The sequence below is a fragment of the Nicotiana sylvestris genome, chromosome 7, assembly GCF_000393655.2.
Source record: "Nicotiana sylvestris chromosome 7, ASM39365v2, whole genome shotgun sequence".
Classification (NCBI taxonomy): Eukaryota; Viridiplantae; Streptophyta; class Magnoliopsida; order Solanales; family Solanaceae; genus Nicotiana; species Nicotiana sylvestris.
The window spans coordinates 32,655,581-32,727,669 of NC_091063.1; the positions used below are offsets into that span (position 1 = coordinate 32,655,581).

The following is a 72,089-nucleotide window of genomic DNA, read 5'->3' on the forward strand; positions in this document are numbered from 1 at the left end:
TTCATTAACACCACATCCAACACTCGTAGCTATTCTGAACTCATACTCACATTTAAAAGTATTCTCTCTTGTTACTTGTGGCATATTTGCAAATCCTGCTGCCTACTTCTCTCTCTATTTGCTTTCTTTGAACTGGTATGTTCTAATTAAGATTCATCACCACAACAATGTGTTTGTTTAACATTTTTTTCCTCCAATCTGCCTTCTGCTTGTGTTTAGTTCAATACTTATTTAGCATCCTCCTTCTGCATGTTCTGCCTCTATTGTGTATTCTAAGTGTGTTTGACAATGATGGTTGTTTGAGGCATGACAACATTAAAATATTATTGTCTATGACTCAAACTTGATCCTCCTGGGATGGTAACCTCACGCTACCATTGTATGCTGTATATTTTATTGGCATAATAGCATTCCCTATTGCTGCGTATGCCTAGAATCAATTAATGCCCAGGCACAAGGGTCCTCTGCAATCAGTTCCCAACCCTTGAATCCCTTTTGTGTGAAGTTATTATTTTTGTAGCACCCCTTTCCCTTTTTCTTTACTTCCCTAGTTCTTCAAGTTCTGTTTCTGCACTTGCACTGTCTCTTAGCCATTAAGTTCTGCCCCCCTCTTGTGAGCCTTGCCTTGGGACCCATTGAGCTCCTTGTGAACTTGGACACCTGAAGGCTGGCCCTTCCCCACTGCACTGACCCCTATTCTGATAACACAATTTGGGTATGAGCATTGCCCGGAGTCCCATTGAGGCTCTTAGGGAACTTTGACACACTCAAATGGGAGAAAGGCTTTGGTTCATGGTCTCTTTGAGTTGGTCTATCTCATAACTCAGAAAGGAAGTCAAGAATCAGGATTCCTCTGGTTGTATTTTTCTTTATATTTTCTGATGTAATTTTATTTATTCCGGGTTGTAATAATTTGTAATAAACTCTTGGGGATGGTTAGTGAAAAGGGTGGGTAACTATGCATGCAAAGGGTAGATACCATGTCTATAGGTATTTTGAATTCTGCATACTCAAATGCATATAGAAATCATGCCTATAGGTCATTTTGAATTTTGCATATCCCAATCTTACATAGATACCATGTTTATAGGTATTTTGAATTCTGCATACTCAAGCGCATATAGAAGTTATACCTATAGGATGTTCTGAATTCTGCATGTTCAAACTTCACTTAGAAATCATGTCTATAGGGTTCTGCATATTTAACTTCATATAGAATTTATGCCTATAGGATTGTCCAATTTTGCATATTCCATTACATCTAGATGCCATGCTCATAGGTTTAAAAACAAATTCTGCATCTAGATACCATGTCTATAAGGTTTAAAAAAATCAGCAATGTATAGAAAGCATGTCTATAGGAGTTTCTAATAAAAAATCTAATTCACCCAGTAATAATGGGTGCTATCAGCCGTAGGACTTCTAATCAATTTGTCAAATCCTACCTCTCTTTTAACAATCTGATTCTATCACTTAGCAAGTTTCACAAGTATGCATTCAAAACAGTTCACTTCGAGCCTTTTGTTTCATTGTTTTCTGAATCCGGTTGATACCATGCCTATAGGATCCTTGTCCAACACTTAGGCTAGCCTTAGGCTGATAATTATAAGCTGAATCTATTTTTGTTAATAATTACAACCAGCAGGCAGGCCTGATTCTGACTTCTTATCTGAGTTATGTGATAAGCTGAAATTGTCTTAACAATTTACTCTCCATTGTCTTTAATACTTTTTTTAAAAAAAAATCAAACCTAAAACTGAGTGTGTAAGTCATGCTAATTACGTGCTTCTTTATTTAAGGAGGTATATCTGGGCCTTTGTTTGTTGTAAGCTTTCCCCCAATTTGCAATATGTGTTTTTGTATGTCGCCTTAGAGTTTTTACCTTTGAAACTACAAATAAGCCTAATACCCCTCCCCTTTAGGATTAGTAGTCCTAAATACCTCCGGGACTGATAAGATTGGGACAGGTAATAGCATGAACCAACCCGCGCTTTAAATGCCTTAACGGGGTAGGAAGGGTAGATATGGATATGATGACCACGCGATAACGTCCCGTGTAGCCCCTCATTGAGGAGTGATTACCGGACATTGTGTGGGGTGATCCATATTTTTAGTAAACCTAGGACCCCCTTCCTTTATTCTTATTTCTTTAACATTTTCATTCTAGAATCCGCTTCCTTAAATCGCTCTTTTAAACTTTGTCTATTTTCAAACCTTTATATGTGAAATCCCCTGTTATTTTAGCTTTATTTGTGTATATGTTAATTGTACCCTAAACTCACAATAATTGTCTGGCCGGAACCACACTAGTGGATTCTGAGGGGTGCCTAACACCTTCCCTTGGAATAATTTCAAGCTCTTACCCAATCTCTGGTTACTCAAATCAAACTCTCTTGGTGTCCTAATGCACCCTAATCATTAGGTGGCGACTCTTCAAATCAAACCCAGTTCCCAAAAGGAACGTATGATGGAAGATGTGAACAACTTAAAGGAAAACTCAGCTGGACAGGTAGAGGTCTCTCATGGTCATGGTACTCTAGTTCCTAAGGAAAGTGCATCCCAGCTCGAACAAAAGCTGCTGAAATTCGAAAAACAACTTGTTCAGGTCCGGAATCTGGCAAATCTGTCATTTTCCCTCACCACTCCCGATGTCAATTTCTCAAATGGTCAGAACCCCATACCTCCACAAAATATCCCAAAGCCACAAAACCATCCCGCTCCTTACCACCACTGCAACACCTGCCATACTTCCAACAATACTTCGCTGCTCATCCCAGAACCCTTGAACTCCACAAATGACCACTTTCACACCTATCACAACACGCCCACCTATGTGGAGACCATGCCGCACTCCACCCAACCCATCTCAAGCACACTCGAGTCTGATGATAAAGACTCGCTCATTAGGAACCTGACTGAAGAACTTAAGAAACTAACTAGACGAATTCAAGGCGTCAAAGGTAGTAAGGAATTGAGGGTTTAAACTATGAAGATCTTTGCATACAACCAGATGATGAGCTGCTGGTGGGGTACAAACCTCCGAAGTTCAAGATGTTTGACGGTACAGGTGATCCGAGGGTCCATTTGAGAATATACTATGACAAGCTAGTTGGAGTAGGGAAAGACGAAAGGATCTGCATGAAGCTTTACATGGGGAGTCTGAAAGGAGATGCTCTGTCTTGGTATATTAGCCAAGACCCGAAGAAATGGTCAAACTGGGTAAGTATGACGTCCGATTTCATGGACAGGTTCAGGTTCAACACAAAAAATGCGCCAGATGTGTTCTACATTCGGAACCTAAAGAAGAATCCCACAAAACTATTCCGCGAGTATGCCACTCGCTGGAGATCCGAAGCTGCTAACGTCAGACCTGCCTTAAAGGAAGAACAAATGAACAAATTCTTCGTCTGGGCTTAGGACCCACAGTATTACGAGCGGCTAATGTTGATTGAAAGCCATAAATTTTCTAACATCATCAAGCTGGGTGAGAGGATCGATGAGGGCATCAAAAGCGGTATGGTCACGAACTTTGAGGCTTTGCAAGCTACAAATAAGGCCTTACAGTTCGGTGGTGTGTCCAAGAAAAGGGACGTATGAGCTGTAATGGTGGCACAGAGAACCAAATCTCCCATCAAATACCAAACCTATCCAATGCCTCCATTCATATATCAACCTACTCCAAACTACCAAGCACCCTCACCCTCTTACCAAACTCCACCACCCACTTATCAATCATCTCCACCACCCATATATCAACCCACTTCACCTAGATATTCCCAACCCGCATATGTTTACCAAGCCTACAATGCTCAACCATCCCACCATTAATCACCTCCTACACGCCAAAACTTCCATAGACCTCGACCAAATTTTGACCGCAAACCTCCTAAATAGTATACAGCCATTGCCGAACCCATTGACTAGCTGTAAGAGAGACTTAAAGCTGCTGGTTATGTCACCCTTATCCCTACTATAACTCCTGAGAACCCTTCTCAGGGAGTTAATCCAAACAAATACTGTGCATACCATTCCAACATGAAATGACACACCGTCGACAAATGTCGTTCTCTGAAGGACAAGATCCAGGCTCTGATTGACAATAAAATTATTATGGTAAAGAAGCCCGCTCCGAATGTCCGCAACAACCCTCTGCTAGACCATAAGGGTGGAGGCATTCACATGATCGAAATAGAGGAGGATTGGGATCCCGAGGGGTCGATTGGGTTGATCACAGAAGGTGGTGATCCAAAGAAACCAATAGTTACTCTTAGTCCAATCATAGTCCAGATTCAGCCATCTGGGGACGGCGAGGTAAACATGTCTGTGCCACTTGAGTTTGAAGCAACTGCAAAGACACCAACACCAATTGAGGTCGAATTCATGACTCCAACAAATGCACCTCCACCATTTGAAGTTGCGGTTTTACCTCCCAAAGCACATGCTCCGTTCAGAGTGAAGATGTCCACGCCTATCCCAGTGGCGATGTCCACCATGAAACCATTCCATACCAAGGCTATACCATGGGACTATACAGCCAAGGCATGGGTATGACAGAGGAAACTATTGTCGCACAGGGTATGACGAGAACTGGTAGAGTTTATACCCTGGAACACCTAGCTGAGTCAAGAAAGCAGGCCTCCAATCGGCCTCCCATCATTGAGACGGGTCCAGACGATCTTTGGAGAAAGATATAGGCCAAAGAATACTCGGTCATCGACCAGTTGAACAAACAACCGGCGCAGATCTCCATCAAAATTCTGAGGCACACATGAATGCTCTGTTGAGGGTGCTGAGTGAAGCATACGTGCCAAGCAACATTACATGCGGAGAAATGGCTAACATGGTCGGACAGGTATTAGAAAGTCACAAAATTACTTTTCATGAGGATGAGCTACCGCTTGAAGGGTTGGGGCACAACAAAGCACTGCACATTACTGTGCAATGCAAGGATCACTTTATCACCGGGATCCTGATTGATGGGGGTTCCAGCCTCATCATTTGTCCACTGGTAATGCTTAAGAAGTTGGGTAAGGGACTACACGAGATAAAGGATGGAGCCATCAACGTGAAAGCCTTCGACGGTTTCCAGAGGTCCACTATTGGGAAAATTAGTCTGTGTTTGCAAATGGGGCCAACTTGGTTCGATGTCAGTTTCCAAGTGATAGACGTGCCGGCATCTTACAATCTACTATTGGGACGCTCGTGGATCCATGCCGCTGGGGCTGTAGCATCAACACTACATCAGGTAGTTATGTTTGAATGGAACCACCAGGAAATGATCATTCACGGTGATGGTAGCAACCCCATATACAGTCGCCAGACCATTCATTCAAACGAAGGGAGAAGGAAGCTAGGTGGAGAGACTTACCATCACATTGAATGAGTGAATGTTTTTGACAAATACAAATGGTGGGACAACAAGCTCGAGAGTATACTGAATTGGTGTGGGTACAAACCTGGCAAGGGGCTTGGCAAGAACCTCCAATAAATCACTAAGCCTATAAAACTCAAGAAACATGGCACCACTTTCGGACTGGGATATGAGTACACCTGGGAAGAATTCAACAACTTGTCGCCATAATGGCACGGTCCCTACTATCCACTAGATCAGCCAATACCACATTTGGAGCAGACTTTCCAATCGACTAATGTTATCTATGGGCCAGAAGAAGAGGAAGCACTGGAAGTCGTGGAAAACTTGTTCTTAGAAGACAGTGATATGGACTGTTGTGTCATTCTCGAAGAGTAGGGAGAGGAAAGCCCTTCCGTACAAACCGTAAGCAGAGGGGCCCGCCTCAATAACTAGACCATAAGGACAACCAGGGCCCGACAAGCCTCGGGGTAGCAAGGCTAAAACAAGCATTTTCTTAATTTACTAAAATATTTTTTATTTTTCGCATGTTTTCAATTCCTACAATAAGATATCCAATATTCAAAACAATTATTATGCAATTTATCAAAGCATTTTGACTTTTCTTATAAATCGACACTTATTACTATTGTTTTCTCTTATTACTTTACTTATACAACATTACTATTACTTGTCTTGGTGAACCAATGACTGTGACATGAAACGAGACAATGCTACAAACGGACATAGATTCAGAGGAAGATGACATACCAGAAGAGATTGTTAAGAAAGTTATGAATTTTAAGAACAAACCTAAGTCCAACCTAGACGAGACCGAGATTGTTAACCTGTGAGATGCAGAGAACATCAAAGAAACGAGAATCAGTATCCACTTATCGCCATTAGAAAAGAAGGAATACACAGAATTTCTAAGGGAATATGAAGACATATTCACTTCGCCGTATGATGACATGACTGGTCTAAGTACATCTATTATGGCTCATAAACTGCCAACCGATCTAACATGGCCGCCTGTAAAGCAAAAGCTCAGAAAGTTTAAGCCTGACATGAGTCTGAAAATCAAGGAAGAATTCGCTAAGCAAGTTAAAGCCAAGGTTCTCTGGGTAGTAGAATACCTAACATGGTTAGCCAACATTGTGCCAATACCAAAGAAGGACAAAAATGTCAGAGTTTGTGTCGACTACTGGGATCTAAACCGGGCCAGTCCGAAAGACGATTTTCCCTTGCCAAATATACACATCCTAATCAACAATTGCGCCAAGCATGAATTGCAGTCATTTGTGGATTGTTTTGTTGGTTACCATCAAATTTGGATGGATAAAGAAGATGCTGAGAAAACAACTTTCATTACGCCGTGGGGAATGTATTGTTACAAGATGATACCGTTTGGTTAAAGAATGCAGGGGCCACCTACATGAGAGCTATGACTATCATCTTCCATGATATGATACACATGTAGATAGAGGTGTATGTAGATGACGCTATTATCAAGTCCAAGAAAGCCACTGATCACATGGAAGATTTAAGGAAGTTCTTCAATTGACTGCGAAAGTACAACCTGAAACTGAATCCCGTGAAGGGTGCATTTTAGGTTCCTGCCGGAAAACTACTTGGGTTTATTGTGAGTCGCCGAGGAATAGAACTAGATCCATCAAAGGTCAATGCTATTCAAGAATTTCCATCGCCAAAGAACAAGAAATACGTGATGAGTTTCTTAGGGAGACTTAACTACATCAGCCGGTTCCTAGCATAATCTACAGTTATCTGTGAGCCGATCTTTAAGATGTTAAAGAAGGACTCCGCTACCAAATGGACTGATGATTGCCAAAAAGCTTTCGACAGAATCAAGGAATTTCTGTCAACACCACCACCCTTAGTTCCGCCTGAGCTAGGTAGACCCTTATTACTCTACCTTGCAGTATTGGATGGAGCTTTCGGCTGTGTTCTAGGGCAGCATGATGAAACGGGGAGGAAGGAGCAGGCCAGCTATTACCCCAGTAAGAAGTTCATCCCGTACGAGGCTCGATATTCTCTGTTAGAGCGCACCTGCTGCGCTTTGACTTGGATAGCTCAGAAGTTGAGGCACTATTTCTGTGCCTATACTACATATATCATATCAAGGATGGATCCCTTGAAGTACATCTTACAGAAGTCCATGCCCACTGGCAAGCTAGCCAAGTGGTAAATCTTGTTGAGTGAATTCAACATTGCCTACGTGACTCAGAAAGCGATCAAGGGACATGCACTAGCAAACCACCTTGCTGAAAATCCCATGGACAGAGAATACGAACCCCTAAAAATGTATTTTCCTAATGAAGATGTATCATTCATAAGAGAAGATATTGCAGAATCCTATGACGGTTGGAGAATGTTTTTCGACGGAGCAGCAAACTTCAAGGGAGTTGGCATAGCAGCCGTCCTGGTATCAGAAACTGGTCAGCATTATCCGGTGTCTGCCAAACTCAGGTTCCCGTGTACCAACAACATGGCCGAGTACGAAGCCTGCATCTTAGGGCTCAATATGACTATTGACATGAACATTCAAGAGTTGCTAGTGATCAGAGATTCAGACCTACTTATACATCAGGTCCGAGAGGAATGGGCAACCAAGAACTCCAAGATACTCCCATATCTACATTATGCACAGGAATTGAGGAAAAGGTTCACAAAGACAGAATTCCAACATGTTCCCAGAGTCCAGAATGAGTTCATCGATGCATTGGCTACCCTATCATCTATGATACAACATCTAGACAAGACCTTCATTTGTCCCATTCCGGTAAAGATCCATGATCAGCCAGCATATTGTGCTCATGTTGATGACGAAGCAGACGAAAAACCTTGGTTTTATGATATCAAGGAATATTTGACAAAAGAAGAATACCCAAAACTTGTAAATACTACCCAGAAACGCACACTTCGGAGGTTGTTCAACAATTTCTTTCATAGCAGAGGAATCCTATATAGGCGGACTCCTGATTTAGGATTGCTAAGATATGTTGATGCAAAGGAAGCATCCAGGTTACTAGATTAAATTCACGCTGGGACCTGCAGTCCGCATATGAATGGCTTTATCTTAGCAAAGAAGATACTCCGAGCTGGTTACTTTTGGATGACTATGGAGATGAACTGTATCCAGTATGTCCGGAAATGCCACCACTGTCAGATACATGCAGACATGATAAAGGTACCTCCAAGCGAGCTTAATGCAACAAGCTCACCATGTTCGTTCGCCCCTTGGGGAATGGATGTTATTGGACTAATCGAGCCCGCTGCTTCCAACGGGCACAAGATTATCCTATTAGCAATTGACTATTTCACCAAGTGGGTCAAAGCAACATCCTACAGAGCAGTAACTAAGAAGGTCGTGGCAGACTTTGTCCGCGACTGCATTATCTGTCGATTCAGGATTCCAGAATCAATCATTACCGATAATGGCTCCAATCTCAACAGTGACTTGATAAAACCCTCAAGATCAGACACAAGAATTCTACAGCCTATAGACCTCAGATAAACGGAGCAGTAGAAGCCGCCAATAAGAATATCAAGAAGATATTGAGGAAAATGATAGAGAAGCATAAAAATTGACACGAGAAGTTATCGTTTGCTTTACTGGGATATTGCACCACAGTCCACGCATCAACTGGGGCAACCCCCTATATGCTAGTTTATGGTACAAAAGCAGTCATTCCCGCCGAGGTAGAAATTCCCTCCCTAAGGATCATACATGAAGCTGAGCTCGATGACCCAGAGTGGGTGAAAAATCGTTATGAGCAGGTAGCCCTCATAGATGGAAAGAGGATGAATGCAGTTTGCCATGGTCAACTTTATCAGAACAGAATGTCCAGAGCCTTCAACAAAAGAGTCAAGCCTAGACAGTTCACACTAGGGTAGCTGGTGTTAAAGAAAATCTTTCCACATCAAGATGAAGCCAAAGGGAAATTCTCTCCGAACTGGCAAGGTCCGTACATGGTTCACCGGGTTTTAACAGGAGGAGCCCTCATACTTGCAGAAATGGATGGAGAAGTCTGGCCGAAGCTGATCAATTTAGATGCAGTCAAGCGTTACTATGTGTAACCTTTATACTTCACTCATATGATGTAAATTGAAATACGTCTGACTTGATTCCTATTTAAGAGGGGATACATAGGCAACCCTATGGGTTCGATCACAATTCAATAAAATTTTCATTTCCCCCTGAGATTGGAAATTGGGGCAGAATTTTGAGGAGGACCCTCAAAATTCCAAAGTTGATTTCAACCAATTATAGCTAGCAGCATTCAGAAGCAGCAACCTAGTAAACTGGGGCAGAATTTTGAGGCGGACCCTCAAAATTTCGTAACAAGGAAGGTTGTAATGTCTTGGACCACTCCGCGGTCGTCGGTTCATCTAAAGAAAACTACTCTTAATTATGTATTTATTGTTACATTTTCTTCACTAAATCATGCATGCTTATTTTTGAAATTGCGCTGTTTAGCAACGCTACCCCCAACGATACGTACAACGTCACTAGATCAAAGCCGAGCAGGTCAAGCAGAGCCAGCAGGGATACGAACTAACCCCCCTTTTACAAAACTCACGATTTTTCTTTGGATACAGGCACTTGAGTTACAAAATCATCAAATGTACTATACACTCATGAGACTCACATTGCTCGGAAATACAACTCTCAGAACCGTTACACCTACTCACAGCGTCTATCCGCACACAGTATCCCCAGCAGTCGTAATATCGCAATCCGCTATCAGCCAAAAAAATTCTATTATCGTTTGCCCTTTTACTTCTTGCATAAGGCTACCATTCTGCCTTCCGAGATTAAGTTCTACCTCCATCTGCATTTCTACATTGCATAAGGCTACCATTCTGCCTTCCTAGGTTAAGCTCTACCTCCATATGCATTCTTGCATTGCATAAGACTATCATTCTGCCTTCCGAGGTCAAACTCTACCTCCATCTACATTCTTGCATTGCATAAGGCTACTATTCTACCTTCCGAGGTTAAGCTCTGTCTCCATCTGCATTTCGTCATTGCATAAGGCTACCATTCTGCCTTTCGAGGTTAAGCTCTACCTCCATCTGCATGGTTGAAAGATCGCCACCTTATTTTCATGGCTGAAATATCGCCACCTTTACATTTGCATGGATGAAAGATCGCCACTTTATCATTTGTATGGCTGAACGATCGCCACCTTATTTACATTCGCATGGCTGAAAGATCGCCACATACTGCATTTGCATGGCTGAAAGATCTCCACTTTATCATTTGTATGGCTGAAAGATCGCCACCTTCTGTATTTCATGGGCTGCAAGATCGCCACTTACTGCATCTCATGGCTAAAAGATCACCAAATTGTTCAAATGCGTCATTGTTCGGAGGTAGCATTTTCATAGCCCGAGAACACAATTTCATGGCCTGAGGACCCCTTTTATCTTTTGCATATCATTATTCAAGGGCATCATAGTTCGAAGGCATCATTCCCATAACCCAAGAGCATCATTTCATGGCCTGCGAATCCTTATTATACGCTTCATCGCCCAGGACGTCATAGTCTAAAGATGTCATCCTAACTGTCCAAAGACAACTTTCATGGTCCAACGGGAATTTGCATCATATTTAAATTTACGCACAATATATGCTTGTGTTGCATATTAGCAGGTAAACCAGAGAGCAACGGCCGTCTCGGCAGGAGCGATCCCGTTCTGGTTCCCGCAGCCCTATCAGACTTCAATCATTCACCTCGTCATTAATATTATGTTCGTTCATGAAAAGTCTCCATCGGTATAATCCGCCGACGGATTCTGAACATTATACGTCCTGATTCCCGTAAAAACAGGGATACGTAGGCAGCTCAGAAGCCAGAGCACGGCCTATGTCTCCTCGAACCATTTTGTTCGGTCAAAATTGACCATCATATCTTTACCCGACAACTCTTTCATCCTTCCCGGGTAAAGAGGGGCAGCTGTTGATACCCAATTTTCCCTATATATTTTTAATATGCAAATTACTTTCAAAATAGCATGTATATGCATATATAATTATGTCCCAGAGTTTTAATATTTTTCTCTTAATATTTAAGTCAATTTATTGCCCTATTTTATCAAGAAAAGCCCAATAATCCCAATATTGTCATTTTGACAATTCACTTATTAGATTCTTATATTTATACTAAAATATGGCTAACATAATTTTTGTATATTTTGACAAATTTATTTAGTATTTGTTAAGCTAAATTGCATATAATTGCAATATTAGCCTATTTTAAGATTTAATTGTGTTTATAATTATAAAATTGACTTCAGTATTTTTATTTTCATAATTATATATTATTAATCATTTTAGTACCTTTAATTTACTCCCAGAAATTATTTTACTATTTTTTATAAATTAAACAAGGGAAAAGGTGGCTATTTAAAAGTTAGCTCAGTTTATTTCACTTCTGGCCGGATTTGGCACCCCAATTAAACCCAATTTCAGATCTCATTACCCGGCCAAATTCCTAAAATTAACCGACCCACGACACTTTAAAATAACCCACTCGGCCCCCTTTAATCCCAACCGTTGATCTAACAGATCAACAGATCACACTCTTCCTTTCCTTTTTAATTCCCCAATACCCCCAAACCCTATTCATTTCTCACTGGCAGCCGCCCATGGATTCCCCCTCTCCCAAATTCTCTCTCAGAAACCCTAGCCGCCTCCTTCTATTTCCACCCTAAAACCACTGGAATCTATGGCTTCCAAGGCAACTGAAGTCTTATACCGACCTCCTATAACTCCTACACGCTGGGAAGATTCATGGTCTGACCAAGAAGAAGCTTGGTCTAGGCTTTGTTTGGTTCGAGTTGTATGGCCGTCTTCGGCCTTGCTCCGGCAAGCCATGGCTCTTCGAACCCGATCTCGACTTCTCCTGCTCAGATCAACCTCTTTCCAAGCCTTTCTCACTATTTGGGTTCCTCCGAAACCCTAGCTTTTGAGTTTCTTCTGATTTCTTTAGATCCGTTCTAGATCCGTGTTTTCCCTGAGCTTTTAAACGGTTTCTCGAGATTTCTTTCAAAAACTACGCTTTCAAACCTTTATCCTTCCGATTTAGGGTTTTGTCGAGATGCTTCTCTGATTTTCGTTAAGTTCTTGTGTGTTTCTCTTACTATTAGTTTCTTCTACTATGTTTCTCTCCTACTATGTTCTTACGAGTTCTTCTACTGTGTTTTCTATGTGTTTCTTCTACAATGTTCTTATGAGTTCTTCTACTGTGTTTCTCATGTTGTTCTTTTACTATGTTTCTCATGAGTTTCTTTTACTGGAAGATGCATGTTAAAGGTCTTAGTTCCTTTCTGAGGTTTCTGAACTTATTTCATTAGTATTTCTTCCTGATTTACTTGTTTTCATCTCTACACTCGAATAATGGTAAAACCCCTAGAATTTGGGGGTTCATCTGAGTTTTGAGACCATTGACTATGTGATTTGCTTGTTCTTCATCTCTGAACTTGTTTGATTTCAAAAACCCTAATTTTCTTTAGACCTATTTCGAGTTTTTGAAGATTGTTTCATCTGTTGCTCAACTGAGTCTTGAAATCTTTGTTTAAACTTTAGTTTCTTTATATGATTCTGATTCCCTGCTAGACTTTTCTAAGGTCCTTCTATTGGACCCTTTGTATGCTATTTGATACTCTCTCTTCTCCATTGCTAAGTTACCCTATGATTCCCATGTTCCTATAGTCTACTACTTATTGATTGTGCAATTGCATGACACTTTTTCTTCGTCCTAAATTCAGCCTCGCATGCCTAATACTTGTGTATTCTTTATATGTGCTGAACTTCCCCTCTAAATGGCTTTCAATTTTTTTAATGATTTCAGACTTCCTTTTGTGTAAATCTAATTGATTTCTTTCCTTGTTTGTTGATTTCCCTGTTACTTGGTTTGAGTCGAAAGCTTTCCTTAGCCTTTTTGACTTGGTTTATTAATGGACCAGTAGTTACAAATCTCTGATTCCTTGATTTACTGTGTACTAATTGATTCTTACCTTATTTGTTTTAACCGTGTATTTCAAAACTCTTCCCTTAATTAAACTCTTATGTATTTACCCCTAATTGCGTACTTTGCACAAGATGCTTATTTGATTTCTTTCCTTAAATAACTTTTGCTCATTACCGTTTAAGTATGAATTCCTTAATTAAAGGAAGTCTTATACTGATTGTTTTAATTGATACCTAGTCCCATAATTATTTTTCTTACCTTATTTCTGCCTGTTTTTTCACACTATAAATACCTGACTTTTTCATTAACACCACATCTAACACTCGTAGCTATTCTGAACTCATACTCACATTTAAAAGTATTCTCTCTTGTTACTTGTGGCATATTTGCAAATCCTGCTGCCTACTTCTCTCTCTATTTGCTTTCTTTGAACTGGTATGTTCTAATTAAGATTCATCACCACAACAATGTGTTTGTTTAACATTTTTTTCCTCCAATCTGCCTTCTGCTTGTGTTTAGTTCAATACTTATTTAGCATCCTCCTTCTGCATGTTCTGCCTCTATTGTGTATTCTAAGTGTGTTTGACAATGATGGTTGTTTGAGGCATGACAACATTAAAATATTATTGTCTATGACTCAAACTTGATCCTCCTGGGATGGTAACCTCACGCTACCATTGTATGCTGTATATTTTATTGGCATAATAGCATTCCCTATTGCTGCGTATGCCTAGAATCAATTAATGCCCAGGCACAAGGGTCCTCTGCAATCAGTTCCCAACCCTTGAATCCCTTTTGTGTGAAGTTATTATTTTTGTAGCACCCCTTTCCCTTTTTCTTTACTTCCCTAGTTCTTCAAGTTCTGTTTCTGCACTTGCACTGTCTCTTAGCCATTAAGTTCTGCCCCCCTCTTGTGAGCCTTGCCTTGGGACCCATTGAGCTCCTTGTGAACTTGGACACCTGAAGGCTGGCCCTTCCCCACTGCACTGACCCCTATTCTGATAACACAATTTGGGTGTGAGCATTGCCCGGAGTCCCATTGAGGCTCTTAGGGAACTTTGACACACTCAAATGGGAGAAAGGCTTTGGTTCATGGTCTCTTTGAGTTGGTCTATCTCATAACTCAGAAAGGAAGTCAAGAATCAGGATTCCTCTGGTTGTATTTTTCTTTATATTTTCTGATGTAATTTTATTTATTCCGGGTTGTAATAATTTGTAATAAACTCTTGGGGATGGTTAGTGAAAAGGGTGGGTAACTATGCATGCAAAGGGTAGATACCATGTCTATAGGTATTTTGAATTCTGCATACTCAAATGCATATAGAAATCATGCCTATAGGTCATTTTGAATTCTGCATATCCCAATCTTACATAGATACCATGTTTATAGGTATTTTGAATTCTGCATACTCAAGCGCATATAGAAGTTATACCTATAGGATGTTCTGAATTCTGCATGTTCAAACTTCACTTAGAAATCATGTCTATAGGGTTCTGCATATTTAACTTCATATAGAATTTATGCCTATAGGATTGTCCAATTTTACATATTCCATTACATCTAGATGCCATGCTCATAGGTTTAAAAACAAATTCTGCATCTAGATACCATGTCTATAAGGTTTGAAAAAATCAGCAATGTATAGAAAGCATGTCTATAGGAGTTTCTAATAAAAAATCTAATTCACCCAGTAATAATGGGTGCTATCAGCCGTAGGACTTCTAATCAATTTGTCAAATCCTGCCTCTCTTTTAACAATCTGATTCTATCACTTAGCAAGTTTCACAAGTATGCATTCAAAACAGTTCACTTCGAGCCTTTTGTTTCATTGTTTTCTGAATCCGGTTGATACCATGCCTATAGGATCCTTGTCCAACACTTAGGCTAGCCTTAGGCTGATAATTATAAGCTGAATCTATTTTTGTTAATAATTACAACCAGCAGGCAGGCCTGATTCTGACTTCTTATCTGAGTTATGTGATAAGCTGAAATTGTCTTAACAATTTACTCTCCATTGTCTTTAATACTTTTTTTAAAAAAAAATCAAACCTAAAACTGAGTGTGTAAGTCATGCTAATTACGTGCTTCTTTATTTAAGGAGGTATATCTGGGCCTTTGTTTGTTGTAAGCTTTCCCCCAATTTGCAATATGTGTTTTTGTATGTCGCCTTAGAGTTTTTACCTTTGAAACTACAAATAAGCCTAATACCCCTCCCCTTTAGGATTAGTAGTCCTAAATACCTCCGGGACTGATAAGATTGGGACAGGTAATAGCATGAACCAACCCGCGCTTTAAATGCCTTAACGGGGTAGGAAGGGTAGATATGGATATGATGACCACGCGATAACGTCCCGTGTAGCCCCTCATTGAGGAGTGATTACCGGACATTGTGTGGAGTGATCCATATTTTTAGTAAACCTAGGACCCCCTTCCTTTATTCTTATTTCTTTAACATTTTCATTCTAGAATCCGCTTCCTTAAATCGCTCTTTTAAACTTTGTCTATTTTCAAACCTTTATATGTGAAATCCCCTGTTATTTTAGCTTTATTTGTGTATATGTTAATTGTACCCTAAACTCACAATAATTGTCTGGCCGGAACCACACTAGTGGATTCTGAGGGGTGCCTAACACCTTCCCTTGGAATAATTTCAAGCTCTTACCCAATCTCTGGTTACTCAAATCAAACTCTCTTGGTGTCCTAATGCACCCTAATCATTAGGTGGCGACTCTTCAAATCAAACCCAGTTCCCAAAAGGAACGAGTTGTCCTTCCAAATATCATGAACCCGATTCCGCGAGGAAAAAGGGGGCGTGACACCTTCTCCTTTATCCGAGTTATTATGTTGAAAACCATAATTTTTGGCTTTAGTTTTGGATTCTGAGTTCGTCTTTACTATTTGTTCCTTCGATTTGTCTTTATGTTTGATTCTCATGAATATGCTTTGATTAATTAGAGTATTTTATGATTTTCACCCTAGTTATGTCTTATTAAGGTTCCCGATCTGGTTCTTCCTATTTGTACTCCGTTTATTGGTTTATTCATGGAAGTCTATACTGTTTCCCTTAATATTGGTACTATTTTCTATTCTCGAATTCTTGATTTACTGTGTTGATACTCTTATACAGATTTCTGGCTATTTTCCTATTTTTTCCTATCCCTTAAATTATTTTTCTACCTTATTATGTGGTTGACTATATTACTAATTGACTTCTACTATTATTTCCTTAATTAGATACTTATGTATCTATCCCTAATTTACATATTCTGTACCTATGTTGTTTGTATTATTTCTTATTTGTCACCTGCTTTCTACCGTTGGTAAATTACACCCTTCATTAAAGGAGACTTGGCTGATTTTCGATTCTTAATTGATTTTGTAATTCTATAATTGCTGAACAATTGATTCTTGCCTTATTTTTACCTAGCTTTCAAACTATTATATATACTCTCTTCTCTTTTTATTACATACGAACACAGTAGTTCAAAACTCTCTCTCTCTAAACTAAAAACTCTCTATTCTCTCTTCTATGCTACTTGCTACTATTCTAAGCTAGCCGGCTGCAAGCCAAGGCTAACTACTGTGCCTCTCCTATTTCTGCTTTGTATTTTTGCTTTCTTCACTTCACTGGTATGTTCTAATTCAGATTTCAGTCCTCAAACCAACATGTTTCCATTACTGTTACAATTCCTTATACTTCTGATATGCTTTTATTTACTATTTCTATTGTTCAACATGTAATTAGGATCTTGAGTTCCCTCTACATGTTAATTTATGCTTTACTTGTCAATAACCAACATGTTTCTATATACTTAGTGCATATTTATTATGTGAATCCCCATGATTGGTACGATCATGGTCTTAGTTGTTTGGTGTTGATATGTTAATCTAATTCAATACCCTACTATCCCCCTTGATCCTCTGAACCTGTATGAGTTTCTGATTATGTGCTCGTATATGTTCCTGCCTGCTACATGTTTGCCCTTACATGCTCCATATTTGTCCCTTCAATCCCATTCCTTTGCTTATGTTTCCTAGACTATTCCTGGTCTTTGGTGTGATGCTGACTTTGTTTTGGTTCTAAGATTAGTATGCATGCTCCTTCAAATTTTTTTCATCAGTTAAACTTTGTCATAAAGCTATTCCAATTAAGTCTCTCTTTTTTTCAAAAATGTTTCTTTTTTACCTTTTTTTTCAAAATTGTTTTCTTACTTAAACTCTTCAAAACTATGTCGAGCACTCGCACTCTAATCTTAGACCACTAAGTTCTGCCCCTTTTGTGTGAGCATTGCCTTGGGACCCTTGAGCACCCTCTGAACTTTGACACACAAAAGTTGGCCTTTCCACACTGCACTTACTCTATCTTGGCTATGAAATCTGGGTGTGAACACTGCCCGGTATCCCTTGAGGTCCTTAGGGAACTCTGACACACCCAGATATGAGAAGGGCTAGGAAACAATCTTGGCATTTGAGGTGTTGGAGTTAGATTTATTATATAACTCAGAGAGGATGTCCTAATCAGGTGCTAAAAATCTGGGCCTGTTTTCAGGCTCTCTATAGTGTAACTTTTTATTCTTCTTTTCTACTTATGTAATTTATTTCAGTATTAGTCCATAATAATCTATTGTAAATGAGTATTGGGGCTGGCTAGTGAAAAGTGGAGGGTAGTTATACATGCTATCAACATCAATGGGTAGAAACCATGCCTTAGGTTTACATTTCCTATATGTGTATTAGAATCCATGTGTAAGAACAAACAGATTCAAAGCATGTCATGCATTAGATACCATGTTCTTAGGTTTACTGTTTCCGCATCTCATTTGACATCATTTTACCACTTAGAAATCCTGCTTTAGGCTAAATAACAGCATCAACATAAAATTGTTGCTCCTGCACTTCTTGAAATCATGCTGTAACTTTTTGGGCATTTAGAAATCGTGCTTTAGGAAGATTGTAATCATTCTGCATTTTCATATGTGCACGTTAGATACCCTGTTTTAGGATCTTGTTCACACTCGCTCAGTCACACCTAGTTAAACTACTGATGCATGAAAAAAGGACATAAAACAGTCTCATGTTTGATTATCCTGTTTAAGTGAAACTGGTCATAATCCCTTCATGTCCTTGCAACATTTAGAACAACATGATTTAAGTAAAATAACTTCCAAACTATTTTTTAGTAATTCTGGTAATTGCTGCATATTATTTTACGCCTAGGCAAGCCTTAGGTAATCGACTTTAAAATAAAACCAGAATCGTTTTTGTGATTAATGTTTAACTGTCAGCATGTTAAAATCAGTATGCAGGATTGATTAGGACTTCCTATTTGAGTTACATCATAAATCTGACTCTATTGTTATCACTTTGTAAAGCCCCAGAAAATTTTTCTTAGTAATTTAAGATTTCGTGGTGCCAAGGTAGGCTAAATATTTTATCTTACGTGCAAATGAGTATTAAGGAGATTATGGATATCAATTGGATATGTTAATAAGTGTATAAGTCATAGTAGAAGTGAATTGGGGTCTAAGGAGAGGCCTAAGTCTAAGCCAAGTTAGAAAAGTTTCATATTAGACGAAATCTGCAAATGGGAGCGCACAAGACCTCACTTTGAACAATCATATCTCCAGTTATATAAGGATTTGTGTGATGCACAACCTATCAAATAAAAGGTCTTTTAGTCTAGTTTCCAAAGCTTCAAACCATTCGTTATTCAGACAATCCTACCAAAAGTTATGACCAAATTACCTAAAGCAACGCAGAATTTTACACTACTGTGCCGTCCCATGCGCCGCCCCATGCGGCGTGGCTGTGTAAATTATTAGAGAACCTCCAGTTTCGTTTCTAAACACATTTTTCATTACCATGCCGCCCCATGCGGAACCCTATGTGGCACGACTGTGTAAAAATCAGGATTTTTGTTATAAAACGACTTCATTTCATCAAATAGATTCAAGGGACCATTTCTTGAGCAAAAATCAGATATTTTTAGAGTGAGAGAGTGCCCTAGAGTGAGAAAGTATCCCTCATCAATTCTTCTACGACTCTTGCTCAAATCTTAAAGGATTAACAAGGAAAACCACGCTAGGCCTTCATCTATAAGGTAAGATTCTATACCCTAACCTTTAATTTCGAATCTAGCTAAAGATGGGTAATTATAAAGAATATTTGTGGGTATTGGAGTTGTTATCTTGCTTGCATGTGTTGTCAAAGGTTGTAGAAACATTGTTGAGCTAAATATGGTAAAGTATGGGTTGTGGGTTGATGAAATCATCTATAAAAGGACCATAAAGATTTAACGCACATATGGTGTTTGATAAAATGCTCGAATGAGCTAGAATTATTAATATCTTCCTAATTTGTGTTCAATTTTATTATGTCTCGAAGTAGATTGGCATTGCTAGAATTTCCGGAACGTTGTAGCAACTTAAGGAAAAGCTCTTTGAGGTATGTATGGCTAACTTTAACTCTTGTAGAATCCCCTTGTTATGACGAGCATACGGTATGTGAACCTTGTATGAAAATATATGTATTGATTGTCTTAGTTGATTTCCGCACCACCGTGTTATATATGATTGTGAAAAGTGATTTGATATGCCTACCTTATTATGTGCTAAGCTTGTAAATGCTTGAAGATGACGATATAAGAGTATTTGTTAACGAATGAAAGAACGTTAATGTGTCCAAATGTGGAAATGTGTATAATGGCTAAAATCCTGCGTGGTAAGTAATGAAAGATGGTATTGTGAAATGACGTAAATGAGTTGAACGATTACGACAACACCTTGTACATGAATTACTGCTTGGTGACATCTATGGTGTCTTGGGCCCAAATGTATGAATTGTTGATATGAACTTGTGCTTCCTTGAAATGATGATTCTTGTGATTAATATGCTTTGAACGTTGTTGGTTAAGTCTCCCGATATAATGGTGTAAGTAAATGGAAATAAACCAAGTGTGTGTGAGTGTGAATGTGTTCATGTGGTAAGAAATATGTAACAAATGATGGAAAGAAATCATAATTGATGCAATTGAAACAACTGTGGTAATATTATATGTGACTTGTCGCGGGCAATTATCGTTGTAACTTAAATTGTATACGGGTTGTTGCATATGATGGAAATGGTATTGATGCTATGAAAATTATTTGTGAATTATTGTTATTGTCGTGTGAAATTTGATTGTCCGGTGGGATCGGGTTACGCCCCGCAACATGAAGTTATAAGGTGTGGGTTGTGGTGATAAGGGTGGCCGAGGTAATAAGGGTGTCCGAGGTAATAAGGGTGCAAAAGTGATCAAAATCATTATTGAAATGAAAATATGTGAAAGTTGTGAAACCATTGATGTGATGAAATAATGTTGAAAGGGGAAAAGGATAGATTGTGGAACTTGTTTGGCTTTAGTTGTTCCTTTCATGTGCATTGGATTGTTGATTCTATTACTGTTTGTTACCTATATATTTCTTGATTTTACTTGTGGTAAAGTTTGTTCATACATGCCAGTACAATTCAAATGTACTGACATCCCTTTTACCGGGGGCGCTACATTCGTGTTATGATTGTAGGTGTTTCTATAGCAGGTACTCCAGTCCACCAACAGTAGCACTCCTTCACTTTCCGTCAGCTGTAATGGTGAGCCCCTTTTTCCTCTCGGGGCCCTGCGTGGCTCATGCCGCTTTTCCTCCCGAAAATCTTATTTTGGTATTTGCGTAAGGTATAGCCGGAGCCTTGTTACCGACAAGTATTGTAACACTTTTTTGTATCCCTAGAGGCTCCGTAGATAGGAAATGTGGGTTATGTACTTATGTATTTTGTATTTGGGCAGTGTAACTTGTAAACCACGCTAAGTGACCATGTATATTATGTAAATCTCGTAAGAATGTGTTTAAATCATAAATGGCTATTTCACTTGGTTAACGAATAATGAAAATGCGGGGTAACACGTGGGATAGGAAAGACACCCAGGTCCGCTTGACAGGGGTTACCCGGTTGAGCGTCGGTCGCGCCCCTTGGTTTTTGGGGCGTGACAAACATGGTATCAGAGCCTAAGGTTGTAAAGTGTCCTATGATGTGTCGGAGCCGTGTCTAGTAGAGTCCTTCTTATCGGTGTGTTGTCGACCACATCTTTAAGTTGGAGGCTACATGTACATTTAGGAATGTTACCCTTCTTCTACACTCCAGATCGTGCGATAAATCTTTACTATAAGAGTGTCTTATAACTCGTGCATTGAGATTCAAGGTAAGTTTAGATGCTCTTTCGTCTATTTCAAGTAATGTTGTCATACTGAATGACCAGTGGGCAAAGGCCTAGATATTAAGAAGATGGTATATGTGTTATGTTGAACGAATGGTACAAATATATGAGGTACGTACATAGTACCAAAAGCATACTTTATTCAAGAAAGTGTTAAAAATGATTGTAACCTCCAAAGAAACATTGAATTGATAAGTGCTATATAAGCTTGAATAGCACATGTGGGTAGTGTAAGAAGTATGTAAATGATCCTAAGGTGTGAAAGAAAACTTGTTATATAAGCACGTGCTATATGGGAGACATGACCAGAAGATTGATTATGAGAGTGCAAGACTCCTCTAGGAGACAAGAAGTTATGAAATGAGAGTCAATTGAACCCATAATGAGAAGACCCTTATGCTAAGAATGTTATAAGAACCCCATAAGTGTATGAAGTTTTGTTACACTCCTAAAGGATATTGGTATGAGGAATTGGAATCCCAAGCCCGTGTGGCTGAATAAGAGCAAAAGACTTATGAGGTTAATACCATTGTGACTTCAATCTCCCTAATACTCGAACATATATGTGAGGGACAAAGAAATGAAACATATGTCCATGAAGTTGCTAAATTCAAGACTTGTGTCAAAATCCGGGACATTCGCCCTAAGTGGGGGAGGAAGGGCCATAGCAAGGCCACTTAAATACAATGAAACAAGAGTAAGACCATGTAGCTTTGATGTTTGAATATTTTTATTGAAGATAGGCGTAGTCTAGGAAAGTGATAATGGATAATGTAATTATCTGAAAGGATATGCTAATGATAGACCACTAGTACCTCCAAAAAGGTGGAAGGTTAAGGAAGGTAAATTCTTCATACATGGCAATGTGAATGATAGGGTCAACGATCCTAGAAACTAAGAGTAGGTTTGTAAAGGGGTTCTATACTTGTTATAGGGCTTGGGACAATGCATCCCAAGGAAGTACTATAGATCAAAGGTGAAAGTTTTGCGAGTTTTTAGAATGGGTTAATTATGGAATTGCGATTCAACTAAAGTTCCAAGACGTTAAGAAAGGTGGAATGAGTGGGAGAAATAAATGTGATGCTATAATAACCCAAGAGAGTACTTGGGCTTGATGGAAACCTTACAAGCAAATAAGTGTTAAGTGATATGTGGATGAACACACTTTCCCACGGATATCCTCACAAGAGTTAAGAGGTGAGCATGATGAAATAACTAAGGGAAAAGACCACGTAGCATATTGAGGAGTGCATGGATATTCATTAGCTAGGATGAATGAGGTGAGAAGAAATGGGGAGAAAATCTATAAATTGAAATGTCCATGGTTATCGCAAAACAGTTCATATCAGAATGGTGGACTCGCCTAGAGCACAAGTGTTAATAGAAGGTATAAAGGACTAACCGTAATGCTATCAACTTGGGTGACACTGAATGGTAACTAAAGGAGCTAGAGATAGTTCATGTCTACATATAATGGAAAGTAAAACTACTGGTGGTGAAGTTGCGATACGATAAACTCATTAAACTAGGCACAATGATATTACAAGTTCATAAGAGGTAGACAAGTGTGTGGCAAATTAAGTCTATCAATTATACACTATGAGCAAAATAGAATGGGAATGAATATTCCATTTAGAACGAAAAGATGGTACCAATATATTGTTCGGGCCAGTGGCGCTTTCTGAATTGAATATGTATGAAGGGTGTTGATATGCGTTTTTGGTGGTGTTGAATAGTAAAGAAAGATCACAAGAATGTTTACAAGGGAAAGTGGAGTGGTTTCTTAAATCCTATAAGGCACACAAGGAGGAAAGAGGTTGACCAGGAAAGGTCTGAGCACAATGTTACATTACACTTGATGCAATGTCGTGCATGTTAATGATATTAAGGTGTGTGCATAGGCTAGAATATGTTATTGCTTTGAAATAGAAGGTTCAATAAGAAAACTCATCCAGTAATGTATTTTGTTGAGAATTTGAAAGAGCAAGTTGCAAGAGAAATGTGATATAAATGGTTCACTATTGATGGAACATGGCTAGGTGATCACTTATACCTCTAGGCAACCCAAGAATCATGGAAAGAACTATCCAACATATGGTTTAGAACTTGCAGCGCTAGTTTTTGTATAAAGATTTGGCGACATTATATGTATGGGGTCCATGTTGATGTATTTATGAACCACAAGAGCCTTCAATATATTTTTAAACAAAAGGAGTTGAATCTGAGACATAAAGGATGGCTCGGGCTACTCAAGGACTATGATATTGAGATTCTCTATCACCCCGGAAAGGCCAATGTTGTGGTGGATTCTCTTAGATGAAAATCTATGGGTAGTTAGCTCAATTGGATATATATCAAAGGCCGTTGGCCAGGGAGGTTCACCAGTTAGCTAGTCTAGGAGTTCGTCTTGTGGACTCTAGTGAAGGGAGAGTAATTGTGTAGAATAAGGCTGAATCGTCGCTTGTAGCGGAGGTCAAAGAAAAGCAATACAATGATCCATTGTTGGTACAGCTGAAGGAGGGAATTCATAAACACAATATCACGTCTTTTCTTTTCGCATTGATGATGGTACCCTACGGTGCCAAGAGCGCCTATGTGTTATAGATATTGATAGTCGTCGGGAAAGGATTTTGGCAAAAGCTCACACTTCTAGGTATTCTGTACACCCAGGTTCTACTAAAATGTATCATGATCTCAAAGAAGTTTATTGGTGGAATAACATGAAAAGAGATGTGGTGAACTTTGTGGCAAAGTGTCCGAACTGTCAGCAAGTGAAGGCTAAACATCAAGGGCCTGGAGGATTGTTACAAAGCATAGAAATTCTAATGCGGAAATGGGAAATGATCGATATGGATTTTGTGGTAAGATTACCTCGCACAATGCACAAGTTTGGCTCAATTTGGGTGATTGTGGATAGACTCACGAAATCAGCACACTTATTGCCAGTCAAGTCCACCGATACTACAGAACAGTATGCTCAGTTGTACATCAAGGAAGTAGTCAGACTTCACGACACTCCAGTTTCTATTATTTCGGATTGAGGGGCTCAATTCATAGCAAACTTTTGGACAAAATTTCAGCAAGGTTTGGGTACTCAAGTAAATCTCAGTACGGCCTTCCATCCGTAGACTGACGGTCAGGCAGAGCGGACTATTCAGGTGCTTGAAGATATGTTGCAAGCTTGTGTTCTAGCTTTCAAAGGTAGTTGGAATGACCATTTGCCGCTTGTTGAGTTTGCTTACAATAACAACTTTCACGTTAGTATTTAGATGGCCCCATTTGAGGCATTGTATGGAAGGAGGTGTAGATATCCGATTTGGTGGTTCGAGGTTGGTGAAGCAGAACCGTTAGGGTCGAATCTTGTGCATCATGCTATGGAAAAAGTTAAAGTCATTCAGGAGAGGATGAAAACTACTCAGAGTCGTCAGAAATCTTATACAGACGTGCATCGAAGAGAATTGGAATTCCAAGTAGATGATTGGGTGTTCTTGAAAGTATCTCCCATAAAGGGAGTCATACGATTCGAGAAGAAAGGGAAGTTAAGTCCGAGGTATGTCAGACTGTATAGAATCATTCAGAGGATCGGTCAGGTGGCATACAAGCTCGAGCTACCACCCGAGATGTTGTTGGTACATCCGGTCTTCCATGTGTCTATTTTGAAGAACTATTGAGGTTAATGAAGAACTATCTTATGAAGAAATTCCAGTTGCCATTCTTGATAGGCAAGTCCGGAAATTGAGAACTAAGGAAATTGCCTCTGTAAAAGTGTTATGGTGGAACTAGCAAGTTGAGGAATCCACTTGGGAAACTGAGGAAGAAATGAGAAAGAAGTACCCACATTTTTTTTGAATAGTTATGTAATAGCTTTCATGCATTTGGTTCCGGTAAACTCTTATCTTTTGGATTTGATCTATGTTAAACTATTCCATTTTGACTATGTATGTTGCCTATGCGGCCATGGTTGGTGTTGAACAAGTTATGTTATGTCTATGGAATGTGTATATGCTGTTAGGATATGTATCTGGGGCCCTCTGACAGGTGGATAGTCCTAGTTACAAAGGAAACTCTGGCGAAATTTTCGGAAATTTAAGGAGTTAGCCAAATTCAGGGCTGATGATATATTTCATAATGTGAAAAAAGCAGAAGTTACATAAGGATGGCTAATGAATGAAACTTGATCCTCATTCGAGGACGAATGATCTTAAGCGGGGGAGAATGTAAAGCCCCAGAAAATTTTGCTTAGTAATTAAAAATTTCGTGGTGCCAAGGTAGGCCAAATATTTTATCTTTCATGCAAATGAGGATTAAGGAGATTATGGATATCAATTGGATATGCTAATAAGTGTATAAATCATAGTATAAGTGAATTGAAGTCTAAGGAGAGGCCTAAGTCTAAGCCAGGTTGGAAAATTTCATAAGAGACGAAAGTTGCAAATGAGTGCGTACAAGACTTCACTTTGGACAATCATATCTCCAATTATATAAGGATTTGTGTGATGCACAACCTATCAAATAAAAGGTGTTTGAGTCTAATTTCCAACTCTTCAAACCGTTCATCATTCGGACACTCCTACCAAGAGTTATGACCAAATTACCAAAAGCAGCGCAGAATTTTACACTACCGCGCCGTCCCATGCGCCGCCCTATGTGGTGCGGCTGTGTAAATTATCAGAGCACCTCCAGTTTCGTTTCTAAACACATTTTTCATTACAACGCTGCCCCATACGGCACCCAATGCAGCGCGGCTGTGCAAAAATCGGGATTTTTGTTATAAAACGACCTCATTTCGTCAAATAGATTCAAGGGACCATTTCTTGAGCAAAAATCAAATATTTTTAGAGTGAGAGAGTGCCCTAGAGTGAGAAAGTATCCCTCATCAATTCTTCTACAAATCTTGCTCAAATCTTAAAGGATTAACAAGGAAAACCACACTAGGCTTTCATCCTTGAGGTAAGATTCTATACCCTAACCTTTAATTTCGAATCTAGATAAAGATGGGTAATTATAAAGAATGTTTGTGGTTATTGGAGTTGTTATCTTGCTTGCAGGTGTTTTCAAAGGTGTAGAAATATTGTTGAGCTAAATATGGTAAAGTATGGGTTGTGGGTTGATGAAATCCTCTATAAAAGGACCATTAAAATTTAATGCACATATGGTGTTTGATAAAATGCTCGAATGAGCTAGAATTATGAATATCTTCCTAATTTGTGTTCAATTTTGTTATGTCTCGTAGTAGATTGACATTGCTAGAATTTCCAGAACGTTGTAGTAACTTAAGGAAAATCTCTTTGAGGTATGTATGGCTAACTTTAACTCTTGTAGAATCCCCTTGTTGTGACGAGCATACGGTATGTGTACCTTGTATGAAAATATGTGTATTGATTGTCTTAGTTGATTTCCACACCACCGTGTTATATGTGATTGTGAAAAGTGATTTGATGTGCCTACATTATTATATGCTAAGCTTGTAAATGCTTGAGGATAACGATATGGAAGTATGTGTTAACGAATGAAAGAACGTTAATGTGTCCAAATGTGGGAATGTGTATAATGGCTAAAACCCTGCGTGGTAAGTAATGAAAGATGGTATTGTGAAAGGACGTAAATGAGTTGAACGATTACGACAACACCTTGTACATGAATTACTGCTTGGTGACATCTATTGTGTCTTGGGCCCAAGTATATGAATTGTTGATATGAACTTGTGCTTCCTTGAAATGATGATTTTTGTGATTAATATGCTTTGAACGTTGTTGGTTAAGTCTCGCGATATAATGGTGTAAGTAAATGGAAACAAACCAAGTGTGTGTATGTGAATGTGTTCATGTGGTAAGAACTGTGTAACAAATGATGGAAAGAAATCGTAATTAATGTAATTGAAACGACTGTGGTAATATCATATGTGACTTGTCGCAGGCAATTATCGTTGTGACTTAAATTGTATATGGGTTATTGCATATGATGGAAATGGTATTGATGTTATGAAAATTCTTTGTGAATTATTGTTATTGTCGTGTGAAATTTGATTGTCCGGTGGGATTGGGTTGCGCACCGCAACACGAAGTTATAAGGTGTGGGTTGTGGTGATAAGGGTGGACGAGGTAATAAGGGTGCAAAAGTGACCGAAATCACTATTGAAATGAAAATATGTGAAAGTTGTGAAACCATTGATGTAATGAAATAATGTTCAAAGGGGAAAAGGAGAGATTGTGGAACTTGTTCTGGTTTGGTTGTTCCTTTCATGTGCATTGGATTGTTGATTCTATTACTGTTTGTTACCTGTGTATTTCTTGATTTTACTTGGGGTTAAGTTTGTTCATACATGCCAGTACAATTCAAATGTACTGACGTCCCTTTTGCCGGGGGCGCTACATTCGTGTTATGATTGTAGGTGGTTTTATAGCAGGTACTCCTGTCCACCAACAGTAGCACTCCTTCACTTTCCGTCAGCTGTATTGGTGAGCCCCTTTTTCCTCTCGAGGTCCTGCATGGCTCATGCCGCTTTTCCTCCTAGAAATCTTATTTTGGTATTTGCGTAAGGTATAGCCGGAGCCTTGTTGCCGGCAAGTATTGTAACAATCTTTTGTATCCCTAGAGGCTTCATAGACAGGAAATGTGGGTTATGTATTTATGTATTTTGTATTTGGGCAGTGTAACTTGTAAACCACGCTAAGTAACCATGTATATTATGTAAATCTCGTAATAATGTGTTTAAATCATAAATGGCCATTTCACTTGGTTAACGAATAATGAAAACACGGGGTAACACGTGGGATAGGAAAGACACCCAGGTCCACTTGACTGGGGTTACCCAGTCGAGCGCCGGTCGCGCCGCTTAGTTTTTGGGGCGTGACACACTTAGACACCATGCTTAGGATCTGAATTTATACTTTAATTGTATAAGAGTCATACTGTTTATGTGTACTGGGTGTGGAGGTATATCTGAGCCTTTCACTAGTTTTTCATGCTCCCCTTAATTGAAGTCCTACTTGTTTATTATATGTCGCCTTAGTATTTTACCTTTAAACTTGAGGGTCTGCCTAGAACCCTCTTTTATAGGATATGAGTCCTAAATTCTTCCAGGACTAATAGGAATGGACAGGTAAAAACATGCAATAGGGGTCGAGACTAACCTTCGCTTTAATTACCTTCACGGGGCGGGAAAGGGCAGATATGGATATGATGACCGGTGCGTTAATACCACGTGTAGCCCCTCTTTGAGGAGTGTCATACCAGGTATTGCATTGATGTGATCCATATTATAAACAAACCTAGGACACCCTCTTTTACATTCACAAATATGTTTAGATTGTAATTCTTTTCAAAATCTTGCTTTTCATTAACTGTTTTTCAAACATATGTGTACTTAAACTTAAATCCCCTACTATTTGAGCCATACTTGTTTATTTGCTAATTGTACAAATTCACAAAAACTGTTTGGCTGGGAACCACACTAGTGGATCCTGAGGGGTGCCTAACACCTTCCCCTTAGGATAATTTCAAGCCCTTACCATGTCTCTGGTTATCACACGTAGTTATAAATAAACCCTTTAGGTGCCTAATACACCTTAAATCGTTAGGTGACGACTCTTCAAAAAATGCAAACTCCCTTTCCAAAAGGAAAGAGTTGTCTCAACCCAAAAATGTCATAAACCCGATTTCACGAGAAAAGGGGGAGTGATAGCATGGCCACCTCCAAACATCCGCAACAACCCTCTGCCAGACCATAAGGGTGGAGGTATCCACATGATTGAAGTAGAAGATGACTGGCATCCCGAGGGATCAATAGGGTTGATCGTAGAAGGTGATGACCTGAAGAAACCGGCAATTACTCTCAATCCAATGATAGTCCAGATCCAACCGTCTGAGGACACTGAGGTAAATATGTCTATACTTCTTGAGTTTGAAGCAGTGCCATCCGCAAAGGCATCAGCACCAATTGAGGTTGAATTCGTGTCTCTAGCAAATGCACCTGCACCATTTGAGGTTGCAGTCTTACCACCCAAGGCACATGTTCCACTCGAAGTGAGGATAGCTGCGCCGATCCTAGTGGCGATGTCTACCATGCCACCATTCTATACAAATGTTGTACCCTGGGACTATATAGCCGAGGCGAGAAGGAAGGGCAAGGTCAGGATTGAAGAAACTGTCGTAGAACAGGGTATAACAAGAACTGGTAGAGTCTATACCCTTGAACATCTAGCTGAATCAAGCAAGAAGGCTTCCAATCGGCCGCCCCTCATTAAGACAGGTCCAAATGACCTTTGGAGGAAAATACAGGCTAAGGAATATTCAGTCATCGACCAGTTAAAACAAGACAGCAACACAAATATCCATTCTCTCTTTGCTGAAAAATTCTGAGGCGCACAAGAATGTTCTGTTAAAGGTGCTAAATGAAGCATACATACCAAATAACATCACTAGCGGGGAAGTGGCTAATATGGTAGGACAAGTTCTAGAAATCCATAAGATCACTTTTTATGAGGACGAGCTGCCACCTGAATGGCTGGGGCATAATAAGGAACTACACATCATCATGCAATGCGAATATTATTTCATCACCAGAATCCTGATCGATGGAGGTTCTAGTCTTAACATTTGTCCGTTGGTAACACTTAAGAAGTTGGGTAAAAGGCTGCATGAGATAAAGGATGGAAAAATCAATGTGAAAGCCTTTAATGGTTCTCAGTGGTCCACTATTGGTGACATTAGTCTATGCATGCAGATGGGACTAACCTGGTTTGAGGTCGATTTCCAAGTAATAGATGTACCAGCGTCTTACAACTTGCTGCTGGGAAGACCATGGATTCATGATGCTGGATTGTAGCATCAATGCTGCATTAAGCCGTAAAGTTTGAATAGAATCATCAGGAAGTGATCATTCACGGTGACGGTAGCAACCCTATATACAATCGCCAGACCATTCCGACGATCGAGGGAAGAAGCAAGCTGGGTGGAGAAACTTACCACCATATTGAGCGGGTCAATGCTATCGACAAAGACAAATAGTGGGATAGCAAAATCGCGAGTATACTGAGTTAGAGTGGGTACGAACCTAGCAAAGGGCTCGGAAAGAACCTCTAAGTAATCTATAAACCCATAAAACTCAAGAAACATGGCACTACATTAGGTTTGGGATATGAATACACTAGGGAAGAATTCAATAGTTGGTCGCCACCATGGCGCGGTCCTTACTACCCACTAGAGCAGCCAATACCGCATTTGGAGCAGACCTTCCAATAGGTCGATATTATTTATGGGTCAGATGAAGAAGAAGCACTTGCAGCAGTAAAGAACTCATTTCTATAGGACAGTGATATGGACTGTTGTGTTATTCTCGAGGAGGAGGGGGAGGAAGGCCCTTCCATACAGGCTGTGAGCAGAGGGGCATATCTCAAGAATTGGACCATCAGGAAAACCAAAGCCTGACTTGCCTCGGGGTAGCAAGGCTAAAATAAGCATTATTCACTGTTTTATTTAATAAATGATTTTCTTTTCTTATTTTTCAATTCCCGCAATAAGATTTTCGATGTTCAAAACAGTTATTCAATTTATCAAAAGCGTTTTTTGATTTTTCTTATGAATTAATATTTATTGCTATCGTTTTCTCTCCTTGCTTTACCAGTACAACATTACTATTACTTGTCTTAATGAACCAACGACTGTGACATGCAATGAGACAACGCAACAAATGAACATGGATTCAGAGGAAGATGACATACCTGACGAGATTGTCAAAGAAGTTGAGAAATTTAAGAACAGACCTAAGTCTAACTTGGACGAGACCGAAATTGTCAGAGATGTAGAAAATGTCAAGGAAATACGAATCATCATTCACCTATCTCCATCGGAGAAGAAGAATACACAAAACTTCTAAAGGAGTATGATGACATATTCGCCTGGTCGTATGATTACATGACTGGTCTGAGTACGTCTATTGTGGCTCACAAGCTACCAACCAATCCAATGTGTCCATCGGTAAAGAAAAACCTCAGAAAGTTCGAGCCTGATATGAGTTTGAAAATCATGGAAGAAGTCACCAAGCAGATCAACGTTAAGGTTCTCAGGGTAATAGAATACCCGACATGGTTAGCCAACATTGTGCCAGTGCCAAAGAAGGATGGGAAGGTCAGAGTCTGTGTCGACTACAGGGATATCAACCAGACCAGTCCGAAAGACGACTTCCCTTTGCCAAATATACACATCCTGATCGGCAATCGCGCCAAGCATGAGCTACAGTCATTCTTAGATTGCATCGCTGGTTATCATCAGATCTAGATGGATGAGGAAGATACTGAGAAAATGGCTTTCATTACGCTGTAGGGAGTGTACCGTTATGAGATGATGTCATTCGGCCTGAAGAATGCAGGGGCCACCTACATGAGGGCCATGAGTACCGTCTTTCATGATATGATACACAAGGAAATAGAGGTATATGTGGATGATGTTATCATCAAATCCAAGAATGCCACTGACCACATAGAAGATCTGAGGAAGTTCTTCAATAGACTGCGGAGATAAAACCTGAAACTAAACCCCGCAAAATGCGCATTTGGGGTTCCTGCTGGGAAATTGCTTGGGTTTATTGTGAGCCGCTGAGGAATTGAACTAGATCCATCGAAAGTCAAAGCCATTCAAGAGCTACCACTGCCCAGGAACAAGAAGAATGTGATGAGTTTCTTGGGAAGGCTTAACTACATCAGCTGATTCATAGCACAGTCTACAGTTATCTATGAGCCAATCTTTAAGATGTTAAAGAAGGACGCTGCCACCAAATGGACCGATGACTACCAAAAGGCCTTCGACAAAATCAAGGAGTACCTATCAAACCACTAGTCTTAGTCCCGCCTGAGCTAGGTAGACCCTTATTACTCTACCTTGCAGTGTTAGATAGAGCTTTTGGTTACGTTCTGGGGAAGCATGATGAAATAGGGAGGAAAGAACAAGCCATTTATTATCTCAGTAAGAAGTTCACCCCGTACGAGGCCCGATATTCCCTATTGGAACGCACTTGTTGTGTTTTGACTTGGGTAGCTCATAAGCTGAGACATTACTTCTGCACCTATACTACATATCTCATATCGAGAATGAACCCCTTGAAGTACATCTTTCAGAAGCCCATGCCCACCACCAAGCTAGCCAAGTGGCAAATCCTGTTGAGTGAGTTCGACATTGTTTACGTAACTCAGAAAGCGGTCAAGGGACAGGCACTGGTAGACCACCTTGCTGAAAACCCCATGGATGGAGGATACGACCCCCTAAAAACGTATTTTCCTGATGAAGAGGTATCATTCATAGGAGAAGACATTGCAGAATCCTATGATGGTTGGAGAATGTTCTTCGATGGAGCGGCAAACTTCAAAAGAGTTGGCATAGGAGCAATCCTAATATCAGAAACCGGTCAAAATTATCTGGTGTCTGCCAAACTTTGGTTCCCCTGCACCAACAATATGGCCGAGTATGAAGCCTACATCTTAGGACTCAAAATGGCCATTGACATGAACATTCAAGAGCTGCTAGTGATTGGAGATTCAGACTTGCTTATACATCAGGTACGAGGAGAATGGACGGCCAAGAACTCCAAGATACTCCCGTATCTGCATCATGTACAGGAATTGAGAAAGAGGTTCATGAAGACAGAATTCCAGCATGTTCCCAGAATCCAGAATGAGTTCGCCGATGCATTGGCTACCCTATCATCTATGATACAGCATCCCGACAAAAATTTCATTGAACCCATTTAGGTGAAAATCCATAATCAGCCAGCTTACTGTGCCCATGTTGAAGAGGAAGCAGATGAAAAGAGAGTACTCGGAGCTTGCGAATCCTACTCAGAAATGCACACTTCAGAGATTGTCCAATAAGTTCTTTCACAGCGGAGGAATCCTGTATAGGAGGACTCCTGATTTAGGATTATTAAGATGTGTTGACGCAAAGGAAGCATCCATGCTACTAGAGGAAATTCATGCTGGGACCTGCAGTCTACATATGAATGGTTTTGTCTTAGCAAAGAAGATACTCTGGGATGGTTACATTTGGATGACTATGGAAACGGACTACATCCAGTATGTACGGAAATGCGACCGCTGTCAGATACATGCAGACATGATAAAGGTACCTCCAAGCGAGCTTAACACAACAAGCTTACCGTGGCCGTTCGCCGCCTGGGGAATGGACGTTATTGGACCAATCGAGCATGCTGCTTCCAACGGACACAGGTTTATCCTAGTAGCCATCGACTATTTCACCAAATGGGTCTAAGCAACATCTTAAAAAGTAGTGACTAAGAAAGTCGTGGCAGACTTTGTCCGTAACCGCATTGTTTGTTGATTCGGAATTCCAGAGTCAATCATTATTGATAATGGATCCAACCTCAATAGCGACTTGATGAAAGCTATGTGCGAATCTTTCAAGATCAGACACAAGAATTCTACAGCCTACAGATCTCATATGAATGGAGCTATAGAAGCCTCCAACAAGAATATCAAGAAGATATTGTGGAAAATGATAAAGAGTCACAGACAGTGGCACGAAAAGTTATCATTTGCTTTATTGGGGTATTGCACCATAGTCCGCACATCAACCGGGGCAACCCCCTATATGCTGGTTTACGGTACAGAGGATGTCATTCCCACCGAGGTAGAAATTCTTTCCCTAAGTATTATACAAGAAGTTGAGCTCGATGACACAGAGTGGGTAAAAAGTCGTTATGAGCAACTAGCCCTTATAGACGGAAATAGAACGAATGCAATCTACCATGGTCAACTCTATCATAACAGAATGTCCAAAGACTTTAACAAAAGAGTCAAGCCAAGACAGTTCGCACCGGGAAAGCTGGTGTTAAAGAAAAATTTTCCGCATCAAAATGTAGCCAAAGGGAAGTTCTCTCCCAACTGGAAGGGTCCATACATGGTTCACCGGGTTTTGACAGGAGGAGTCCTCATACTTGCAGAAATGGACGGAGAAGTCTAGCCAAAGACAATCAATTCAGGTGTAGTCAAGCGTTACTATGTGTAATCTTTATGCTTTCCCTATATGATGTAAATTGAACTATGCCTGACCCGATTCACGTTTAAGAGGGGATACGTAGGCATCCCTATGGGTTCAGTCACAATTCAATAAAAATTTCATTTTCCCCCAAAATTGGAAACTTGGGCAGAATTTTGAGGAGGAATTCAGCCGATCGCCGCATAAGCAACAGTCAGAAATGGCAACCCATCAAACTGGGGCAAATTTTTAAGGAGGACCCTCAAAATTCTGTAGCAGGGGAGGTTGCAATGTCTTGAACTACGTCATAGTCGTTGGTTCATCTAAAAGCTATTTTTAATTTATGTCATACTTTTACAAAATCATACATGTTTTCATTGAAACTGCTTTGTTTAGCAATGCTACCCCAATAATACATACAGTATCACCAGATCAAAGCGAACGAGTCAAGCAAAAGCCAGCGGGTATACAAACTAACCTCCCTCCTTACAAAACTCACAATTTTTCTTTGGATGCAGGCACTAGGATTGCGAAATCATTAGACATGTTGTATGCCCACAGGACAAAAATTGTTCAAAATACGATTCTCAGAACCGTAGCACTTACCAACATTTGCTATCAGCACCCACCAGTGATGTTCCGTATGTCACAATATTCCCAGTAATCACAATGCCACAATCTGCTATTAGCTAAGAAAACGTACTGTCATTTGTTATCTTATTTATTGCATAAGGCTACCATTCTACCTTCCGAGACTAAACGTTGTCTCCATCTGTATTTGCATTGCATAAGGCTACTATTCTGCCTCCCAATCTGCATAAGGCTACCATTCTGCCTTCCGAGGTTAAGCTCGACCTCCATCTGCATCTTCATTGCATAAGGCTACTATTCTTCCTTCCAATCTACATAAGGCTACCATTCTGCCTTCTGAGGTTAAGCTCTACCTCCATCTGCATCTGCATTGCATAAGGCTACTATTCTACCTTCCAATTTGCATAAGGCTACCATTCTGCCTTCCGAGGTTAAGCTCTACTTCCACCTGCATCTGCATTGCATAAGACTACTATTTTGCCTTCCAATCTGCATAAGGATACCATTCTGCCTTTGGAGGCTAAGCTCTGCCTCCAATTTTCTTCGAAACTAAGCGCTATCCCAAACATTATTTATCTCGCTTCTCTTACGGGCTAAGCTCTGCCCTTCAATTCGCAAGACTGAGCTCTGTCTTGTCTACATCATACTACTGCATCCTTCATGGGCTGAAATATCGCCACCTCATCCAAAGGCGTCATCGTTCGGAGGCACCATCTTCATTGCCCGAGAACACCATGTCATGGCTTCAGGATCTCTTTCAATCTTTTGCATATCATTATTCAAAGGCGTCATGGTTCAGAGGCACCATCCTCATAGCCCGAGAACATCATTTCATGGCCTGCGAATCCTACACCAAACAACCCATGGCCCAGGACATCATGGTCTGAGGACGGCATCCCTAATCGTCCAAAGACATCATTCATGGTCCGACGGGAATTTGCATCATGTTTAAATTTATGCACAATATACGCCTGTGTTGCTCCTATTTGCAGGTAAGACGGCGAGCAATGGCTATCCCAGCAGGAGCGATCCCGCTCCAGTTCCCTGAAGCCATATCAAATATAGCCATTCCCATAAATCGTTCACTCACCCAGCCCTAGATGTTACGTCCGTTCTTGAAATGGCTTCATCGGTATACTCCGCCGATGGATCCTGAACTACATACGGCCTGATTCCTGTAGAACCAGGTATATATAGGCAACTCAGAAATCAGGGTGCAGCCTAAACCTCTTCAAACTATTTCGCTCGGTCAAAATTGGCCATCATATCTTCACCCGACAACTCTTTCATCCTTCCCGGGTAAAGAGGGGCAGCTGTTGATACCCAATTTTTCCAAAATCTATTTTTTAAAATTTGCATATATACCTTCAAAATCACTTTTTATAATAATTGGTATTTTTTCATAATTTTCCAATTATTATTTTTTTTAATTTATTCAGTACTTTATATCCAATAATTATTCATAAATTACATTACAAGTAATTTCAAAGTATTTCTTAGCTCAATATATCATTTTTAATCCTATTAGGATTTAGTTATTTCACAAATTAGCCAATTTGGATTGTTTGGCTATAATTACAACAATTTTGTAATTATAGCCTAATTGTACACTTTATAATATTTTAATTCAATAATCAGTAATTTTACATTTTGAATATTAGTTAATTACCTTAATTTCACCCATTTAGCTTTAATTTTATTATCTAATTATTAGCTATTTTTATTAATTATTTATCTAATTTTGATGGGTATTTAACAATTAGCCTTTTTATTTCAATTATAACCCAATAAAACCATCCCCAAACCCAATTAAATAATCCACCATACCTAGGCCCAATCCATTAAAATCACCCGACCCAATCCCTAAGTCTACCCAGCCCAGACCTGATTTAATCTTGGCCGTTGATCAATTTTGATCAATTGCCCAGATTCGCTCTTACCATAATTAACTTAAGGGTCTACCCCCTTCCCCCTCACCAAACCCTCATTCTATCATTCACTCAACCGGTCTCTATAAACTCTCTCATCTCTCTCTCTCTCTCTGAAATGCTCCACCTGTTGGGCCTATTTCCTCCCTTCTTCGGCTGTATCCCTGCCGGAATCCATGGTGGTCTCGCCACCTACCAGCCTTATGGCTCCCTCTTGAACGCGTTTCATCGTTTTGAGGCCTTCAAGTGAACTAGAGGCGGTTCACTCACCTCCCATGGTTTCTCATGCCTTTTTTTGGCCATCCATGGCCGTTCGAGTAGGATCTATGACTTTTCCGGCTAAAACCGGTAACATTTTAAGGTTTTATCATCTTCTCTGGGTTCTTTGAAACCCTAACTCTTAAGACTTTCCGATTTCTTTTAGATCTGTGTATATTATGAACTTTTATTGTTTTCCTCAAAGGTTTTTCCAATTTTTCTAAAGTAACTCTTCATCTTCGAACTAGGGTTCTTAAACACCTTTTCAAAAACGCTTTCTTCTGTTTTTTGGTATTAATCTACGACTCTCACTGTGTTTAAACATTTTTTTGAGCCTTCTCCTTTATCCGAGTTATTATGTTGAAAACCCTAATTTTTGGCTTTAGTTTTGGATTCTGAGTTCATCTTTACTATTTGTTCATTCGATTTGTCTGTATGTTTGATTCTCATGAATATGCTTTGATTAATTAGAGTATTTTATGATTTTCACCCTAGTAATGTCTTATTAAGGTTTCCGATCTGGTTCTTCCTGTTTGTACTCCATTTATTGGTTTATTCATGGAAGTCTATACTATTTCCCTTAATATTAGTACTATTTTCGATTCTTGAATCCTTGATTTACTGTGTTGATACTCTTATACAGATTTCCAGCTATTTTCCTATTTTTTCCTATCGCTTAAAGTATCTTCTACCTTATTATCTGGTTGACTATATTACTAATTGATTTCTACTGTTATTTCCTTAATTAGACCCTTATGTATCTATCCCTAATTTACATATTTTGTACCTATGTTGTTTGAATTATTTCCTTGTTTGTCACCTGCTTTCTACCATTGGTAAATTACTTCCATAATTAAGGGAGACTTGGCTGATTTTCGATTCTTAATTGATTTTGTAGTTCTATAATTGCTGAACAATTAATTCTTGCCTTATTTTTACCTAGCTTTCAAACTATTATATATACTCTCTTCTCTTTTCATTACATACGAACACAATAGTTCAAAATTCTCTCTCACACAGCTAAAAACTCCCCATTCTCTCTTGTATGCTACTTGCTACTATTTTAAGCTAGCCGGCTGCAAGCCAAGGCTAACTACTGCGCCTCTCCTATTTCTGCTTTGTGTTTTTGCTTTCTTCACTTCACTAGTATGTTTTAATTCAGATTTGAGTTCTCAAACCAACGTGTTTATATTATTGTTACAATTCCTTGTACTTCTGATATGCTTTTATTTACTATTTCTGTTGTTCAACATGTAATTAGGATCATGATTTCCCTCTACATGTTAAGTTATGCTTTACTTGTCAATAACCAAGATGTTTCTATATACCTAGTGCATATTTCTTATGTGAATCCCTATGATTGGTACGATCATGGCCTTTGTTGTTTGGTGTTGATATGTTAATCTAATCCAATACCATACTGTCCCCCTTGATCCTCTGAACCTGTAGGAGTTTCTGATTATGTGCTCGTATATGTTCCTGCCTGCTACATGTTTTCCCTCACATGCTCTATATTTGTCCCTCCAATCCAATTACTTTTCTTGTGTTTGCTGGACTATTCTGGTCCTTGGTGTGATGCTGACTTTGTTTTGGTTCTGAGATTAGCATGCATGCTCCTTCAAATTGTTTTCATCAGTTAAACTTTGTCATAAAGCTATTCCAATTAAGTTTCTCTTTTTTCAAAATTGTTTCTTGCTTACCTTTTTTTCAAAACTGTTTGCTTACTTAAACTCTTCAAAACTATGTCGAGCACTCTCACTCTACTCTTAGACCACTTTCTGCCCCTTTTGTGTGAGCATTTCCTTGGGACCCTTGAGCTTCCTCTGAACTTTGACACACAAAAGCTGGTATTTCCACACTGCACTTACTCTATCTTGGCTATGAAATCTGGGTGTGAGCACAGCCTGGGATCCCTTAAGGTCCTTAGAGAACTCTAACACACCCAGATATGAGAAGGGATATGAAACAATCTTGGCATTTGAGGTGTTGGAGTTAGATTTATTATATAACTCAGAGAGGAAGTCCTAATCGTGTGCTAAGAATCTGTACCTGTTTTCAGGCTCTCTATAGTGTAACTTTCTATTCTTCTTTTCTACTTATGTAGTTCATTTCAATATTGGTCTGTAATAATCTGTTATAAACGAGTATTGGGGCTGGCTAGTGAAAAAGGGAGGGTAGTTATATATGCTATCAACATCAATGGGTAGAAACCATGTCTTAGGTTTAAATTTCCTATATGTGCGTTAGAATCCATGTGTAAGACCAAACACATTCAAAGCATGTCATGCATTAGATACCATATTCTTAGGTTTATTGTTTCAACATCTCATTTGACATCATTTTACCACTTAGAAATCCTGCTTTAGGCCAAATAATAGCATCAACATAAAATTGTTGCTCCTGCACTTCAAAAAATCATGATGTAACTTTATGCGCATTTAGAAATCATGCTTTAGGAATTCTATAATCATTCTTCATTTTCATATGTGCACGTTCGATACCCTGTTTTAGGATCATGTTCACACTCGCTCAGTCACACCTAGTTAAACTACTGATGCATGAAAAAAGGACATAAAACAATCTCATGTTTGATTATCCTGTTTAAGTGAAACTGGTTACAATCACTGCATGTCCTTGCAATATTTAGAACAACATGTTTTAGGTAAAATAACTTCCAAATTGTTTTCTAGTAATTTTTGTAACTACTGGATATTATTTTATGCCTAGGCAAGCCTTAGGTAATTGACTTTAAAATAAAACCAGAATCGTCTTTGTGATTAATGTTTAGCTGTCAGCATGATAAAATCAATAGGCAAGCATGATTAGGACTTCATATTTGAGTTACGTCATAAATCTGACTATGTTATTATCACTTAGATACCATGCTTAGGGTCTGAATTTAGACCTTAATTGTGTATGAGTCATGTTGTTTATGTGTACTGTGTGTGGAGGTATATTTGAGCCTTTCACTGGTTTTCCATGTTCCCCTTAATTTAAGTCATACTTGTTTATTATATGTCGCCTTAGTATTTTACCTTTAAACTTGAGGGTCTTCCTAAAACCCCCTTTTATAGGATAAGAGTCCTAAATTCCTCCGGGACTGATAGGAATGGATGGGTAACAACATGCAATAGGGGTCAAGACTAACCCTCGCTTTAATTACTTTCATGGGGCGGGAAAGGGTAGATATGTATATGATGACCGGTGTGTTAATATCATGTGTAGCTCCTCTTTGAGGAGTGTCATACCAGGTATTGCATTGATGTGATCCATATTATAAACAAACCTAGGACACCCCTTTTTACATTCACAAATATGCTTAGATTGTAATTCTTTTCAAAATCTTGCTTTTTCATTAACTGTTTTTCAAACATCTGTGTACTTAAACTTAAATCCCCTACTATTTGAGCCATACGTGTTTATTTGCTAATTGTACAAATTCACAAAAACTATTTGGCCGGAAACCACACTAGTGGATCCTGAGGGGTGCCTAACACCTTCCCCTTAGGATAATTTCAAGCCCTTACCTTGTCTCTGGTTATCACACGTAGTTATAAATAAACCCTATAGGTGCCTAATACACCTTAAATCGTTAGGTGGCGACTCTTCAAAAAATGCAAACCCCCTTTCCAAAACGAAATAGTTGTCTCAACCCAAAAATGTCATAAACCTGATTTCGCGAGAAAAAGGGGGCGCAACACAATACAAATAGATAAAGTAGCAATGGTCGCCTGGTTCTGGCAGGACTAGAACTGGTGGTGTGGACAGGCACTCTTTGATTTTGTCGAAAACTTTCTGACAATCCTCGGTCCAACTTGTTTCAGCATCCTTTCTTATCATCTTGAAGATGGGTTCACATATGACTTTGGACTGTGCTATGAAGCGACTGATATAATTGAGACGTCCTAGAAAGCTCATCACATCCTTTTTTCTCTTAGGTGGTAATTCCTGGATAGCCTTGACCTTAGACGGATCTAGCTCGATCCCTCGACTACTGACGATGAATCCCAATAACTTTCCTGCGGGGAACCCCGAATGCACACTTTGTAGGGTTCAATTTCAAATTGTACCTCCTTATCCTGTCAAAGAACTTCCTCAAGTTCGCTATGTGATCTGCGGCCCTCTTGGATTTGATAATGATAGCATACACATACACCTCTATTTCTTTGTGTATCATATCATGGAAGATGGTTGTCATGGCTCTCATATAAGTGGCCCCAGCATTCTTCAGACTGAATGACATCATCTTGTAACAATATACACCCTATGGTGTAATAAAAGTTGTCTTCTCTGCATCTTCTTCGTCCATCCAAATCTAATGGTAACCCACAAAGCAATCTACAAAGGATTGGAGTTCATGTTTGGTGCAATTATCGATCAAGATTTGTATATTTGACAGTGGAAAATCATCTTTGGGACTTGCTCTGTTTAAATCCTGATAGTCAACACATACTCTGACCTTCACGTCTTTCTTCGGAACTGGCACAATGTTAGTTAACTAGGTTAGATATTCAACAACCCTGAGAAACTTGGCTTTGATCTGCTTGGTAACTTCCTCCTTGATTTTCAGGCTCATGTCTGGTTTGAACTTTCTGAGTTTCTGTTTTACTGGCAGACACATGGGATTAGTAGGCAACTTGTCAGCCACTATGGAAGTGCTCAAACCGGCCATGTCATCATATGGCCATACGAAATGTCCTCATATTCTTTTAGGAATTAAATGTACTCCTCCTTCTCTATTGGCAACAAGTGAATGCTGATGCGTGTTTCTTTGACGGTCTCAGCGTCTCCCAAATTTACCTCTTCTGTCTCATCCAGATTGGACTTAGGCATGTTCTAAAAATTCTCAACCTCCCTGATAATTCCTCGGGTATCTCATCTTCTTCCCTGAGTCACTATTCTCATGTTGCGTTGCCTCATTACATGTCACTGGTTCATCCGGAAAAGCAATAATAACACTGTGGAAAAAAGTGTAAAGATAGTAGTGAATAATAAAGAGCAAATGCATTTGATTAAAATTTGAAAAACTGTTCAGACAAAGCATGACTCGATGAATCGAGCATTTATTTGAAACAAGTAAAGATTAAAACAAAACTAAAGGAAATTTTAAATGCCTAGAACGGCTATACAAGAAAATTCTACCAAGCTATCCAGGGACTCGGCAGGCTCGGGATGGTGTGGCGGTCCAGTTCTACCGTCGCCGCAGTTTGAATAGTGAGGCCTTCTTCCTCCTCCTCCTCAATTATGGCACTGCATTCCATGTCCTCATCGTCCAAGAACAAATTCTTCAACCCAGTTAGTGCTTCTTCTTCTGCAGTCCCCCATTTTGTGTCGGCCTGGTTGAAAGCTTGTTCCAAACGTGGCAATCGGTTGCTCAAGAGGGTAATATAGTCTACGCCATTAAGGCGACTGTAAGCACGTGATTTTTGCCCTATATGAGAATTACTCCCAAAAAATTCAAAAAATAAAATAATTTTTCTTGGTGTGCAATTTTTGTGATAGTTTGTGATATTTTGAATAATTATTTGTATTTGTCTGTGCATGTTTATTTGCTAAATTAATAAAAATACAAAAATATGTCGCATTTTGCATGTAGGATTTAATTCTACAATTGTTAGTAATTAAATTTGTTTTACAAAAATTAAAAATTACAAAAATAGGCATCGTTTGCATTTTTAGCATTTAATGTCCAAATATATAATTTTATGCTTAATTATTACTTAATTGTGCGTTAATTGTTATTTGGAGTTAATTTGCTCTTTTATAACTTAATTTAGTTCTTAATAATAGTTTAAGTATTTTTATAATTTAGTTTTAAAAAAAATAAAAGAAGAAAAGAGAGCGAAAATACAAAAAATCGAAATTGGGCCTCTTCTTCAATTTCAAGCCACAGGCCCAAAAAATTTCCCAACCTTCCCTACGACCCAGTCCATTTCGAACTGGGTCGACCCAGTCCATAACCCAACACCCCTATTGTCTTACAAACAACACAAAACAAAAAAAAAGAAAAAACCCTAAAAAGACCTAAGTCACCCCCCCCCCCCCACTTTTGCTTCTTCTTCTCCAAGTTTCTCCAAAGCTCATCCATGGCTTCCCCCTTAAGCTCCAGCAACTTCGTCTCCTTCGACACAAGCTCACACACCACCAAGAAGCCCATCTTCTCCATGTCAAGCTCAAAAGGCTCGTCCATGGCTGCGTCTTTGTCATCGACCCATCGCCATGGCCATAACGCCATGTTTGTTGCTTCTTCTTGCTGCCTCTGCGTCGTCCATGGCTTCCCGAACTGCTGCTCCATTTTCTCCATAAGCTGTTGAACGCAGCAGCAGTAGACGACCAGCTGCTTCCTCCGCCGTAGTTGTCGTTGCTGCTGCTCGAACTTGCTTCAACTATGCAAGGCTGTGGCTCCAGCTCCTCACCATTGTTGCTGGCTGCAAGCTTCTTCTTCACGCTGCCATGGTCGCCACTGCTGCTGCCGTTCCAGCTCGTCCAGCTGCTCCTCATCAACGCAGACAGCCATGGCTGCCATTGCGTCTCTTCTCTTCGAGCTGCGTCTGCTTCACGTTGCTTCGTCTTCTTCGTTTCGTCAAAGTTCGAAGGTCTCTCGTTGAGTCGAGGCCCGGACAGATTTGTTTACAATCGTTGTTCGTCGTTTCATTTCCGGTTAGTTGGTTTTGAGTCTATTTCGTTTTTATATTATTTTTTTTCGAAGTAAAAGTCGATAAATGTTCGATCCTTGCTTTGTTCATGTCTTTCGAATTAATTTTTAGTTTGTTCATGTGTTTTGATTGAATTAATTTTCAGATTTCAAATGGAAAGTTAATTAGTGTTTTTTCATGTTTATTTCATGTTTGTTTTATTGTTTAGGTAAGATTTTGTGAGTTTGATGTTTGTTAGAAATTGTTAATATTGTTAAGTTCAAGCTTAAGTTCATAATTGTTTCTTCGTTGATCTTGTTATTTGTCTAAAAAGAATTTAGTTGTGTTAAAGGAAATATATTGATTTAATCGTTTGAATCCGTCATGTTTGTTGTTTAATATAGATTTCATTCATGTTCATACTTTGTTTGTTTGATCTTGAATCCGAAATTTGTATAGTTTGATTTTTGTTTATCATTTATGATTATTTCTTGAATTTGTCTCATAATCTTGTTTAAAGTTTAATATAGGAATTGTTGGTTGTAATGTTGTTAGAGTTGATTTTAAGTTCAATATGATTGAATTTAGAAATCTAAATATACTTGTTTGTTGTTGTTGTTGTTGAATCCGAAAATAGGATTGTTTGTTGCTAAAATATTGTTCAATCAAATTTTAGTTGTTCTTTGTTGTTCAATTTGTGTTCATGTGATTTGTTGTTGAAATGTTGTTGAAATCATGTTCATGTGATTTGTTGTTGAAATGTTGAAGAAATCATGTTCATGAAATTTGTTGTTTGAACATTGTTAGAAATTAATCATATTGTCTATATTTTGGTTAAGTTTGATTAATTGATGTGTTATAGCTGATGGGTAGTTTGGTAATTTGCAGTACGTTCAGGGGTAGTTTGGTAATTTCAATAAGGTCGGAGGGGTAGTTTAGGAATTGTACATTTTGTAATTTTTTATGTGAAGCATGGGGGACAAAATGAAATGGGGTGAGTTGTGATATAGTTGTTTAATATAAAGGGGGGACAAGACAAAATTTAGTGGGGGGAATCTTGTATTTATTTATGTTAGGCATGGGGGACAAAATATAATGGGGTGGTGTGATATGTTTATTTAATGTAATGGGGATTGATTTTAATTGATTGAAAGATGTATGGGATGAGTTATATATAGGAAGTCTTGAAATCAGATTTAAGGGGACAGATAAGAAAAAACACACAGACAGATAGAGAAAAAAAAAAGAGGAATGAATCTGGAACAAAAGAAAATAAGAGAGAGAAAAAAGGCTGAACATTTAAGAGAAAGAAAAATTCCGAAAAAATATTTAAGCTTTCAAATAACAAAAACAAAAAAAATATTCTGCTTTCTTTCATTGTTTGAAATCAGCATTAATTGTTGTGGTTTCATAAAAGTTGGAAGCATTTGTTTTGGGATTACTACTTCACCGGTCTGTTACTGGGTTGTTACTGTTGCTGGGCTGTTGTTGCTGTGTTGTACTATTATTACTGCTGCTGATTCTCATCTTCATTTTCTTTTGCTTCCAATATCAGGTACACAACTGAAAAGCTGGTTATTGTAATCTGAAATATGAAGCATGAATACATATTAAGAATGAAATTTTGAAGTTTTAATTTCGTTTTTCTTTGCTCCTTTTGTTGATTATATTTAAGCTATTCCACGTATTACTGAATAATAATTGGAATGAGAAAAAAATAACATAAGTTAGCCTTTAATGAATCGGTTTGGCAATATGGGTTAATTCAGTAGTTATGGAAGCCTCAAGATTATCAACAGTAGGTTGATCATGAACAAGTAGCTAAATTTAGCTAAGGCATGAATTTAAATTAAACTTCGTAAATTAGGCATTAAGGCATGACTTGAGTTCAAGCAAGATTAGAAGAACGTTTAAGTCTAATAAACTTTCTAATAAGCTTTAGTAATTATGGTTAAATCAAGTTTCAAATGGTTGTGAATAATTAATCTCAATAATTTTTTTTAACAATGCTGAGTTTTAATCTAGCTATATTTGATTCTTTTGAATATTAGTTGTCAAATTTTTATTTTATTTATAATTTCGAAATTTTGAGTAAAATTTCTTTCCATCAATATTTGTATTAATCTAACAATAGAATCCATGTTTTCTTAAAATAATAATAATAAAAAAAACATAATTAATTAGGATTTTCTTTATTCATTTTAGAGACTAATTTTAATAGAAAAATGTAGTCATTTTAAGATTTGTCCATTTAAAATAAAATGAGATGAGTCTCGCTTAGTAAAATTTATAGATTGCGGGGCCCTCACAAATGTATGTATTAATTATTTAGAACATCGGAATTGGCCGTCTAGAAAAATTTCACGGCCTTTCCCAAATCGATAATACGCTAGTCGCTCTAGACGCGTCTTTAACAAAATTATTTTCTTAAATATGGGTGTGCATTTATGTAACCCAAATCCAAATCTCAACGGAGTCGAAATGTGTCGATAACCACGGGTGCATTGATTGCGACGTGGTTTGAAATACGTTTTCACAATGTTGCAATTCTTCGTAAAATAATAACAATAAATAAAAAATAATAAAAGCGGCTAAAGGATAAAATTTGCACATAAGTTTATAATACGTATTATATCAGATAATCAAGCCGAATATAACAGTTGAGCGACCGTGCTAGAACCACGGAACTCGGGAATGCCTAACACCTTCTCCCGGGTTAACAGAATTCCTTATCCGGATTTCTGGTTCGCGGACTGTAATACAGAGTCATTCTTTTCCTCGATTCGGGATTAAAATTGGTGACTTGGGACACCCTAAATCTCCCAAGTGGCGACTCTGAAATAAATAAATAAATCCCGTTTCGATTGTCCTTTAATTGGAAAAACTCCTTGCACCCTCTCGGGGGCGGAAAAAGGAGGTGTGACAGCGACCATTTCCTATACTCTTGCCATGTGTACTAGTATCCGAGCCCAAAAGTGGTACCATGACTTTTCAGCTGTATTGGCTTGGTGATACCTTGGAGGTTCTTTCCCAACCCTTTGTCGGGTTCGTATCCGGACCATTCTAGTATGCTTTCTATTTTGTTACTCCACCACTTATCCTTTTCGACGACATTGACTCGCTCGATATGATGATAGGTTTTCCCTCCTAGCCTTTTTCTATGTCCAATGGCCGGGATGGTTCGACTAGTGTAGATGGGGTTACTTCTATTTCTGTGAATGATTACTTCCTAGCGGTTCCATTCAAACTTCATGGCTTGATATAATGTGGAAGGAACGGCTCCAGCATCATGGATCCATGGCCGGCCAAACAGAAGATTATATGAGGCTGGTATGTCAAGCACCTAAAATTCAACGTCGAACCAAGTTGGCCCCCTCTGCAAGCAAAGGTTGCTTTCCTCGATCGTGGACCTCTGGGACCCTTTGAAAGCCTTTATATTCATGCTTCCTACCCTTATCTCATGGAAACCTTTGTCTAACTTCTTCAGAGTGTCCAATGGACAAATATTTAGGCTTGAACCTCCATCAACCAGGACCCTGACAATTAACTTATCTTCAAATTGTACCGTGATATGCAGTGCTCGATTGTGATTCAATCCCTCCGGCGGTAGCTCATCTTCGTGGAAGATAATTTTATGGCTCTCCAACACTTTCCCAACCATGTTGGCCATTTCTCCACCAGTGATTTTATTGGGTACATAAGCCTCACTCAGCACTTTTATTAAGGCATTCTTGTGTGCCTCTGAATTCTGCAATAGCGACAGGATAGATATTTTAGGAGGGACTTTGTTCAGATGGTCAACAACAGAGTACTCCTTTGCCCGCACTTCCCTACATAGGTCATCTGGCCCGGTCTCAACGATAGGCTGCCTAGTAGTGGCATCCTTGCTTTATCCTCCCAAATGTTCCGGTGTATAGACTCTTCCAGTCCTAATCATTCCTTGTGCTACGTCAGATTCTTCTACCTTGGCTTTCCCTTTCCGCCGAGCCTCAGCAACATAATCCCAGGGTATTGCTTTTGAGTTGAATGGGGGTGTGGTTGACACCGTCATAGTAAAAGGTGCGATCACTTCTACTTCAAATAGAGCGGAGGTGGCTGCGGGCGGAGCTACTTCTACCTCGAATGGAATTGATGCAGTTACCTCAACATCAATAGGGTTCTGAGTATGAACCACAATAGGAGTAAGTGTGACCGCAACCTTAAAGTCATCGCCTTCTCGAATGAGCCCGATTGACCTCTCAAGGTCCCATTCTTCATTTGTCTCTATCGTATGTACACCATCACCTCTGTGATCAGGAAGGGGATTGTTGCGGACATTAGGAATGGCTTTCTTTGCTTGTATGACCTTGGATTCAATAAGCATCTGTATTTTATCCTTCAATGTTCGGCACCCAGTAGTGGTGTGCCCTCTCATACTAGAATGGTATGCATAGGTTTTGTTCGAATTGACCCATTAGGATGGATTTTCTAATGCCACAGCAGGAACAAAAGTGATGTAACCTGCAGCTTTTAACCTTTCATACAGTTGGTTGATGGGCTCAACAATAGTGGTGTACTGTCTGGGTGGCTTGTGGTCAAAATTGGATCTTGGTCTTGGATAATTTTGGCGAGCTAGTGGTGATTGGAAGTGGAGTGGTTGGGAATTATAGGTGTGATGGACAGTGGATGGTTAGGAATATTTGGGAGATTAAGGCTGATATGTAGGTGGTGATGCTTGGTATGTGGGTGGAGGTGTTTGATATGTGGGTGGAGGTGTTTGATATAGAGGTGGAGGTATTTGATATGTGGGTGGAGGTGTTTGATATGGAGGTGGAGGTATTTGATAGGTAAGCAGAGGTGTTTGATAGGTTAGTGGAGATTTTGGGCCCTGGGCCTCCATTACTGCCCCAACATCCCTTTTTTTCGATATGCCACCTGATTGTAGTGCCTTATTCGTGGCTTGCAGCCTCATGCAAGTGTGGAGTTAGGAATTAGACTCATGCAAATAGGGAGGCAAGGATTAGACTCATGCAAATAGGGAGACAAGGATTAGCCTCATGCAAATAGGGAGGCAAGGATTAGCCTCATTCAAGTATGGAGGTATGGATTAGCCTCATGGAGTCAAGGATTAGACTCATTAAGTATGAAGGAAACGATTAGCCTCATGCAAATGGGGAGGCAAGGATTAGCCTCATGCCAATATGGAAGAGAGGGCTTAGTCCCATGCAAAGAGCGAGCAACAAATAAGAGTAGTATATGTCTTAGCTGGAGATATATTCGATATCTGATGGCCTGATTGATAATGGATTATCTTTGGGTATGCATGTTTTGCGAGTGCTATCGTTACGTCAAATGTGTCTGCGTTCAAAGAAAATTTATAAGTTTTGTGAGGGGAGGTTGGTTCTTGCTTCGTCTGCCGGCGTTGCTCTGCTCCGTTCTGAAAGCCCTTCGAGTTCCCCTAAGTGACACCTGACTGTTATGGAAGTAGAGTTTTCGAAAATATGCAATATTTGAAAAAAATAGAGTTGTTTTAGAAATGTATTAATATATTAAGTAATTCTGATGAACTAGTGATTGTGAGACATCTCAAAGACGTTGCAGCTCTCTCATGGAATTTTGAGGGGGGACCATCAAAATTATGCCCCAGTTTGGTGGATGATCCTTTGGCTGTTTGCGGATAATAGGCCTTGTTGAACCTTCTTCGGAATTTTGAAAATCCTTCTCAAAATTCTGCCCCAGTTTCTTAACTGATTACTGACCGCCTTACGCATGTTGGCGCTGGCTGGACTTGTTCCAGAATTTTTAGGACCCTCCTCAAAATTCAGACCCAGTTTCTGATCTTAGGGGAAATGAAAATTTTATTATAATATGACCGAACCCATAAGGTTGCCTCTGTATTCCCTCTTAAATGGGAATCAGGTCAAGCGTAGTTCAATTACATCAAATGAGGAAATGTAAAGTATCTAAGCATAGTATCTCTTGACTGCGTCTGAATTGATAGGTTTTGGCCAGAATTCTCCATCTATTTCTACAAGTGTGAGTGCTCCTCCTGTTAGCACCCTATGGACCTTGTATGGACCTTGCTAGTTGGGAGAAAATTTCCCTTTGGCCTCATCTTGATGTGGGTAGATTTTATTCAATATCAGCTGCCCTGGTGCGAACTGCCTTGGTTTGACTCTTTTGTTGAAAGCTCTGGACTTTCTGTTATGATAAAGTTGGTCGTGACATACTGCGTTCATCCTCTTTCCATCGATAAGGGCCAATTGCTCATAGCGACTCCTTATCCATTCTGCATCGCTGAGTTCAGCTTCCTGTATGACTCTTAAAGAAGGAATCTCCACCTCGGCTGGGATTACAGCCTCGGTACCATAAACCAACATTTAGGGAGTTGCCCCGGTTGATGTGCGAACCATGGTGCGGTACCCCAATAGAGCAAATGGTAACATTTCGTGCCATTGTTTGTGGTTCTCTATCATTTTCCTTAGTATCTTCTTGATATTTTTGTTGGCGGCTTCTACGACTCCATTCATCTGAGGTATATAGGCTGTGGAATTCTTGTGCTTGATTTTGAAAGCTTCATATATAGCTTTCATTAGATCACTTTTGAGATTGGCGGCGTTGTCAATAATAATGGACTTGGAAACTCTAAATCGGTAGACAATACGATCCTTGACAAAATCTGCGACGACTTTCTTGGTTACAGCTTTGTAAGATGCAACTTCTACCCATTTCATGAAGTAATCAATGGCTACCATAATAAACCGGTGTCCGTTTGAAGCAGTGGGCTCAACTGGACCAATAACATCCATTTCCCAGGCGGCGAATGGCCTAGGTGAGCTTGTTGCATTGTGCTCATTTGGCGGCACTTTTATTATGTCGGCATGCACTTGACATTGAAAGCATTTGCAGACATACTGAATGTAATCCGTCTCTATGGTCATCCAAAATTAACCTGCCCTGAGTATCTTTTAAGCCAAGACGAAACCATTCATGTGTGGACCACATGTCCCAGCATACACATCCTAAAGTAGCTTAGAAGCTTCCTTTATGTCAACACATCTTAGTAAACCCAAATCAGGAGTTCTTCTGTACAAGTTTCCTCCGTTGTGGAAGAACTGGTTTGACAATACCCGGAGTGTGTGTTTCTAGATATGATTTGCATGCTCCAGGTATTCTCCTTTCGATAAGTATTCCCTGATGTCATGGAACCAAGGCTTTCCATCTGCTTCTTCCTCTACATGAGCACAATATGCCGGCTGATTATGGATCCTCACCGAAATGGGATCAATGTAGTTCTTATCTGGATGTTGTATCCTATATGACAAAGTGGACAATACGTCGGCAAACTCGTTCTGAATTCTGGGCATATGTTGGAATTCTATCTTTGTAAACCTCTTTCTCAATTCCTGCACATGGTGCAGATATGGCAATATCTTGCAATTCTTGGTGGCCAATTCTCCTTGTACTTGGTGCACAAGCAAATCTGAATCACTAATCACCAACAACTCCTGAATGTTCATGTCAACTGCCATATTGAGCCCTAATATGCAAGCTTCATACTTTGCCATGTTGTTGGTGTAGGGAAAATCTAAGTTTAGCAGATACCGGATAATGCTAACCCATTTCTGATACCAAAACTGCTCCAATGCCCACTCCTTTGAAATTTGTGGCTCCGTCAAAAAACATCCTCCATCCATCATATGCTTCAGTAATGTCTTCTCCTACAATTCTTCATCAGGAAAATACGTTTTCAAATGTTTGTATTCTCCTCCCACCGGATTTTCAGCAGGGTGATCTGCCAATGCTTGTCCCTTGACCTCCTTCTGAGTTACGTAGATGATATTGAACTCACTTAGTAGTATCTGCCACATAGCTAACTTCCCGGTCGGCATGGGTTTCTGGAATATGTACTTTAGGGGATCCAAAGCCATCCGGTAAGCCCATAATGCATCATCAAATTTCTTGGACCAATCCGTCCCGTTAGCATTCATTGTTTGGGACAAAATACTCTTTTATATCCCTATTGGAGACTTCCACTTGACCAATTGCTTGTGGATGATAGGGAGTCGTGATTTTATTAGTGAAGTCATGATTTTATGAGTGACACCATACTTGGTGAGTAAGGTGTCGAAGGCTTTGTTGCAAAAATATGACCCCCTATCGCTTATGATAGCACGCGGAGTACCAAACCTTGTGAAATTTGTTTCTTCAAGAACGCCGCCACACTTCTCGCCTCATTGTTGGGTAGAGTAACGACCCCAACCCATTCGGACACATAAACAACCGTGACCAAGATGTAAGTGTTTCCACAAGAACTCACAAAAGGACCCATGAAGTCAATACCCCACACATAGAAAATATCATACTCCAAAATGGTGGTGAGGGGCATTTCAGTTTTCTTTGAAATTCCACCGGCCCTTTGACATTCATCACATTGTTTCACTAGATCACTTGCATCCTTGTAGAGAGCGGGCCAAAGAAACCACAACATAGCAGTTTGGCCACCGTTCTAGCTCCATTATGGTGACCACCATATGGCGAAGAATGACAAGCCCCAAGTATTTCACATTGCTCCTCCTCCAGTACACATGTTCTAATCACTCCATCCGTGTAAATTCGAAAAAGGTACGGTTCATCCCAATAATAGTATTGACAATCCCATTTGAGATTCTTCCTTTGGCTTGAAGAGAACTCATCCGGGATGATACCACTCACAAGAAAATTTGCTAGATTCGCGAACAAGGGCACCTCCTTCATTGAAATAGCCAAAAGTTGCTCATCGGGGAAGGAGTCATTGATTTCAAGGCCATCATGCAGCCTCCCTTCCTCCTCCAAATGAGACAAGTATCCCGCATGAATCTTTCTTGGATGTCAATATCAAACTCTTGCAGCAAAGGCACTCATTTCATCAATCTGTCTTTTGAATCTTTCTTGCTCATAAGATAACAAAGTGCCGCATGATCCGTGTGGACAATTACTTTTGCACCCAACAAGTACGGGCGGAACTTCTCAATAGCTAACAAAATGACAAGGACTTCTTTTCCATAACGGTATAGTTGACTTGGGCTTTATTCATGTTCTTACTAGCATAGTAGACCGTATGAAAAAGCTTGTTGATGTGTTGCCCAAAACAGCCCAACCGCTACATCACTTGCATCGCACATGAGCTCAAAAGGAACACCCCAATTTGGAGCGGTGATGATGGGAGTAGTAGTACACTTGAACTTTAGGAATTCAAAATCTCTCATGGAATCATCATCGAAATGGAGCTTAGCATCTTTCACCAAAAGCTTTCACAATGGGTTCACCAATTTAGAGAAATCCTTGATGAAACACCGGTAAAACCCTGCATGGCCTAAGAGACTCCGCACGCCCTTTACTGAAATTGGAGGTGGATGTTTAGAAATCACCTCAATCTTTGCCTTTTCGACTTCGATACCATTCTTTGAGATCTTGTGGCCAAGGACAATGCCTTTCTTGACCATGAAATGATATTTCTCCCAATTTAGCACCAAATTTGTTTCTTCATATCTTGCCAGCACTTCATCCTAGTTTTCGAGACAATCATCAAAAGAATTCCCAACCACCGAGAAGTAATCCATGAAGACTTCAAGGTAATACTTCACCATGTCCATGAAGATCTCCATCATACACCTTTGAAAAGTTGTCGGTGCATTGCACAACACAAATGGCATCAGCTTGGAAGCGAAAGTACCATAAGGACATGTAAATGTAGTTTTCTCTTGATCATCCAGAGCAATAAGAATTTGGTTGTAGCCGGGATACCCATCAAGGAAACAATAGAAAACACAGCCGGCCAATCTATCAAGCATTTGATCTTGGAAGGAAAGTGGAAAATGGTCCTTCCTTGTGACTTTGTTAAGCTTACAATAGTCCATACACACTATCCACCCGGTCATCGTTCTTGTAGGAATCAATTCGTTCTTGTCATTGGTGACCACCGTCACGCCCCCTTCTTTGGGACACATTGAACCGGAGAAGTTTATAAACTATCAGAAATAGGGTAGATAACCCCGGCATCCAACCACTTGATGATCTCCTTTTTGACAACCTCTTGCATGGATTCATTAAGTCTCTTTTGATATTCAATATATGCTTTGGCACCTTCCTCCAAATTAATCTTGTACATACAAAATCCAAGGCTTATCCGCCGAATATCCGTCAATGCCCATCCAGCCTTCTTCATCTTTTATTGCACCGCCAATGTAGAGTCTACCTGCAAGTTAGTCAAACAAGAGGAAAAAATAACTGGTAAAGTAGAAGAAGGGCCAAGAAATTCATACCGAAGATGTGGAGGAAATGGCTTCAACTCCAAGATAGGAGGTTCTTCAATTGAAGGCTTTGTAGGAGGAGTTGTCCTATTTTCAAGATCCAAGGACAATTTGCAGGGTTCATAAGTGTACGACCCCATTCTTTGCAAAGAGTTCACATATTCCACGAATCCATCCATCTCGTCATCATCAAATTTGAGCAAGACGGCCTCCAATGTATCATCAACATTCATCACAACACTTGTTTCATCTATAATCACATCGGTCACCAAATCCATGAAAGAATACAGCTCATTGCTATTGGGTTGCCTCATGGACTTACAAACATGGAAAATCACTTTTTCATCACCAATCCAGAAGGTAAGTTCTCTGGATTCAACATCAACTAGAGGCTTTCCCATAGCAAGGAAAGGTATACCAAGGATAATCGGCACCTCATAGTCAACCTCACAATCAAGAATGACAAAATCCATTAGGAGAATGAATTTATCAACACGAACCAACACATCCTCAATCACTCCCAAGGGTCTACACATGGTACGATCGGCCATTTGTAATCTCATAGATGTGGGTCTTGGTTTCCCAATTCGTAAAGTTTTGAAAATCGAATAGGGCATCAAATTGATAGTTGCCCCAATATCACAAAGAGCTTTAGCAAACTCAGCACTTCCAATGGTACAAGGGATTGTGAAAGCACCAAGATCTTCCAATTTAGCAGCCATTAAATGCACAATTGCACTCACTTGATGAGTGACTTTGATAGTTTCAAAATTCATCGACCACTTATTTGTCACAAAATCCTTCATAAACTTTGCGTAACCGGGCATTTGCTCCAAAGCTTCAACCAATGGCACATTAATTGAGAGACTCTTCATCATGTCAATGAACTTTTTGAATTGATTCTCGCCATTTTGCTTGGAAAGCCTTTGAGGATATGGTTGGGGAGGCTTAGGCAATGGTGCCTTAGCCTTTTGCACTACCTGTTTCGGTATGTCAACAACGTGATCCCTAGACGGGTTCACTTCCTCTTGAGTCTCTTCCACATTGTCATCAATATCAATCTGCACTTCATCATTTGCTTGCACCACATTGGTCGGGGTCTCATCTTCTTTTACCACTTGCTCATCATCCACAAGCTTCCTTTGACTAGAGGTGGGTGCATTCCCACCTTTTCCACTCCTTGTAGTAACGGCCATGGCATGTCCTGTGTTGTTCCCACCCTTTGGGTTCACCATTGTGTCACTTGGTAGTGTCCCCTTAGGACGAGTATTTAGAGGTTGAAAGATTTGTCCCATTTTAACTTCCAAGTTACGGATAGATGTATTGTGGGAGGCAAATTGGGAAATGGAGCCGTCATTCTTCTCCATCATTTGCTTGAACATATTCTCTATATGCCCCATTTCATTGTTGGAGGAACTTGGACCATGGGAAGGATAAGGAGGCAGGTTGCTTGGTTGTTGAAACATCAAGGGCCTTTGAAAACCCGACCCCCGATTGCCTTGATTATTGTTCCATCCCCCTTGATTGTTGCCTGCCGAATATCCTTGGTTGTTCCCACTCTAATTACCTTGGTTATTTCCTCCACTGCAATTTCCTTGATTGTTGTTATTATGCAAATTCCCTTGATTGTTCCCACCACTCTAATTACCTTGGTTGTTAGAATTCCAATTACCTTGATTATCTTGAAGTCTCCATTATTGTTGATTCGGGCCTTGAGAGTTGTTTTTTTGCCCTTGAAAGTTGTTCACATATTAAACTTCGTCCTTTTGTTCATTGTAGGATTTATCTTGATCAAACCCACTATCGTCTTGCACATAATTCTCCATTCGGTTTTGCACTTGTGAACCCTTGGTCCTTCTTTTGTTCACCATTATGTTTACTCCCTCTATGGAGTTGAGTTGATTAGGATTTTGAACTTGTTGAAGTTGAGCTTTTGCCAATTGATTAATCGTGGTGGTCAATTCAGCAATGGCTTGCCCATGAGCATGCAAGTCTTTATGGAGGTGAATCACATTTGGATCACCTTGAGGAATATTTTCCTAACTTTGCCATGCCGATGAGGTATCCGCCATTTCATCTAAAATCTCACAAGGTGTTGTCATAAAATTTCCACTGGGGAGTTGATTTACCATGCACTGATTGGTCTTGTTGATCCCTCGATAGAAAGTTTGTTGAATCATAGCTTCCATCGTGTCACCATTAGGGCACTATTTGGCCATTATCCTATACTGTTACCATATCTCTGGCTCATTGGGCTCTTGTTTGAATACTAGAATCTCATCTCTAAGAGTAGCCATATGCTCAGGAGAAAAGAAATTGGAAATAAATTTCTCCACCAACTCATCCCACGTATCGATGGAATGGTTTGGAAATCTCTCCAACCAATCTAAGGCTTTTCCCCATAGAGACAAGGAAAATAGCCTTAACCTTAAATCATCCTCAGAGATGTTTATCTGTTTACTCCCCCAACAAGTGTCCACAAACCCCTTCAAGTGTTTATATGCATTTTGACTCGGATCTCTGGTGAAGAATCCCCGTTGCTCGAGCAATGTGAGCATTGCATTTGTGATTTGAAAGTTTCCCGCTTACTACGAGGCGGGACAATGGCACTTGCATACCCTTTATTCGGCAACACCCATTGTGGAGCCGCTCTTGGTGGAGGTGGGGGTGGAATTGGGACGTTGTCTTGAGGTGCTCGGCCTCTTCTATTTGCTTGAGGTTCAAGAGGAACCTCATCCCAATTTCTTGTTAGCTAGGTTAACCTAGACTAGGTTCCTCTTTCTCAAGAAGAGACTAAGTCAATAGGCATGAATTAATGTTTGCAACCACTAATTCCACAAAGCATAAGCCATGCTAAATAACACAAACTCATTCATAAACAAGCATAAACTTAATCATCCATGAGGTTTACACACTAGGGTTGGGTCACAACCCTAGTAAAAATCTAGCTACTCATGCTTGAAATTGAAGAAATAAAAAAAGAAATGCTAATTAAACTCATATTGAAAAATTAAAATAAAAAATTCTATGTTAAAATATCCCAAAATATGAATAACTACTAAAAGAAGTAAAGAAAAACAGTTATTGTAGCTGTTGATGTCAAAAATTGACCTAAAAGTGAAACTCTTCTATTTATACATGGGCGAAAATTTCGTATAAAAATGCCCTTTTTGGAGGTTATGCGGCCGCACAATTCCATGTGCGGTCCGTACTTTTCTTTAGCATGACAGGATTGGAAATCTGCGGCGGCATAATTCTGGACTGCAATCGCACTGCACTCTTTCTACAGTCCGTAGATTTGTAACTGCAGCCGCATAGCTCTTCTTCAGTGGCCGCACAATAATTGTGCGGTCCGCACTTTTGATGATCTTGAAATGCAGACTCTCTGAACTTTGCTCATGACCTAGCTTATGCGGCCACACAATCCATGCGCGGGCCACACTTTGCAACATTTTTACTGGCCTTTCCTTCACACTTTGCAGCTACAGATGATAATCTGTGGTCCGCACTTCTGAGCTTTTGTCCCCTTTTTGTCCTTAAGTTCAAATTACTCCTTCTTGAGTTGGATTTCATCTCAGGAGTACATCTTTCAATATTTTTGCAATTAAGCATAATTCATTAGTTTTCGGGAACATTGTTAAACACTTTTGGACTAAAATGAAAGCTAAAAGGCGCTAATAAGTAGTCAAAATCCCCACTTTCAGGCACTTTAGGAACTTATCCATCTTCATTTCTCTCAACCGGGAAAGCACATCCGGGAAGTTCTTTCCAGAGTTTTCACATTAATTCCCATTTCGGAGATGTACCGCCCATATGGCACAAAGTTATTATGCCATTGGATGGCATTCTCACGAACTAGATCCAAACGAGGACTTGGTCCTGATGGTGCCTTCTTCGATTCATCAACAACCTGTTTCCCTTTAGCTTGTTGATCGGTGCCAACCCTGCAGTACTACAAAGTAGCGAGAGTGGTCGAAGCAGTTTTTACCCGAGAAGGTCGGGATCGATTTCCAGGGGAGCTAGAAATGGGAATTGGGTTTCTATCTAAGTTAGAGATGCATAGTTACTCTTAATTTCACTTCTAATCATATTTGGTCTTTTGATTTTACTTCTAATTTTATGCTAATAAGATGCTAAATTAAGCTAAGAGTGAAATACTTGAAGGTTGTCTAAATAGTTAAGAAGGCACTAGGGAAGTGACTTTCTCCTATATGGATACTTGAGTGGTTCTCGGGTCTAAGGCTAGGTTGTCATATTGGGTATTACGATATAACCAATGCACTAAACTTCTCACTCTATACCTCTCGGTAGTTTGAGTGATTTTGCCCTAATTAACTTTCTCAAGACCAATTGGGTATGATAATTTGCGCAAGGAATTTAGGTTCAAGTTGGGTATTACTATCTCTAGGTTTAACCCTTTAATTGAGGCTATCAATCTCTTGAATACGCCCCAATTCCTTGTTGGACTAATTTTCCTAGACTCAAGTTCTCTTTCTCAAGAAGAACTCAAGTCAAATAGGCACAAATTATTGTTTACAACCACTAATTCAACATTGAAACCATAAATTAGTCCAAATATCAAACACCCATAGATATTCAAGCCTTAAAACACAAGACCCATCAAATATTCACACTAGGGTTGAGCCACAACCCTAACTAATGGGTCTAGCTACTCATGATAATAGAAGAAAACAAAGAAATAAATGAAGAAAAACCCATAATATTTAATGACAAGCTAAACTTGAAGATTCAATGGTAAAACTACTCTAAAATTACTCAAAATGGTTAAGAACTACTGTTCACGAGCGCAACCCAACGTTAAAATACAACTGAATAACCTAAAAATGGGAAAAGAAACTATTTATACTAGGCCAAATTTTCTGGACAAAATTACCCCTGCGGGGGTAGTGCAGTCCGCAAAAAATTGAGTGCGGCCCACACTGAGGCTTCTTGGCTTTGAACTCTACTCTCTGAACTTGGCCACCGCGGGCCGCACAAAATGTACCGTGGCCGCGGTGGCTTCTATTGCGGTCCGCACAAAAAGGACCGCGGACCGCACTTACAATGATTCCCAAAATTGGCAACTCTCTGAACTCCAGCTTTGCGGACCGCACAATATCGAGTGCGACCGCGATGAAGCTAATGCGGTCCGCACAGACTGCTTTGTGGCCGTATTGCTTGAGTCTGAAATGAGCACCTCTCTGAACTTCCCCACTGCGGACCGCACAGAATGGAGTGCGGCCGCATTGGACCTGTTGCACTGTGCTTGGACTTGTTCTTGGTACTTGTGCATGTTTCACTCCTTTTTGAGCTGGTTTTGACGAATTCTCACCTTGTTGACCAAACCTTGCAAGCAAGTACAATATATAAGCCTTTGGGACTATTTTGTACATATTTTTAATCAAAACTCAAGTAAGAAAGAGTGTAAAATGCATCATAATCCCTAGTTATCAACTCCCCCAAACTTAAGCTTTTGCTTGTCCTCAAGCAAACAAAATAAGATCCACCCCTTAAGAGTAACTCCAAGAAAATTCAGCTGACCTAAAGTGACCTCATCTAGCATCAGTTGGGACTAACAATTACCCTCAATTCAAATGAATCATTAACAACATTCACTCTTTTAAGCACCATGGATTTATTGCAACACAAGAGCATCAAGAGTTGACTCAACACATCAAAGAAACTATTTCTATTACTTTGGTCATTGTGGAACCCAAACTCACACATCCTTAATTCTCCCCAAGCAAACCTCACCTTTAGGATTGTAACACTCAGAACGAGGTTAATGGAAATACACTCATCTCTCTCAAAGAAAAGTCACAAGTCCGGCTCTAAGTACCATATACTTGCCCCTTATGTGAGTCACCACTAATGTAAGCTTCATTCAACTCAAGATCATATAGGGATTTTGTGGAGATATAGTGAAGGTTTTTGGTTTAGGGTAGGAAATGTTTGGTCTAAGTAGGTTCCATCTTCCCTTTAACACTTCTTTTGCTTCATTTTGGCACATATTCTCTTGACTTTTTAAGTCCTTTAACTTCTTTCTAAGGAGTTAGAGAGACGGACTTTCACTCTTTCTTGTTCATTTCAAACTTTTTCTCTTTTATCAACTTTTCACATCTTTCATCTTTTTACTTGTATTAAATCTCTTCATTCTTTTCTACATTGATTATTCTTTTTGTCTTTTTGATTTTCTTTCTTTTTCATTGCCTTTCCTTTTCTTCATTTTGTGCCTTTTCCACTTTGTTGCATTCCTCGTCTCTCCCCCCCAAACTTATGCTTTTGCCATGTATTAAGGAAAGATTGGGTGCCAAGAGAGGGTATTTTTTAGAACGGGTAAAGGCTTGTATCATGGTTCTTGAAAGAAAAAGGTCTAAGGCTCAAAAGGTTTGACTAGGGATATTATCATTGGTAGGCTATGGAAGTGTTCAAGACATTATTCGGATCAACGAGAGCCTATAATCACATATTGTTGATACCCAATTTTTCCCTGTATATTTTAATATGCAAAATACTTTCAAAACAACAGGTATATGCATATATAAGTATGTCCCAAGGTTTTACTATTTTTCTCTTAATTTTTATAGATTTTTAAATCTACTTATTGCCCTATTTCATCAAGAACCCAATAATTATCCCCAAAATTATTATTTTGGGTGATTCACTTATTGGATTCTCATATTTATATTAAAATATAGCTGGCATAATTTTTGCATATTTTTACAAATTTGTTTAGTATTTTTAAAGCTAAATTGCGTATAATTGCAATTTTAACCTATTTTTAGATTTAATTGTGTTTATAATTACAAAATAGATTCTAGTATTTTAATTTAATATTTATACATTATTAATTAATTTAGTACCTTTAATTTGTTTTCAGAACTCATTTTACTATTTCTATAAAATAAAAAGGGGAAAGTGGCTATTTAAATAATAGCCCTATTTTATTTCAATTTTAGCCCAAATCAACCCCCCAAATAAACCCCAATTTCAATTTCAAATGGCCTATACCTATTCCTAAATTACCCGGCCCTAACCCATTTATTTTTACCCGCCCGGCTTCCCCTTTTGATCTAGGCCGTTGATCAAAATGATCAACAGCCGCAATTCCCCCTTTCCTTTTTTAATTCACAAACACCCCAAACCTTAAATCATTTTCATTCACCTGTCGCCTCTGAACTCTCAAACTCTATCGAACATTCCCAAACCCTAACTGCCTCTTACCACCACTTCTACCTTGAAACCCACCGGAATCCATGATTTCTCAGGCTGTGGGAGTCTCATACCTACCTCCTCTTGCTCTCACGCACCTGATACCTGAAGATTCGAGGCTTGACCTCGAAGGTTTGCACCCAGACGTCTGCCAACTCGAGGTTCCACAGTCATCTCCGGCCTTGCTCCAGCATACCAAGGATATTTGAGCATGTTTCTAACCTCTCCGACTCAGATCGGTGGCCTTTCAAAGCCTTTCTCATTTTTAGGGTTCTTTTGAAACCCTAACCCTTCAAGTTTTTCTCTGATTTCTTTAGATCCGTTGTGTATCTATGCTTTCCTTGAGTTTTCAAATGATTCCCTTAACTTTTCTTTCAAAAATTACTTTCAAAACTGCTTCGTTTCCGATCTAGGGTTTTCTGAAAATGTTTAAGTGTTTCTCTGACTTTCTCTCCTGTCTTTTGTGTTTATTTGCCTCTACTGTGTTCTTGTGTTTTCTTCTACCTTGTATGTTCTTCTACTGAGTTTTTACACCCCGTTCTTGTATGTTCTTTTACTGAGTTTTTACACTCCGTTCTTGTATGTTCTTCTACTGAGTTTTTACACTCCGTTCTTGTATGTTCTTTTACTGAGTTTTATATACTCCGTGTTTGTATGTTCTTCTACCATGTTTTCCATACTATGCTCTCATATGTTTTTCTACTATGTTCTTATATTTTTTGTCTTCTACTATGTTCCAGCATGTTTCTCCTACTGTATTTTCCTACTAAGTTCTTAAGTTTCCTTATTTTCCTTCTATTAATCCATGTTTAAATTTCTTCTGAAAAATCTCTTAAGCATATTTCTTTTACTGTTCCTTTCAGTGTTTTTCTTTTGAGTGCTTCTACTGTGTTCCGCATGTTACTTTGCTACCATGTTTTTCTGATGAGTTTATGTTGATGAAAGAAGCATGCAAGAGGTTTCAACTCTAAAACCTCTGAGCCTGTTTCAACTACTTGCCTTCTCATCTCTGTACTTGATTCAATGTGGAACCCTAGAATTTGGGAGTTTCGCCAAGCTTGATTATGTGATTTGATTGAACTTAAGGTTTATTTCAAAACCCCTAACTCTTTCAGACCTGTTCCTTGCTTTCATATTACTATGACCTTTTGCTAAACTTTTCTATACCGGATTTTCTACTGACTTTACAATGATACTACAGTCTTTCTTCATGCTTAACATGTTCGTATGCTCCTTATATATGATAGACTTCCCTTTAAAGTAGCTTTTGAATTTGTGATTAGTTCCTACTTCCCTCTAAACATGGGTCTAATTGATTCCCTTTCCATTGTTTGCTAATTTCCCTTAAGTTAAAAACCTTTCCCATCTTTTGACTCGGTTCATTCATACAAAATCTCAAACCCTTTTGATTCGTTGGTTGTTAATTGATCTTCTTACCTTATTTGCACAAATCGTGTACTGTCAAAACCATGTCCTTAAATAACCTTTATGTATTTGCCCTCAATTGCATGCTTTACACAAAGTGTTTATTCAATTCCTTTCCTTAAATGGTTTTACTCGTTTTGAATCTGAATCCCTTAATTAAGGGAAGCCTTGTGTAATTGATTGACAATCATTTTTCAAACTATTTTCTTACCTTATTTCTGCCTGCTTTATACACTATAAAAGGCATGACCCTTTTCACAAACACTACACACTTTAGACACAATTCACAATCTCTTCTGAACTCTTACTCACATAATAGAACTTTCTCTTCTTAACTTCAACATCACCACAATGTGTTTACTTATAGCTTTCTGCATCTATGTCTACTTTACTACTTCTGTAGAGTTAAATACTTAAACTAGCATGTTGATTTCCTTTTGTTTGTTTCTGCTATGAATCCCTATTCCCTATTTTCCTTCATGTGCTTTGAGTTACAGTTTAAAACATGGCAATATGTAAGTTATTGTCTATGGTTTGAACGTAATCCCTTAGGGGATCCTAACCTCTAAACAATGTGTTCCAGTAGGCTTATGGGTGTGCCAACATCTCTCATTGCTGGGTTATGCCCACTAACCTACTTTTTACCTCTTGTAACTCCCCATTCCCTATATCCCTATGTGTACTGTTTCTCTTCCCCTTTCCCCCTTTCAGAATTCTGCACTTGCACTCTCTGCTAGTCTTTAAGTTTTGCCCATCTCCTGTGAGCCTTGCTTTGGGACCTTGAGTTCCCTCTAAACTTGGACATCTGAGGGCTGGACTTTTCACATTGCACTTTGGCTTAATATGGCGATATATTTGGGTGTAAGCACTGCCCGGACAGGAAGTCTGAATCAGGCTCTCCTTGGTTGTACTTTATAATTTCTGATGTATTTTTTCCTTTACTTTACTTTTCTGGGTTGTAATAATTTTGTAATAAAACTCTCGGGGATGGCTAGTGGAAAGGGAGGGGTAACTATGTATGCAAAAGGGGTAGATAACCTGCCTATAGAAGTTTAAGAATTTCTGCATTTTCATGTATAGGTACCATGCCTATAGGAATCTCGCATTCTCATATAGGTACCATGCCCATAGGTTATTTCTGAACTTCTGCATAGCATATAGATACCCTGCCTATAGGAATTTATGAATTTCTGCACATCATGTAGATATCCTGCCTATAGTTAAATTTCTGCATCTCTCATATAGATACCATGCTCATAGTTAACTGGAAATCCAAATCATGCATATGCATCTGTCACTAGGCAAACTTGTTTATAGGGCTTAAATAACTAACTGCATTTAGATATCATGTTCATAGTCTTGAACGAAGTACAACATTTAGATGTCATGCCTATAGTATTTCTGCACTCTTGCTAGGTCTGTAAAAGTGTTTAAAATCAAAAACGCCCAGAAAGCATGCCTATAGGAATTAATAACCAAGTCTAAAACGTCTCACTCGCCTACAAATCTAAAATCATTGTCTAATGTCAGCAAAATTTATGATCTTTTGTCAAAACTCGTCTTTCCTGAATAACTGACAACCTTTTCTAAAATCAGTATGCTTCCTCTTTTCTGAAATCAGTAGATATCATGCCTATAGGTTTTCGTCTAACACTTAGGCAAGTCATAGGACAGTTTATAAACTGAATCAGATTTTATTAACTACAACCAGCAGGCAGGACTGATTCGGGCTTCTTATCTGAAATATGCAATAAATCAGTCTGCCCTAACTTTTAAATCAGACCCTAATCAGTACGTGTAAGACATGCTAAAATATATGTTTTTCTTTTGATTTAAGGAGGTCTGTTTGAGACTTTTCATTTTTTTATATGCTTCCCCATACTTTCCATATATGTTCTTTTTGTCGCCTTAGTATTTTTACATTTTGAAACTACAAATAAGCCCAATACCTCCTCCCTCTAGGATTAGGAGTCCCAAGTGCCTCCGATGCTGATAGGATTGGGGCGGGTAATAGCATGCAATAAGTAAACGAGACCATTCCGCGCTTTAATACCTTAACGGGGTGGGAAAGGGTAGATATATATATATATATGATGACCATGCGATAACATCACGTGTATCCCCTCACTGAGGAGTGATTACCGGATGTTGTGTGGGGTGATCCATATTATTAATAAATCTTGGACCCCCACCATTTTCGTTTTCTTTGTTTCTTTTAAATCTTTTTAAAGCCATTCCTTTTAAGAAAATAAACTCTTTAGTTCCCTTTTCTTACTTTTGTTTATTACATGAAAAAATTCCCTATTATTTGAAGTCTTTATTTGCCTATGTGTTATTTGCACTTAAGTCACAAAAATAGCTTGGCCGGGAACCACACTAGTGGATCTTGGGGGGTGCCTAACACCTTCCCCTTGAGATAATTTTGAGCCCTTACCCAATCTTTGGTTGTTCAAATCAAACCTTCCTTAGTGTCCTAATGCACTCAATCATTAGGTGGCGACTCTTCAATTCAAAGCCAATTCCCAAAAGGGAACGATTTGTCCTCCCAAATGTCGTAAACCCGATTTTTGCTGGAAAAAGGGGGGAAAGATAGCATGGCGACTCTGCTGGGGATATCTTTTAGTCTTCTACCATTTCAAGCTTTTACTGTAACTTTACATTTCTGATGTGCTTTATTTGTTTAATACCTTTAAGAATTTAATTTTCTCTTCTACTGCAAAAGCTAACTTGTCTCTTGTTTATTTCCCTTGTTTCTTTCACTGCTTTCCTTTACTGCACTCCTTTATTACTATTTTAAATTGTTGTAATTATTAATTTATGAACGTGCAAATACGTGACGACTTGTTTTAACTATTGCATATGCATGTTTCCAACATCATATTCCACTCATGCCAAAAAATTACCATAGCAACGCTTATAATGAGTGCTTGCGCTCTTCCAATATTATCACCCTTTAAATCCGGCAAAGGTGTATTTGCGGTAAAAGCAGTCGATCAACGGTGTAGTCGAAGGTTCTGTGCCTTTCCCTCTTGAGTTGTCCGCTCAAGGGTACCAGTCTAAAACCCCATAGAAACCTTATTCTGTTTAAATTCTGCGTGCATCATGGTCAAACCTAGCCGAGTCAGTTATGTTGTCCGCATAATGACTCTTTAAGATAGCCTTGTCCAAAGTCCACTGGGTTTCCCAAAAACCCAAACGGACACTATCACGTTTTGTGCATTTATTTGGAGAACTAAATGCTTTTATGCCAATTATTGGTATTTAATAGTCGAGTCTGGTGGGGTTAAAGGCCTAACACTTTTGTCTTGCAGAAACATGAGGCACGAAGTCCCCAAATTCGGCATGGTCACAAACATCCACCCAAGGTTGCTAAGTCGGTGGGAGGATCTTCATTCCAATGATCAGACTCTTGTTCGAAAATACCTAGGAAATCTACCTTCCCTCCTGGAGGTCCAACCCAACAACAAAATCATAGAAGTTGCTACTCTGTTCTAGGATTGTGATAGGTCTGTGTTTCGCTTCGGAGAGATTGAGATGACACCCCTGCTAGAGAAAATAGAAAAATTGGCTGGTATACCATGGGAGACCCAGGGTTTGTTAATGCCGAAAAATCGCAAGGGTAGAGGTTTTCTCAAAATGATGGGCCTAAAGAAGAATTCAGACTTAGACATGTTTGAAGGAGTCCTACATTCCCTTTGATTATTTGTATGAGAGGTACGGTCACAACAAATCCTACCATACATATCCGGATGAGTTCGCCCTTACATTGTTGGGGCATATTCACCGAAGGGTCTTTGTCTTCATGTTCTGCTTCTTGGGGATGATAGTGTTTCCAATGAAGAAAGCAAGGATCCACACCAGGCTAGCCATAGTCACCAAAACTTTGATGGAGGGAATTGGTGGACAACTATTTAGCAGAGTGCCTATGATCATCGCAGAGATATACCGAGCCTTGGAAAAGTGTCAACAAGGAGCCCCACACTTCGAGGGCTGCAACTTGCTACTCCAGCTCTGGCTCATGGAGCATCTTCAAAGGGGTGAATATCGGCAAGAGATTCAGTGTAGAGACTGGGACGATCATATAGCCTTTTATCAACCAAGGCAAATGAACTACATGCCCAACATGTTTGCTCAGTTAAAAGATGCCAAGGGGTGGGTGGAGCTGTTTGAAAATATAGCTGAGGATCAAATACAATGGATGTTTGAGTGGTTCCCTACTGAAGAGTTCATCGCCCGATCCAAAGACGCACCATTTCTGATATTGATCGGTTTGAGAGGAACCTACCCTTATGTCCCTCTCCGAGTTATGAGGCAGGCTGGTAGGAAGCAGGTTATACCAAGGGTCGACAAGATGAGTCACTTCTGGGCTGACTTCCAAGCTGATGACAGTCCTTATAAGTGTCAAGCTCAACATATGTGGCATTGTAAGATCATCATGGGAAGAGATACTATCGAACCAGATAGATACCATGTTGGCTGCTCCCCATACTATTCAGGCTGGCTGGAGGATAATCACAATGATTTGGGCCAACCTGGGTTTGTTCGAGGTCACAGAATCATCGATGAAAGGGTTGAAGCACAGGTCAAATACAACCAACTGCGCAAGAGGATTCAGAAATGTGAAAGCGAGCACCGTGAGATTCAAGAACCTATCAAAAATTGATTGAAGAGTGGAAAGACATGGCTATAAGTGCCAACAAGCGATTAGGATACCTGGAAAGAGGTTTAGTGGAACTGGAAAGGAAGTTTCTCAAGAGGATCAAGGACTGCCAGAATGCTGAAGGAAATGAGGGTGGACACCTGGACAGAGCCTACCTACTGCTGGGACTTTGCGAGCTGGTGAAGCTGTTCGATGGAGCCAAAGATGCCGAGTCTAGGGAAGGTTCTTCTGGGACCAAATAGATGGGAGTTTTCTTTTACTATATGAAATGTAATAAGACCAATAGCCACTAGTGATATTTTATTCCTTGTTATTTAGTGCCATTTTGGGATTCGTCTGCTTTTTATCAATAAAATGAGGCATTTAGCATTCTAAGTTCTCCAAATCAATTTGTCGCTAGGCCTACCTCGGGCACAACGAGGCTCCTAAATTAGGACGCAATTATAATCCCCACTGACTTGTTACCTTTTTGTTTTTACTTTTTGTCTATTTACTCCCCTCCCCAAAGGTTAGTTCGTGCACTCTGGCAACGTCATCATATTCCACAAGATCAAAGGGCCCTCCACCCCCTCCTCCTCCTAGTCCTATCCGAAGCAGGAACAAAGGAAAGATGGAAGATTTGAACAACATCAGAAAGGAAAACTCAACTGAATGGGTAGAGGTCACTCATGGTGCTCAGCTCTCCAAAGAAAGTGCGTCCCAACTCGAGCAAAAACTGTTGAAATTTTAGGAGGAACTTGATCAGGTTCGAAATCTGGCAAACTTGTCATTTTCCCTCACCACTCCAGATATCAATTTTCTAAATGCTCAAAACCCCATGCCACCACAAAACATCCCAAAATCACAAAACCATCCCGCTCCTCACCACCACTACAATACTTGCCACGCTCCACTACTTATCCCAGAACCTCTGAATTCCACAAATGACCATTTCCACCATAACACCCCCATCTATGTGGAAACCATGCCACACTCCACCCAAACTGTCTCAAGCACACTCGAGTCTGATGATAAAAATCACTCATCAGGAACCTGGCTGCGGAACTCAAGAAATTGACTAGTTGAATTCAGGGTGTCGAAGGAAGTAAGGGGATTGAAGGGTTGAACTATGAAGATCTTTGCATACAACTGGATGTCGAACTGCCCGAAGGGTACAAACCTCCTAAGTTCGAGATGTTGATGGTACAGGGGATCCGAGAGTTCACTTGAGAACATACTGCGACAAGTTGGTCGGAGTGGGGAAAGACGAAAGGATTCGCATAAAGCTTTTCATGAGGAGTTTGAACGGAGATGCTCTGTCTTGGTACATTAGCCAAGACCCAAAGAAATGGTCGAACTAGGAGAGTATGGCGTCCGAATTTATGGACAGGTTTAGGTTCAACACAGAAAATGCACCAGATGTGTTCTACATTCAGAACTTAAACAAGAAGCCCGCGGAAACATTCCTCGAGTATGCCACTCGCTGGAGACCAGAAGCTGCTAAGGTCAAACCTGCTTTAGAAGAAGAACAAATGAACAAGTTTTTCATCCGGGATCAAGACCCGCAGTACTATGAAAGGTTGATGTTGATTGAGAGCCAGAAATTTTCCAACATTATCAATCTGGGTGAAAGGATTGAAGAGGGCATCAAAAGTGGTATGGTTACAAACTTTGAAGCTTTGCAAGCTACCAATAAGGCTTTACAGTCTGGTGGTACGTCCAAGAAAAGGGACGTAGGTGCCGTAATGGTTGCACAAAGAGTCAAATCCCCTATCAAATACCAAGCCTATCCGATACCTCCACTCACATATCAGCCTACCCCGAATTACCAAGCACCCTCACCCTCTTACCAAACTCCATCACCTACTTACCAATCACCCCCACCTCCTACATATGAACCTACTTCACCCAGATATTCCCAAACCGCACATGTCTACCAAGCCTACAATGCTTAGCTATCCCACTATCAATCATATCCCACACGTCAAACCTTCCCTAGACCTCGACCAAATTTCGACCGTAGACCCCTCAAACAGTATACCGCCATTAATGAACTGATTGACCAGTTGTACGAAAGGCTCAAAGCTGCTGGTTATGTCACCTCTCTCCTTGCTATAACCCCTAAAAACCCTTCTCAGTGGGTCAATCCAAACAAGTCTTGTGCATACCATTCTGGCACGAAAGGACATACCATTGATGAATGTCGCTCTTTGAAAGATAAGATCCAGACTCCAATCGATAACAAGATCATTGTAGCAAAGGAGTCTACTCTGAATGTCCGCAACAATCCTCTGTCGGATCATAAGGGTGGAGGTGTTCACATGATTGAAATAGAGAATGATTGGGATCCCAATGGATCGATCGGTTTAATCACAGAAGGTGACGAACCAAAGAGGCTGATAGTCACCCTCAATTCGATCGTAGTCCAGACTCAGCCTTCTGGGGATGCCGAGGTAAACATTTCGGTACCACTTGAATTTGAAGCACCACCCCCTACAAAGACGCCAATACCAATTGAAGTCGAGTTTGGGTCTCTAGCAAACGTACCCGCACCATTTGAAGTTGCGGTTTTACCCTCCAAATACATGTTCCATTCGGAGTAAAGGTGCCCATCCTAGTAAAAATGTCAGCCGTAACACTGTTCCATACAAATGTCATACCTTGGGATTACACAGCCGAGGAGAGAAGGAAAGAGAAAGCTAAATTCGGGGAAACAGTTGCAGCACAGGGTATGACAAGAACCGGCAGGGTTTACACTCCGGAGCATTTAGCTGAGTCAAGTAAGCAGGCCTCTGGTCGGCCGACCATCACTGAATCCGGGCCCGATGATCTCTAGAGAAAGATACAAGCCAAGGAATACTCAGTCATTGATCAGCTGAACAAAACTCCAACACAGATTTCTACTGCTGCAAAGTTATGACGTACATAAGAATGCCTTGTTGAAGGTGCTGAGTGAGGCATATGTACCAAGCAAAATCACTAGAGGAGAAATGGAAAACATGATAGGGCAGGTATTGGAAAGACAAGATCACTTTTCATGAAGATGAGTTGCCACTAGAAGGGTTGAGTCACAACAAAGCGTTGCGCATCACCGTGCAATGCAAAGATTATTTTATCACTAGGGTCCTGATTGATGGAGGGTCCAGCCTTAATATTTGCCCGTTGGTAACACTTAGAACATTGGGAAAGGGTCTGCATAAGATCAAGGACGGGGCCATCAACGTCAAAGCTTTCGACGGTTCCCAAAGATCCACCATTGGGGAAATCAGCCTGTGTTTGCAAATGGGGCCTACTTGGTTCGACGTTGATTTTTAGGTTATAAACATGCCAGTATCTTACAACTTGCTGTTGGGACGGCCATGGGTTCATATCGCTGGGGCTGTCAACACTACACCAAGCGATGAAATTTGAGTGGAACCACCAAGAGGTGATCATTCACGACAACGGTAGTAATCCCATATACAGTGGCCAAACCATCCCAGCGATTGGAGGAAGGAGAAAGATAGGCGGGGAAACCTATTACCACATCTAGCGAGTCAACACCGTTGACAAAGACAAATGGTGGGACAACAAAATTGAAAGCATATTGAACTGGAGAGGATATGATCCTAGTAAGGGACTTGGCAAGAACCTCCAAGGAATTGCAAGCCTATCAAACTAAAGAAACATGGCACCACTTTTGGTATGGGATATGAGTATAATTGGGAGGAATTCAACAACTGGTCGCCACCATGGCGCGGTCCATACTACCCACTGGAGCAGCCAATACCACATTTGGAGTAGACTTTCCAGCCGACCGATGTTATCTATGGGTCAGAAGAAGAGGAAGCACTGGCAGCAGTAAGGAATTTGTTCTTAAGAGATGATGACATAGATTGTTATGTCATTTTCGAGGAGGAGGGGGAGGAAGGCCCTTCCATACAGGCTGTAAGCAGAGAGGCACGCCTCAATAACTGGACCATCAGGACAATCAGAGCCCGACGAGCCTTGGGGTAGCAATGCTAAACAAGCTCTGTTTTTATTTGCTAAATGATTTTCATTCCGCATTTTAATTCTCGTAAGAAGATCTTCAATGTTCAAAACATTTACGAAATTTATCAAAGCATTTCGGTTTCCTTACAAATCTTACTCTTATTATTTTCTCTCATTACTTTACTTGTACAGCATTACTATTACTTATCTTGATGAACCAATGACTATGACATGCAAGGAGACAATGCAACAAACGGACATTGATTTAGAGGAAGATGATATACCAGAAGAGATTGTTAAAAAATTCGAGAATTTTGAGAACAGACCTAAATCCAACCTGGACGAGACCGAGATTGTTAACCTGGGAGATGTAGAAAATATCAAAGAAACTCGAATCAGCGTTCATTTGTCACCGTTAAAAAAGGAAGAGTACATAGAATTTCTAAGGGAATATGAGGACATATTCGCCTGGTCATATGATGACATGACTGGTTTGAGAACATCTATTGTGGCCCACAAACTGCCAACTGATCCGAGATGTCCACCGATAAAACAGAAGCTCAGAAAGTTTA

General features: G+C 39.7%; 6 protein-coding genes across 6 annotated transcripts; 4 read left to right on the forward strand and 2 right to left on the reverse strand.

The window, feature by feature from the left end:
• Positions 1–7,670: 7,670 nt before the first annotated feature.
• On the forward strand, positions 7,671–8,405 carry LOC138872956 (uncharacterized). The gene is made up of 2 exons (XM_070151378.1): positions 7,671–7,837; positions 7,934–8,405. The coding sequence occupies exons 1-2, from the start codon at positions 7,671–7,673 to the stop codon at positions 8,403–8,405; spliced, it is 639 nt and encodes a 212-aa protein (XP_070007479.1).
• A 144-nt stretch (positions 8,406–8,549) lies between these two features.
• On the forward strand, positions 8,550–9,265 carry LOC138872957 (uncharacterized). The gene is made up of 2 exons (XM_070151379.1): positions 8,550–8,823; positions 9,003–9,265. Exons 1-2 carry the CDS (start codon positions 8,550–8,552, stop codon positions 9,263–9,265), a joined length of 537 nt encoding a protein of 178 aa, XP_070007480.1.
• Positions 9,266–24,280: 15,015 nt separating this feature from the next.
• On the forward strand, positions 24,281–25,382 carry LOC138872958 (uncharacterized). The gene is made up of 3 exons (XM_070151380.1): positions 24,281–24,460; positions 24,869–25,149; positions 25,262–25,382. Exons 1-3 carry the CDS (start codon positions 24,281–24,283, stop codon positions 25,380–25,382), a joined length of 582 nt encoding a protein of 193 aa, XP_070007481.1.
• A 4,657-nt stretch (positions 25,383–30,039) lies between these two features.
• On the forward strand, positions 30,040–30,426 carry LOC138872959 (uncharacterized). The gene has a single exon (XM_070151382.1). It carries the CDS (start codon positions 30,040–30,042, stop codon positions 30,424–30,426), a length of 387 nt encoding a protein of 128 aa, XP_070007483.1.
• A 20,696-nt stretch (positions 30,427–51,122) lies between these two features.
• LOC138872960 (uncharacterized) lies at positions 51,123–51,968 on the reverse strand. Its single transcript, XM_070151383.1, has 2 exons — positions 51,795–51,968; positions 51,123–51,698 (listed from the first exon to the last, which is right to left on the reverse strand). The coding sequence occupies exons 1-2, from the start codon at positions 51,966–51,968 to the stop codon at positions 51,123–51,125; spliced, it is 750 nt and encodes a 249-aa protein (XP_070007484.1).
• Positions 51,969–54,187: 2,219 nt separating this feature from the next.
• LOC138872961 (uncharacterized) lies at positions 54,188–55,669 on the reverse strand. The gene has a single exon (XM_070151384.1). The coding sequence runs from the start codon at positions 55,667–55,669 to the stop codon at positions 54,188–54,190; it is 1,482 nt and encodes a 493-aa protein (XP_070007485.1).
• Positions 55,670–72,089: the final 16,420 nt, after the last annotated feature.

What these genes read in the sequence shown, in the direction of transcription:
- LOC138872958 (XM_070151380.1), top strand. Translation starts at nt 24,281, where the DNA reads ATGTATCATGATCTCAAAGAAGTTTATTGGTGGAATAACATGAAAAGA. An exon ending in TGATCGATATGGATTTTGTG is followed by an intron (nt 24,461 to 24,868) that starts GTAAGATTACCT and finishes GTTAGTATTTAG; the next exon opens with ATGGCCCCATTTGAGGCATT. An exon ending in AAAGGGAAGTTAAGTCCGAG is followed by an intron (nt 25,150 to 25,261) that starts GTATGTCAGACT and finishes TCTATTTTGAAG; the next exon opens with AACTATTGAGGTTAATGAAG.
- LOC138872960 (XM_070151383.1), bottom strand. Translation starts at nt 51,968, where the DNA reads ATGAATGCTAACGGGACGGATTGGTCCAAGAAATTTGATGATGCATTA. An exon ending in TCTACGTAACTCAGAAGGAG is followed by an intron (nt 51,699 to 51,794) that starts GTCAAGGGACAA and finishes GAAGAATTGTAG; the next exon opens with GAGAAGACATTACTGAAGCA.
- LOC138872961 (XM_070151384.1), bottom strand. Translation starts at nt 55,669, where the DNA reads ATGGGGCATATAGAGAATATGTTCAAGCAAATGATGGAGAAGAATGAC.
- LOC138872956 (XM_070151378.1), top strand. Translation starts at nt 7,671, where the DNA reads ATGTATTTTCCTAATGAAGATGTATCATTCATAAGAGAAGATATTGCA. An exon ending in CCGGTGTCTGCCAAACTCAG is followed by an intron (nt 7,838 to 7,933) that starts GTTCCCGTGTAC and finishes GCTAGTGATCAG; the next exon opens with AGATTCAGACCTACTTATAC.
- LOC138872957 (XM_070151379.1), top strand. Translation starts at nt 8,550, where the DNA reads ATGATAAAGGTACCTCCAAGCGAGCTTAATGCAACAAGCTCACCATGT. An exon ending in TAATGGCTCCAATCTCAACA is followed by an intron (nt 8,824 to 9,002) that starts GTGACTTGATAA and finishes ATTGCACCACAG; the next exon opens with TCCACGCATCAACTGGGGCA.
- LOC138872959 (XM_070151382.1), top strand. Translation starts at nt 30,040, where the DNA reads ATGGTAGGACAAGTTCTAGAAATCCATAAGATCACTTTTTATGAGGAC.